The 72,089-nt window shown below is 41.2% G+C and overlaps 3 protein-coding genes across 3 annotated transcripts; 1 reads left to right on the top strand and 2 right to left on the bottom strand.

Moving 5' to 3' along the window:
* Window positions 1–50,003: 50,003 nt before the first annotated feature.
* LOC134219288 (uncharacterized) lies at window positions 50,004–52,578 on the bottom strand. The gene is made up of 5 exons (XM_062698013.1): window positions 52,393–52,578; window positions 51,991–52,339; window positions 51,603–51,707; window positions 50,743–51,204; window positions 50,004–50,348 (listed from the first exon to the last, which is right to left on the bottom strand). Exons 1-5 carry the CDS (start codon window positions 52,489–52,491, stop codon window positions 50,221–50,223), a joined length of 1,143 nt encoding a protein of 380 aa, XP_062553997.1. The 5' UTR covers window positions 52,492–52,578; the 3' UTR covers window positions 50,004–50,220.
* A 2,109-nt stretch (window positions 52,579–54,687) lies between these two features.
* LOC134220285 (uncharacterized) lies at window positions 54,688–57,100 on the top strand. The gene is made up of 5 exons (XM_062699298.1): window positions 54,688–55,088; window positions 55,145–55,531; window positions 55,597–56,593; window positions 56,654–56,904; window positions 56,975–57,100. Exons 1-5 carry the CDS (start codon window positions 55,014–55,016, stop codon window positions 56,984–56,986), a joined length of 1,722 nt encoding a protein of 573 aa, XP_062555282.1. The 5' UTR covers window positions 54,688–55,013; the 3' UTR covers window positions 56,987–57,100.
* Window positions 57,101–67,996: 10,896 nt separating this feature from the next.
* LOC134219590 (uncharacterized) lies at window positions 67,997–69,477 on the bottom strand. The gene is made up of 2 exons (XM_062698360.1): window positions 68,836–69,477; window positions 67,997–68,764 (listed from the first exon to the last, which is right to left on the bottom strand). Exons 1-2 carry the CDS (start codon window positions 69,206–69,208, stop codon window positions 68,229–68,231), a joined length of 909 nt encoding a protein of 302 aa, XP_062554344.1. The 5' UTR covers window positions 69,209–69,477; the 3' UTR covers window positions 67,997–68,228.
* Between the last annotated feature and the right edge of the window lie 2,612 nt (window positions 69,478–72,089).

Here is a 72,089-nt window from a genome sequence, read left to right as displayed (position 1 = left end):
CAATAAAAAAATGGAGTGATTAAAGAGGTGTACTTACTTTTATTGGTGTACTTATCCTACTTATCCTAGGGTTCTGTTGGTGTGGTGATTGTGTTCGTATGTATCCCTCGGCGTCGGCACTAGAAACATGCTGTCCGGACAGTTTAGAGGTCAAAGACCACCAGCACCATGCTGGCTACCCCGCTGCTTCGCACGCCCTTGACTTGCACACACCACAACATCACCAACCAACCAGGACGATGTACCACCGCGAGACATGCTGGTGAACAGAAAGGCCTGAAGCCAATATCAAAATTAACCATCACAGCACTTTGGGATCATGTTAAGATGCTCGTTTGTTCTTACCGATCTCAAAGGATTATTTTACTCCTTCCGAACCATCTTCATCAGGAGCTGCTCTATCCCATCCATCTGGCTCTATTGGGATAACAATAAAAAATTGAATATATTGATCTTCTCCTTCTTCGCACTGTTGGTCATTGCCTTGATTGCAAGACGGCCACTTTCCACAAACTGCTAATATTGCCCACTTCACTGACCGAAAATTAACTTGGTTGCGAGATTGATCTGCACGATCCGATTGACGTTGTACCGGTAACTAACTCGCTTTCCGACGATCAGATGAATATTATCGGTCTGGATATCGATATCTGGATCGTGGCCACTCAAGTTAACGGGAGCGTCGTGGCGGTCACCTCTCGAATGCTTATCAGTTACAGAGCATGAGTGGTCAACGTTCGTGATGAGGGACTTCGGCTAGTTTGATTGTAGTTGTCGTGGTCAAGCGGTGGCGAATGGTGTGATAAGCTGGTGTGTTGGGTGATGCCGGGCTAAATTCAAACGATCTGAGAAGCAGCTTGCGCCCAGCGGGGCATGCTGTGAGGCATGCAGCGCGATCGATCGATAATTGACAACGATCAACCCGATGGCTTGTTGTTCTGTTGTGCATGTTGGAATTCAGTGTAGTGGTTGACATAGGTACTGCATTTGACTGAAACTTCTCTGTCGGTTGGCGAGGCTGTGAGCGCACAATGATGCTCAGTACGCGGAGACAATGATTGCATGCCACAGTCGCCAAGCAAAGAGAACAGGTTACAGTAGCCCCACACCAGACAGTAATATGAGGAGATCATCAATGATGATAATCCTAATTTTACTGCTTTCAATCTACCGTAGTCAAATCCACTCACACTAGAGCCAATTGCCGTCCAGATAAACAAATGTTCAGTTTTGTCAAGTGTTATTCGTTATCCATTCCAGAGATCATTCTTGTCGGGTCAGATTTTGAGATCTCATATACAGGCTTAATATGTTTTGTTTTTCTAACACTGGTCTTGATGTATCTAATGTTATTAGATGTGCACTCTTCCTTTTTTTTCTCAATTTATTACTTTTTATTGAATGTCAGTACACTTGTTGGAATAACAAATGCTGTGGATGCACCGAGGGTATGCCAGAGATTCCCCACGGCTCGTTTACTCAGAAATAATTTCTTTTTTCTCTTGTTTGGTGAGTCCTGTCGCCATGATAAGATCTATGGTCTTTTCGTGGCTAATATGATAATATTTCGACTAGCTTCTATTTAATATTATCATGTCAGAAGCATACGTGGTAGCTCCTAACTTTAAGACGAGGATCGATTTTATCTCTTTAGTTTTTTTACTTCATGAATTTAAGTGAATTTTTAGGTTTCTTTCATATTTGTTTGTTCTATCGCGTCAGGAGATATCTAAAAGAATCTCATGACTAAGAAAGTAGGATTTTTTTACACTCAAGTATCCTACTCCACTAAAAGAATGCTTAAGGTCTCTTTTAGTTACAGCGATCAGAAATCTTATTAGTTTATAAACCGTAGGTAGGTTTGAGCTAGAATCCTGCCCTGTCATGAGACAACTTAGGGTATCTCATGACCATAAAAGGTAACACTCTGATTTGTCATTATTGTGTATTATTACCATGCCAGGAGAATACTGTGATCGCTCCTGACTACTGGGACACGGATCTGTAGATTTTTCATTTTTTTTAATTGCATGGAAGTAATTTAGGTGAATGCTTTTTCTATTCAGTATCTAACTCAAGGGCATTTTGTATCGAATCGCGTCACGAGACTTTTAAGACCGTCTCATGACTGAGTAAGTAAGATTTTAACAAGTTGCCCATTAACCTTACTCCACCAAGAGAATACGGATCGTTTCTCCTGATTGTTGCGATTTCTAGTACCATTTTAGCAATATGACACTTTATTTTATTCTTAAATGTTCACAAACATACTAACACACTGTATTTTGCTCATGCATTCCTCAAACATCTCTACACTCACAATCACACCTCCGTTAACATACAGTTGACTATTTCTTTCGACTCACACAATCCAGTTTACACATAATTTCAATCTTCACTTTCGCCTCATACAACACATTCAAATTCCAGTATATTCACGATCACAAAACACACCAGAAATTCATATTCATTCATACGTTAGATGGCCATCTTTATCCTAACATTCATAATTCATACACTCAATACACACTATATTCACTCATTACAAACTTTTCACATATTTATACGCTTTTCAACTCAAACTTTTACTACAACTATAACTTAACACAACACACTTACGATTCTTCATTTAAACTTTCACTATTCAATTCATGTTGCACACATTTTACACTATTATCACACTCATTCAGGAATTATATCTTGAGCTGCAAAGACACCTAGATTTCTCCCATTCTCATCTTCCAATTCATACGAAGTTGCCCTCTTCTAGCAATTATTTTACAAGGGTATAAACTGGACCTAATTTTGCAGCATAATGTTCGGCTGCATTCGACAACTTGAAATGTTTTTTATACACTTTCTGTCCTATAGCGAATACTGGTGGCAATCCTTTGTGTCGACTATCATAATTCTTCTTATATTTCTCGAACTGTTTCTTGTTGTTTCTAATGACTTCCTGATACAGGGGCCCAATTACCATTTCTCTTCTTTGGGTGAATTGATCCATTGATGGATCAGAAGTTTGCCTATCTTGTAGATGGTCCCTTCCATCAATGACTGATTCATACCCATGAACAAGAAAGTAGGGAGTGAATCCCGTGGAACAATGTTTCGTATTGTTGATTGCAAATTCAATCTGGGGAAGTTGTGTATCCCAAATACGGTGATCGGATTGACAGTACGTCCGGATACATGCCAAAATAACTCTATTCACCCTCTCTACTGGATTATTCTGACAGTGACGTCGGGCGTTTTTAAAATGATGGACATTGTATTTATTTAATAACTCCTGAAACTTGTTTCCTAGGAAGGTAACAGCGTTATCTGAAATTAAAGTTTGAGGACTCCTAACTTGAAAAACCATTCCGTTTCAATTAATCTTGCTAAACTGTCCACATTTATCTTCTTCACTGGAAACAAACGAACATATTTGGTAAAAATGTCCAAGCATACCAGCAAATCGGTGTTACCCAATTTGCTACGAACAAATCCACTTAAATAGTCAAGCGCAATCATTTGGAACGGGCGTGTAGCGTTTTTCTGCTCACCCAAAGGGGGGATGGTTGGAACGGTAGGATATTTCGACTGTTTACATTGACTACATTTAGCAAGAACTTTCTTAACGTCTATTTTCATTTTTGGCCAGTAGAATTTTTGTTTCAGTCGTTCTACTGTCTTTTCAACACCTAAATGCATTATCACTGCATGCTCCTGTTCAACTAGCTCAGTTACTTTATCTGGTGGGACAACTAACTTCCATTCTAATCTACCCGTTTCATGCTGAGAGCGACAAGTGATGAATTTATAGAGGTCATTATTTTCAATCTTGAAATTGGGATAGTTTTCTGGAGTTTCGGAGACATTGCTCTTTAGATCCAGGTACCATTTTGAGGTAGAATTGTCAAATATAGCGCAAACAGCACGGCTGAGAGTGTCACAAACCACATTATCTCGACCTTTTCTGTGCTTGATGGTCATGTCGAACTCCTGTAGTTTGACTGACCATCGAGACAGACGTGAACTTAGACGCCAATTAGACTGACAAATGAACGTCAACGCTGAACAATCAGTCACCAACGTAAAGTGCGATCCTTCAATATAAGAACGAAAATGCTCAATCGATTCCAATGCCGCCAAACCCTCTTTATCCGTTGGACCATATTTCCTTTCACAGGTTGTTAATTTTCTTGAAAAATATGCAATAATATGCTCTTTTCCTTCCAATTCTTGAGTGAGAATCCCTGCAATGGCTAGATCACTAGCATCTGTTTGGACAGTAAATTATTTTGACCAGTTTGGGTTTGAAAGCACTGGCTCAGACATCAAGCATTCTTTCAAATGTCTGAAGGCAATTTCCGCTTTTTCTGTCCACCTTATCTTCTTGGGTTTGCCTTTCAGCAAATCAGAGATAGGTGCAGAAATACCGCTGAAATTTGGGATAAAATTGCGGTAGTATCCCGCCATCCCCAGGAATCTGCGAATCTCCTTCGGAGTTTGCGGACGAGCAAACTTGGAGATCGCAGAAACTCTTTCAGGGTTGGGTTGATAACCCTCCTCTGAAAGAATAAACCCTAAGTATTTAATCCTTTTGAGGCAAAACTTGCATTTCTGTAAGTTCACTGAGAGATTCGCTTCTCTAAGGCATTGTGCAACGATCTTCAGATACTTGATGTGGTCTTCAAAATTATCTGTCGCAATGATGATGTCATCAAGGTAAGAAAATATGAATGGTTCATACTTCCCTTCCTTTAGAACAATATCTAGAACTCTAGACATAGTAGCGCTGCTGTTTATCAGGCCAAATGGAAGACGTTTATACTGATAAAGTCCTCGGCCTAGGATTTTAAAGCTAGTATACTTTTTGGAACTTTCTGCAAGTTTTACTTGCAGGAAGGATTCCTTCAAGTCAATAACAGTGAAAAATTTGTTCCTACCTAAGTTATTGAGTATTCTCATGGAACTTGCTAGTGGATATGCATCCCGAATTGTTTTGGAATTAAGCTTTCGAGCATCCAGACAGAGTCTCATGTCTCCATTCTCTTTAGTCACTGGTACTACTTGGAGTGCCCAGTTGGAGTTTGAAGGTTCAATTATATCCATCTTCAGCAATCTGTCGATTTCAGCATTGACCTTTTTTTGAACTGTAGGGGACCATGGATGTGGGTTGAGGTGAATGGCTGTATTATCCGACAGCTCAATATTGTGTTCCATTACATTACAGGCTTCAAGGCTATTTGTTTCAGATGTTTTGAAAGAGTTTTTCACTTTTTCTAGCATTCTGGTTTGCTCATCTGTTAAAACATGAGTGTTTATTTGAGCATCATTGTTATTATCAATGTTGCAGGTTGTAATCTCTTGTGTAGACATAATATTCTCAAATGTTAGTTCAATATTGAATAATTTAAAGAAGTCCATGCCCAACATGCATCTATTTCCCAGTTCAGGAACAACCAGACAGGGAAGTATTTTTGTTTTTTGATTAACATTGAAAGGGATATCAACATATCCTACAATTTCCATCGGCTGGCCGCTAGCGTTCGATATGCTAATATATTTTTCTATCGACTGTATTTGCAGAAAACTAGTTATATTGCCGAATTGCTCACCTACTATTGATACATTGCTGCCACTATCAAGTAAGCCATGAAGCTGAAGTCCCAGGATATCGAATTTTAAAAAGTACCTAGCGTCTCCATCTAAATTCACAAATACAGAATTGATATTATGAAAATGATTGCTATATTGCTGCGAATTACCAGAAAAGTTTTGATCAATTTCTGTGATTCGCTTCTGAAATTCTCCGATTGCAACTTTAGAGGCAGATTCTGGAGGATTTTCAGTGGCAGGGAAAACAACCTCCTTCAATTTTCCCTTACCTGGTTTTTTGATTCACAATAAGGGCATTCCTCATAGTGAAATTCTGGAAGACCACAACTGCAACAAAACACAGTCCGCCTTGTATAGCATCTTGTGTAATGATGTCCAAACTTTCGACAGTTATAACATATTTTGCGATCAGGAATTTTGTAAAATTTTAGAATATCGTCCAACGATAATTCTCTCCAACCATTCCTAGGTTTGTACTCATCTGCAACCCTATTTTGATTATTCATAAAACGGTTTTGATTTCCTCCTGTATTTTGATTTTGAGACTGGTTATTGCTATTAGTTCTTCTGTAATTGTTTTGATTATTTCTGGAATTCTGTTGGAAATTTTGTTGTGGAATTCTATTGCTGTTATTAGGTGGGTTATTAAGGTGGTTTGTTGGAAAGGAGATTCAAATTGAGTTAAACTATTGATCTCATTGACTTTATTGTTTTCAAAAGAAAGTGCAAATCGATTCATTAAAGCTTCATTGTTGTTGTCGATTCTGGTGCACAAACTTTCAAGCGATTCCAAATCGGTAACGTCCAAGAGAGCCAACTTGTCTCTGTAGGCAGGTCTCATTGTATGCCAAATAATCTCAAATTTATCCTGTTCCGATAATGGACTTGTCCTGCACAAAAAAAATTGTTCCATGCGAACTAGAAAATTGGAAAACAGTTCAGATTTACCCTGGTACATCGAAAAAGATCTTATTTTGATGTAATGATCAATGTTTTTGGGTAAAAATTGGTTTCTCAAAGCCCTGATAAAATAATCCCAATCTTTATAACGTAAGACCGGCCATTTTGCCACAAACCAATCTTGAGCTGCCCCAATCAACAGAAAGTGTGCAGATTGAAATAAATCAGCTTTAGACATACTCTCTGATTGCGCGAAGAACTCAACTCTCCGTAGAAACAAATTTAATCCAATGCCATTATCATTTCCAGCATACTTAATTGGCCATTGCGATACTGGTAATGCTTTTCGATTTGAAAACTGGTTTTCACCGAAATTATGAAACAGTGGATTACTATTCCAAGTGCGATTATTTGATGTTATGTTGAAACCCGGAGCAAGCATAGTTCCCTCATTACTAGTATCAGCAAAATCAGCAATGCATGGATTGAAATTCAAATCCAGATTTGGGGCACCACTTTCTTCCAACAAATCTTCCATCTTCCTCTCCGTTGTTTTCGGTTTGGTTCCCGTATACTTTTGTGCACTTCCCTCCATTCCACTTGCTTTCATCCTTTCCGCCATTTCACTATTTCGCGGTGCCTTGGGCGGCGCCGGAATATTCAATTGCGAATTCTCGCGCACCTTTTCCTCTTTATTGCTCTGCTTTTCCAAACTGTGATTCACATTTTCAGCTTTTTTCTCGAACACTTTATTTAATTCCTCCCTAAATGAGGGGGAAATAGTAAGCCTCCGTATTTGCTTTTCACTCATCTTACTCATTTTCATCACCGGAATGTCCTCCTCATTTTCAGAAATACTGATTGCTTGTAAAAATTCTTCTTCACTCTCTTCACCTATTTTCGCCATTAGTGTCCTTTTTCACTTTTTCAAATTTACTTTTGTTTTCACTGATAATACTTTTCTTTGAGAATCGGCCTTTCTTTTCCACCATACACAATTTCTGGTAGCATATCGATTTTACATTCTAAATAAAATCTAAATTAATTCATGCACTAAATTCACTTCTAAATTCAAAATTACTTGCTAATAAATCACTTATCACTTAAAAATTCTCATGCAGTTCACCGTAAATTAAATCCAATTCAATCCATTCCATTATTTTACAGTACTTCAAGAAAACTAAAACTATTAAAATTCACTTATTCTATCAAAATTCATTTAAATACCAATCAGTTAAACTAAATTCAAAATTCACTTTTATCTATATACAAAATGCACATTATTCAATTCAATTCAAAAAGATCTCTATATACATATTTACAATCATAATCAGCCATTTTATATGAAAACTCAAAACTTCTTTTATTAAGCGAATGACTCCAAAAGAAAAACTTCGTCAGGTGGTTCTATCCGCTTCACAATTATTCACGATGGGCGCCATTTAGACCCCATTGGCCCCACGATGGGCGCCATTTGTCATCCACCCTCGGACCCCAGTCCAAGGGGGCGCATGAGACCTGGAGACAAAAATACAGTAAACTAGAAAAAGGTGTCACAGGTTTGATCCCCCGACCCTAAAACATGACCTGTAACAAGAATCTGGTTCGATATGCAAAGCAGAACCACAACTAAGTACTTGACGAGCCATCCCAACTCAAAAAAGGACTTCCAGTTTCACAATAAAAAATGGAGTGATTAAAGAGGTGTACTTACTTTTATTGGTGTACTTATCCTACTTATCCTAGGGTTCTGTTGGTGTGGTGATTGTGTTCGTATGTATCCCTCGGCGTCGGCACTAGAAACATGCTGTCCGGACAGTTTAGAGGTCAAAGACTACCAGCACCATGCTGGCTACCCCGCTGCTTCGCACGCCCTTGACTTGCACACACCACAACATCACCAACCAACCAGGACGATGTACCACCGCGAGACATGCTGGTGAACAGAAAGGCCTGAAGCCAATATCAAAAATTAACCATCACAGCACTTTGGGATCATGTTAAGATGCTCGTTTGTTCTTACCGATCTCAAAGTATTATTTTACTCCTTCCGAACCATCTTCATCAGGAGCAGCTCTATCCCATCCATCTGACTCTATTAGGATAACAATCAAAAAACTGATTATATTGATCTTCTCCTTCTTCGCACTGTTGGTCATTGCCTTGATTGCAAGACGGCCACTTTCCACAAACTGCTAATATTGCCCACTTCACTGACCGAAAATTAACTTGGTTGCGAGATTGATCTGCACGATCCGATTGACGTTGTACCGGTAACTAACTCGCTTTCCGACGATCAGATGAATATTATCGGTCTGGATATCGATATCTGGATCGTGGCCACTCAAGTTAACGGAGCGTCGTGGCGGTCACCTCTCGAATGCTTATCAGTTACAGAGCATGAGTGGTCAACGTTCGTGATGAGGGACTTCGGCTGGTTTGATTGTAGTTGTCGTGGTCAAGCGGTGGCGAATGGTGTGATAAGCTGGTGTGTTGGGTGATGCCGGGCTAAATTCAAACGATCTGAGAAGCAGCTTGCGCCCAGCGGGGCATGCTGTGAGGCATGCAGCGCGATCGATCGATAATTGACAACGATCAACCTGATGGCTTGTTGTTCTGTTGTGCATGTTGGAATTTAGTGTAGTGGTTGACATAGGTACTGCATTTGACTGAAACTTCTCTGTCGGTTGGCGAGGCTGTGAGCGCACAATGATGCTCAGTACGCGGAGACAATGATTGCATGCCACAGTCGCCAAGCAAAGAGAACAGGTTACAAGCTCTTCCAGGAAACTCTCCGAAAATTCCTTTAGTAAATTCTCCTAAAATTCCTCCAGAAATTTCTCCGGAAGTTCCTTCGGGAATTCCTCGGAAAGTTCCTCCAGTAATTCCTCGGGAAGTTCCTTCAGGAATTGCCCCGGACGTTCCTCCAGGAATTCCTCCTGAAGTTCCTCCAGAAATTCCTCTGGAAGTTCCTCCTGTAAGTCCTTCAGAAGCTCCTGTAGGAATTACTCCGGAAGTTTTTACCGCATTTTCTTTGAAATCTTTCCCAGGAAAGCTTCCCCAGAAATTCCTTCGAAAGTTATTCCAGGATTTTCTACGGAATTTTGCTGAGAAACTCCTCCGAAAGTACGTCCAGAAGTTAATTCAAGATTTCCTTTAGAAGTTCTTTCAAAAGTGCCTCCGGGAGTTTGTTCATAAATTCCTCCTTGAGTTAATCCAAAAATTGCTCCGAAATTTCCTCCGAGAAATGTTTAAAAATTTTCGTCAGAAATTCCACTAGGAGTTACTTTAGAAATCACATAAGAATTTGATTACATTTTTTTCATAGATACAAGAATTTTCCATAAATTATTGAAATTCTTTTAAATTCCTTTCAAAATTCACATCGTCTAACTCGTCTAATTTTACCTCCCATCCTGATCCCGAGAATTCTACAGAAAATTCCTTCAGATTTTTCCCTTAAAGTTCTTCCAATAATTCTACTCGAAAATAGTTTAAGAAACCTTTATAAGTTCTTCCAGAAACTCTTCTAAACATTCATTAAAGGTTTTCCTCCAGAAATTCTTCCAGTTATTCTCACAGAAATTGCTACAAAAATTCTTACGAAAATTTCTCCAAAACATCTTCAGAATTTTCGATTGAATTTGTTTGGCGATAGCGGTCTTAATAAGTAGCAAATGTGTTTTTGCTCCTACATCCGACGATCCGAAATGTTATCAACCTGCTAGTACAACTTCATTCGTCCACTCCCATATAACTTCTCCAGAAATTACTGAAGTAAGAAATTACCAAGTACTATTCTCAACTTGCAAAGAAACAAACTCTTCTGGATTTTTTCCGGAAAAATCTTCCAGGATCCTATAGAATTTACCCTGGAAATTCTCCCAATCTTTCTTCCACGAGATCTCCTAAGATTTCTCATCCAGAAATTTCCGCAGAATTTACTTCAAGAATTCTTCCAGAAATCCCACCATAAACTCCCTCGGAAATTTTGCGAAAATTTGGTGATTTTTTTTTCAATTCTTCTCCAGTAAATTCCATGAATGGCGCTGGGATATTTTTTGGAAGAATTCAAGAAGAGAATTTTGTAGAAAGAAAGATTTTCTGAAACATTTTTTGGGGGATTTATGGAGAAAATTCTCGAAGAAATTTCTAGTTTGATTCCCTGGGGGATTGTTTGGATAAATTCTTGGATGAATATTCGACGTTTTATAGTATGGATTTCCCAATGGACTGGAGGAATTGTCTCAAAAAATCCTGAAAAGGTTGTTGAAGAAATTTTATAGTTTGAAGTATTTTTCAAGAAATTTCCGGAGGTGTTTTACAAGCAATTCTCTAAGAGCAATTCCCACATGTATTGAAACATTAAGGCCCAAATTACCGTAATCCAGTCATTGACAAGAATACAGCCACGTGCTTGTACCACCCCCAGGAAAAAATCCGCCCACTGAGGAGAAAATGCATTCCCCAGCTGAATCGGGGAAGCACTCTTGTTTTAAAACTACATCAACATATAGTGGTGACTTCAATACATCCGTGGGATGCTTCATTTGGATGAATTTCGTAATATTATTTGAAAAAACTGCCTTTTGCAGAAAATATTGCAAAGTTGAAAAAATAGTTTTCAGGAGGGGAAACCGTCGATTTACTCTCACGCTCTCTTATACTTTGCAGATACTCGAAAATCATCGTTCAGTGTTGCGTGCTGATTTGTTCTATATGTTATGCTTGTTTTCCCGAATATGTACGTAAACATCAAGCAATAATCTATGAAAATGATGCTTTTCATGCTATATATTGACACTAAATATTAGATGTGAGCTAGAACTGTAAAAACGCAAGCATTCATAAGCAACGCAGGTTATTTATTTTTTCATAATTCAAGTGTTGATAATGTAATGTAATGCTAAAATAATAATATAATGCTAAAACGGCATCACTTTTCATGTACACAGAGAGAAGGCCGATCATATGGTCATGTAAACAATCCATTGAATCTGGACGAACATTTGAGAAGGTAGTCAACTGCATCATAATTTTACATTCATGTAAAATGCATGTAGGAAATTGTGTAATTAGGAGAAGGATGCACAACAAATCAATCTCAGATGCATGTTTGAGGTTGTTTATGCGTATCACTATAATCTGTGCGCTGTACAGGTATTGAAAAGGACGTTAATATTTTGTGGAAATATATAGAGTTTGATACCTTTTGAAATGTTTGTGTACTTTGTACAAAATCAGATTTGAGCGAATGAGTAGGCTCTCCGCAAAAAAAAAGAAGCGAACAGCAAGAAAAAGAAGTCGATTTGATGTATGACATTTGAACCTTAAATGGCAGTAGGATTTCTAAAAAAATATGTTTTTACATGGCCGTTGTATAGCAAGAGATCTAGTGGCCAGGTTGTCCTTACAAAGACATTTTCCCACAAAGTTTTTCGTATTAGCTAAAAATCAGCTCCATGCTAGATACGGTCGTGGAAAAGTTTATTTTCAATGATTTTGATGTAAATACTTTATCGGAAATGAGATTAAATTCTGTATGTATATGAACTTGGAGGCAGATAAATGTAATACAGTCAAACCTACATGAGTCGATGTTCTCTGCAGGGATTGCAATATCATCTGAACACAGGATATTATCTTTGCCTGAACAAAGATATCATCCCTAATTGGAGAGCGATCTAGAAAGATATCATCATTTGAGTATTTGAGGAACAGCCCGATAGCCAGCGCAGCTCGGGTTTTGTCCACGTTGCAAAGGTGTTACTACAACAAGGTCTGTAAATAACAAGGTCACTCCTCACGGAATCCAAGTTTCAAAGTGCTCGCGTTTTCGGGGGCACAACACTCGATACGGAGGCGGCGCACAACTGTCATTTTTATTATTTCACGCATGCTGCGACGCAGCAAAGCTAAATCAACAAAAATGACAGTTGTGCGCCGCCTCCGTATCGAGTGGTGTGCCCCCGAAAACGCGAGCACTTTGAAACTTGGATTCCGTGAGGAGTGGCCTTAATATGACCTTTTTTCATCAGTGTAGTATTGAGATGAATTAGGTTAAAACAAAATAAAATATTGGTGCATTGATTGCTCAATAGTAATTAATATTACTTGCAGTTTGCTCAAATGTTCGTGACAGTGTAATATGACAGAAAAAGAATTTGAAAGCTTTGAAAACTGAATATGCGTAAACAACGGATACGTTTGAGAGAAAGAGAAAAAAAATTGAGGGAGCTTGCATAGGTCGTATTAGAAAAGCTTCAGTTTTAAGACAGATGTAATTGCAGTTGGATGTGTGCAGTGTGTGAAAAAAAAAAGAAAAGAAAAAATAAACAGTATTTACATATTTAATAGAAATCTTTGTGTTATTATTTGTGTAAAGTGAAGAACCCCGACAATCAGTATCTTTGAACAGAAGATCGAGCTATGGGATAGTTTTCAATGCTTGGTTCTGTGACTCGATATCGACTCATGTAAGCAAATTATGGCATATTAAAAATATTTTCTGAGTTACTGTGTTACAGCTGTGTTACAGCTTTCCAAAGATTTGCTATTCCTTATCTCGATATTTACATGAGTCGTATCCTTCAATAGTCCTTAATAACCATCGGCGTGATAAAAACATACTCGGCGGCGTGGTGAATTTCCATACAGCGGCGCGCCGATTTATTTTTCACGGAGGAGGGGAGAGGTTTCCCCAAAAGTTTCTCCAAGGACTCCTCCTGAAGTTGCTCTCAAGAATTTTTCCTGAAGTTGCTCCATGAATTGCTACGGAAGTTCCTGCATGATTTTCTTTAGAAGTTGCTCCAAGGATTCGTCCGGAAGTGTTTCCAAAAATTGTGTCGAAGGTTCCACCAGAAATTTATTTGGAAGTTCTTCCAGGAGTTCTCCGGGAAATTTCTCAATTCCTCAGAAGGATTACAAAAGTTCTATCAAAATTTCTCCAGGAATTCCTCAGGAAGTTTCTTCAAGAATTTCTTCGGAATTTTTCAGGAATTACTACGAAAGTTCGTTAGGTAATACCTCCGGAAGATTTTTTTTCCGAAATCCCTGAAGCAATTCCTCCAAATTCCCTTTTAAAAATTTCTGCTGAGTCAAGAAATTCCGCAGGAGCAAAATTTCTCCTTAAATTTCTCCAGAAACTTACATAGGGATTCGGGATTATTCAGTTTTTTACAGTTTATCTTACAGAATGTTACCAGGTTTCTTCTAGGAATTTCTTCTGAAATTCTCCCTGGTGTTCCTCTAGAAATAACTTCACAAAAGTCTTCATAATTTACTTAGAGAGCTCTCCAGACATTTCCACTGAACTTCTCACGAATCTCACATAGATTTTCTAACCAAACTCCCTTATTCCATCGATCTGCCTATTATTTTAAATCGAAATGATTTTAAACTGTACTTGATTGTACAATTCAGTCACATTGAATAGAATATCGAAAGCAAATTCGTTTGATGGGATAAGCTGCAATTTTACACGTTGAATTTTCAAAATTATTTGCTGTGTGGATTAATTGTTTTCGTTTTTTGCCGCGGTCTGACTGCCGCTGGGTCATTTGGGTCTTTTTAGATGTGCACAACACATCACATTGGCGGATGTGCTCATATTTCCATGCTCAATAATTACGTGATAGATAAACATCTGACAATGTAATCATTACACTCTTAGCTAGTTTCAGCCAAAATTTAATCAATTTTTACTAACATGTTAAAAAGTTACAAGCTACTCAATGTGTCTCATTTTCATCGAGTACAGTCTTTATGTAGGGGGACTTTTCCGTTTTCCATCTGACTGAACATATATCCATCTCATCGCAAAAGAAAGAATTGCAGCACCAATCTCGTCACTTATTTCCGCTAACATGCGTGCTTACTACTACTGAAAAAAATCTCAAAAATAAGAAACAAATCAGTTTCCTTCTCTTTGCTTTGTTTTTGATGGGATTAACATGGGAGCTATGTGCTATGCTCGTTTTATGTATGCAGTAGTGGAAAGCCACATTCTCGCCCTTAAAGAAAAAACATCAGTGGTGGATCAAAGAATAGTTGAAATATTGCTATTTCAACTTTGGGATTAGCGGCTTTTCAGTCCCACAAAATTCGAAACGACACGTAGGTTTATTTTCGTACGTTTCGTTTAAAGCTATCCCAAAGCAAGTCCATTTAGAATCCGGAATAATAAAATCATCTGTATCTCGGTAACAGATTGACGTACAAATAAGGTTAATACATCAAAACACTGTACTTTATGGAAAAAATATTAATACAAATCATTTCTTCTTGTTTCTAGTGAAAATTCGCACCTTCTTCTTTATTCCTCTCATCAAAAGTTGCACACCTCCGGAGTCAACTTCCTTGGCACATTTGTTCCACATTTTGGTCATCTGAGTCGCGTCCCGAGCTGTTTTTCCACTTTTCTTAAGCTTCCGCTTCATTACTGCCCAAAATGTCTTGATGGGCCGGAGCTGTGGGCAGTTGCATGGATTTATGTTTTTATCGATGAAATCTTCGTTATTATCGCGGTACCACTGGATGACTTCCCGGCTGTAGTGGCAACTCGCTAAATCTGGCCAAAACTTCACGGGACCTTTATGGGCTTTATGGAAGGTAGACTGTGGTTTTTGAGACATTCCTACTTGTACAGCTTCGAGTCCATCGTCTTATTCGTCATAAACACTTAGGTCTTTGCTCCATAGCTGCATATCCGTTGCCAAAATCATCTGTTTTTTTTCGCAAGTTTGTCCAAAAAGCAAACATAAACTTCGCAGGAACTACTCCTTGTGCCGTCGCCATGTGGAATTTTCGGCTAGGAAGCTGTCCGAAATCCATTTTGACGTAGGTTCCATTGTCAATGAGCAGAATTATCAACGTTATCAGATTTTTTTTTCTCTCCTCTCGGCTTCCATCTGGAATAATTTTTGACACGCTGCATGAAACTTCGTGAAATTTATACCACAGCAAGTGGGCGCCTAGGTAGACAAACCGCTGTAAAAGAATTCTTGCAGTGGTCACTTTCCGTGCAGCTGCAATACAATAAATTATTCCGGATTCTAAATGGACATAGCTTTAAATCCCTGAGGGAGCCCGACACCAAGAGCCGAAACGTAGAAAACTAAACCAACGCACAATTGCGAAAACCCGGGCAAAACCTCAAATTTTTATCTTTCGTTTCGCGAAGCGAGTATTTCTTTAATGTAACACATATATTAAATGACTACTCTTTGGTGAAAAATTCGAGCAACATATTAGGTTTTGTCCTTTCAATTTTTGTGAGACTGAAAAGCCGCTAATCCCAAAGTTATCAGATGATACAGAATTGGGGCAACACGTGCTCTGACCAGCACTAAACCACGCGCAATCGATTCCTTGCACTTTCTCTGTAGTTTCGTAGTTGCTACTCCGTGATTGACCGAACAATCGCAATTGCACAGGGAACCAATGGATGGAAGTATGGGTTTTACTCTCCAACCTCAATGTGCACAGTCCGAAAGCTCTAGTATTCTGAAAGGTCGGTAACGGCCAGCCAGGCCACAACCTCGGCCATCCAAAGCATGAAATCGAACAAAGCCCAAGGGGCCGATCGCACATCAGCCGAGATGCTCATGTATCATGTGTCACAAGAAGATGTGGGGTCAGACACAGCACGAGGCCTTCTTTTGTAGAGTGCTGCACAACGGGGTCTTGACCGATCCCATCAGGGTTCATCGGGGTTTAAGACAAGGATGTATTCTATCACCGCTACTGTTTCACATCGTAATCGAGGAGATTCTGGTAGGTGCGATTGTTCGTGAACCAAATCGCGGACAACAGTCTATAACAATGGATTATCTAAACAATTTCTATTTGGTGGATGGCGATGCACTTCTAGCTCAACGGCTATCTGATATGCAGAGAAAGCTCAACGACCTTACAAAGCGCTTCTTTTCGGCAGCTCAACGCCAACAAAACCAAATTGTTGGATGTGAACACGGCGCCTTATTTACAGTAACCTAGCAATCAGTGGAGAATGTTAGAAGCTTCTAACATAGTGAAAGCCAAACAGTGTCTGACGGAAACTGTAGGAAACCCACAAGTGGAACTTCATTCAGTATTTCAACAATTATTAAATATGAAAGTGTAAGATTTTCGACCTATGCATTCGTATGTCATATAGGTAGTACGCATGCTCTGGCTTGCAGTGTAATCTAGAAACCGTTCTACAAGATCGAAATAGGAGCACGGATAAGTGAACGCACTAAAATCCAATTTTATAATATGTACTAACAAAATCTATGCTAGCGAAACATGGTGTGTATCAGTGGAGAACCCCAGGCCATCTGCGAGTTGTGGGGCTTGCCTAGGATGTGGTGGGGTTTGACAGTGGGCCCTGTTAAACCTCTATAAAAAGCTGCATGTATCCGCAAGTAGGCCCCAATTAAAGCGACCGTGTGCCGCTCAAAGCGCACAAGCCCAAGTCCTGGTGTTAGGTGGGACGCTAAACAGCCCTGACACGACGGCCCTCCGACGAGACAGGAGGTTTGCGCTGGCCCAATAAGCCGCCTAGAAAACCAATCATTACGAACAATATAAGAGATAATGCGACTCGATATAATCGGCAAAGACCTAGGCGACGAATACAGGATCACGATTGGAAGCTTAGAACCAGAGCGTTAATGAATAAAGCTTCCAATGAATGATTAAATTTCTTATGATTAAACCATTCAACTCTATGATTAAAGATTATGATTAATGATTTATCCATTTTTGACAATGATTAATGATTATGATTAACGATTAAAATAACTTTTGGCAATGATTAACGATTATGATTAAAGAATAAAACGATTGAAGTATGATTAACGATTACCGATCGTGATTAAATGTTGACACAATATGTGTATGATTAATGATTAATGATCGATATGATTAATGAATAATGATTATGAATAAATAAATTGATCGATTTGCATAGTGATTAATAATAAAGTAACCTTTCTACCAAATTGTGTTATTAAAGGTATAAAAATTGTATGATTATGATTAAAGAATAATGAATAAAAGCAATGTTAGCAATGATTAAAATTGATGATTAATGAATAAACTCAAAACAATCATGAATACGATTAGTGATTAATGATTAAATGCAAAAATCTATGATTAACGATTAGTGAATAATGATTGAATCGTATTTTTTGTATGATTATGATTAATGAATAATGATTAAATAACCCATTATTCATTAATCATGATTAAATCTATGATTAATCACTAATGCTCTGCTTGGAACATGGAATTGCAAGTCGCTAGGTTTCGCAGGTTTCGACAGGATGATCTACGATGAATTACATCCCCGCAACTTCGACGTCGTGGCGCTGCAGGAGATTTGCTGGACAGGACAGAAAGTGTGGAAAAGCGAGCATCGAGCGGCTACCTTCTACCAAAGCTGTGGCACCACCAACGAGCTGGGAACCGGCTTCATAGTGCTGGGTAAGATGCGCCAACGCGTGATTGGGTGGCAGCCAATCAACGCAAGGATGTGCAAGCTGAGGATTAAAGGCCGTTTCTTCAACTATAGCATCATCAACGTGCACTGCCCACACGAAGGGAGACCCGACGACGAGAAAGAAGCGTTCTACGCACAGCTGGAGCAGACATACGATGGATGCCCACTGCGGGACGTTAAAATCGTCATCGGTGACATGAACGCACAGGTAGGAAGGAGGAAATGTATAGACCGGTCATCGGACCGGATAGTCTGCACACCGTATCGAATGACAACGGCCAACGATGCATAAACTTCGCAGCCTCCCGCGGAATGGTAGTCCGAAGCACCTTCTTTCCCCGCAAAATATCCACAAGGCCACATGGAAATCACCTAACCAAGAAACGGAAAACCAAATCGACCACGTTCTAATCGACGGTAAATTCTTCTCCGACATCACGAACGTCCGCACTTACCGCAGTGCGAATATTGAATCCGACCACTACCTCGTTGCAGTATGCCTGCGCTCAAAACTCTCGACGGTGTACAACACGCGTCGAAGACGGACGCCGCGGCTTAATATCGGGCGGCTACGAGACGGTAGACTAGCCCAAGAATACGCGCAGCAGCTGGAAGTGGCACTCCCAACGGAAGAGCAGCTAGGCGCAGCGTCTCTTGAAGATGGCTGGAGATATTCGATCCGCCATTTGTAGCACCGCAACCGCTGCACTTGGCACGGTGCCCCGGATCAGAGAAACGACTGGTATGACGGCGAATGTGAGCAGTTAGTGGAAGAGAAGAATGCAGCATGGGCGAGATTGCTGCAACACCGCACGAGGGCGAACGAGGCACGATATAAACAGGCGCGGAACAGACAAAACTCGATTTTCCGGAGGAAAAAGCGCCAGCAGGAAGATCGAGACCGTGAAGAAACGGAGCTACTGTACCGCGCTAATAACACACGAAAGTTCTATGAGAAGTTAAACCGTTCACGTAAGGGCCACGTGCCACAGCCTGATATGTGTAAGGACATAAACGGGAACCTTCTTACGAACGAGCGTGAGGTGATCCAAAGGTGGCGGCAGCACTACGAAGAACACCTGAATGGCGATGTGGCAGACGAAGATGGCGGTATGGTGATGGACCTGGGAGAACGCGCGCAGGACATAATTTTCCTGGCTCCGGATCTCCAGGAAATCCAGGAGGAGATTGGCCGGCTGAAGAACAACAAAGCCCCTGGGGTTGACCAACTACCAGGAGAGCTATTTAAACACGGTGGTGAGGCACTGGCTAGAGCGCTGCACTGGGTCATTACCAAGATTTGGGAGGAGGAAGTTTTGCCGCAGGAGTGGATGGAAGGTGTCGTGTGTCCCATCTACAAAAGGGCGATAAGCTGGATTGTAGCAACTACCGCGCAATCACATTGCTGAACGCCGCCTACAAGGTACTCTCCCAAATTTTATGCCGTCGACTAGCACCAACTGCAAGGGAGTTCGTGGGGCAGTACCAGGCGGAGTTTATGGGCGAACGCTCCACCACGGACCAGGTGTTCGCCATTCGCCAAGTACTGCAGAAATGCCGCGAATACAACGTACCTATATATCATCTATTCAACGACTTATAAACCGGATATGATGCAATCGATCGGGACCAGCTATGGCAGCTAATGCACGAACACGGTTTTCCGGATAAACTGATAAGGTTGATCAAGGCGACGATGGATCGGGTGATGTGCGTAGTTCGAGTTTCAGGGGCATTCTCGAGTCCCTTCGAAACCCGCAGAGGGTTACGGCAAGGTGATGGTCTTTCGTGTTTGCTATTCAACATCGCTTTGGAAGGGGTAATACGAAGAGCAGGGATTAACACGAGTGGTACAATTTTCAATAAGTCCGTCCAGCTATTTGGTTTCGCCGACGACATAGATATTATGGCACGTAACTTTGAGAAGATGGAGGAAGCCTACATCAGACTGAAGAGGGAAGCTAAGCGGATCGGACTAGTCATCAACACGTCGAAGACGAGGTACATGATAGGAAGAGGTTCAAGAGAAGACAATGTGAGCCACCCACCGCGAGTTTGCATCGGTGGTGACGAAATCGAGGTGGTTGAAGAATTCGTGTACTTGGGCTCACTGGTGACCGCCGATAACGATACCAGCAGAGAAATTCGGAGACCTATATTGGCTGGAAATCGTACGTACTTTGGACTCCGCAGGACGCTCCGATCGAATAGAGTTCGCCGCCGTACCAAACTGACAATCTACAAAACGCTCATTAGACCGGTAGTCCTCTACGGACACGAGACCTGGACGATGCTCGTGGAGGACCAACGCGCACTTGGAGTTTTCGAAAGGAAAGTGCTGCGTACCATCTATGGTGGGGTGCAGATGGCGGACGGTACGTGGAGGAGGCGAATGAACCACGAATTGCATCAGCTGTTGGGAGAACCATCCATCGTTCACACCGCGAAAATCGGACGACTGCGATGGGCCGGGCACGTAGCCAGAATGTCGGACAGTAACCCGGTGAAAATGGTTCTCGACAACGATCCGACGGGCACAAGAAGGCGAGGTGCGCAGCGGGCAAGGTGGATCGATCAGGTGGAAGATGACTTGCGGACCCTTCGTAGACTGCGTGGTTGGCGACGTGTAGCCATGGACCGAGCCGAATGGAGGAGACTCTTATATACCGCACAGGCCACTTCGGCCTTAGTCTGAATAAATAAAATAAATAAATCAGTGGAGAACACTCGACGACTGCAGTTGCTCATCAATAGATACCTGCGATACATAATTCATGCCTGGTGGCCTCACAACTGGATCTCATACAACGAGCTCCATCGTCGGTGTCACCAGAGGTCGATAGCAACTGAATTTCGAGAATGGAAGTGGTGCTGTGTTGGCCATACTCTACGTAACAGCGGAAACGCACCTGTAAACAAGCATTATAATGGAACCCAGCTGTACATCTCAGCAGAGGGGTGGCGTAGCCTCAATAAAAAATAACAGAAGTAGACGGAAATCTAATTTGGCAACTGGATAAGGCGATAGCTGTACATCGTCCAGGATCTTTCGAATCGGCCTTCGTGGTGCACCCATATTGTACGGCATCTCCAAGTAGACTAGAGTAGATTTGAAACATTTTTATAACTTAAGAGAAATAGAAATATATGACGAATCAACAGTAAATTCATCTTCATAAATTCTCGCTCATACATTTATGAGGAAGAAACGTGACATGCTCAACCTCAGAGTCATGTTCGCCTTAGTACACCTCAGTAATACGATCAGCACAATCTAAATCGTTGTCTTTTTACAAAGCGCCGACAGCGAAATTAGTTTCATTTCACCTTCCGTCTGTACGTATACAATCTGTCTCGGGATTTCGTTTTGCGTAATTAAAACATTACTCATTGCTAAAGTCTGTTACCGCCGTTTTTTTCTCTTTTTGGTTGTTTCAATACCGACCCGATAGATCCCAGCGATGACGACGACGACTATAGCAGGATGTCAAAGTGTCACACATGGCTTCATGAGCGAGTGAGTGAGCCAATGCAGTCAGTGGCGGCGGCATTTGCACTTAGCAGACATGGCCAAATGACAAAGCGCATTCGTTTCCTGAGATACATTCCTACTGACTTTTTCTTGGCACCTACTTTTTCATTTAAAACTGTTATGCAATCGATTGACCATAACTGGGTCGAACGCAATGCTATCATAATTGAGAGGCATTAGTTTAGCTTTGGTCGGTCGACGCGTTTGTCGAGAGATTGTGCTTTCTCATTCTACATAGGGTAACCGATTTTCTCAGCCGGTGTTCCATTTTCGACACACAAGTAAGTAAGAGGAATGTTATTGTAAAAAAAAACTTCATATGAATTCTTTGTGCTAACTTCATGCTTTAGAGAGGACTACTTGTCAGTTCCTCGCGTAGGTACCTAACGAATGGTTCTTTGATCACCAGCTTCGTTTAAAACTCTAACTGCTTAAGCGAATGCTAAATACCGTATGTTACTTTCACTGTCGATCGACCGCCATCAACCAAGTGCTACCAGTCTTAACCAATTAGAGGCTTCGAAAAGCATCAATTATGTTATCTGTGGCTCTTACGGCTGTAATGACCCCTATTAGGTTCCATGAGCATCGTCTTAGCAAATTGGCATCACGACTTTAGGGCAGCTGCCACCACCGGTCTCGTGCCAGGATCTTGATGGAACGACCTATTTATTCGATCACTTTGCCGACGCTTTTATGCATGTTAACTGCCAGCCAATCGATCTCGATCTGAACGTATCAGTGTCGAAGGAAGCAGAGTGTTGGAATTTGGAACGACTATCTTTTCAAAGGAGTACAGATCTACGCGGGAGGTTGCCGTTGGATGTGGGTTTGTGAGCTCAGCAAATTGGTATATGTAGCGCGCTGATTGGGCGGGAAGAGGTGTTATTATTTAAACAAAAAAGTGACGTAAGTATATATGTCTTGGACTTATCAAACTTATGACGTAATAATTATGTGGCAGTAAAATCATATCATATCAATAATTTAAATTACTTGGAAACCATTATACTGATCCATCTAATTCTTGTTGACAAAAAACAACACGGCAAAATTTCATTCCAACTTTCAATTCTATAAATTTACTCCACCCATTAATAGTAGTTTGTGCAACTAGTTGCAAAAAGATGATTTTTTCAGCACCAGTTGTACGTTTATCCAACGAGGCTTGCCGAGTTGGATAAATACTACGAGTGCTGAAAAAATCGAATTTTGCAACGTGTTGCACACGCTATTTTTTGCAATGACGAAAAATGGGCTTTAGTATGATAAATCGGGATCAAAAATGTCCAGTCTGATTCACTTCATATAATCGATCTTGCCAGTAAATCAAGTCGATAAAGAAAATATTCAATAAATCCAAGTTGGTTATGGAAAATTATTGTCACACATATTCAAGTTTTTATTAAGGCAAGTACGAAGGAAGAAAAATTCAAGATGAGCTATTCAGAATCTGACTGCTCGTTGGATTTTCAAGCAGCAGCAGAAGCAGCTTTATCCGGTCTCCTTCCGGAGAAGTCAAAACGAAAATTACGAAAGCGTGTTCAAGAAATTTGAAGAATGGCGAATGCGAAATAAAATTAAAGAAGTAGACGAGAAGTGCTTGCTGGTATACTTTACCAAAGAGATGTCTGATTACAAGCCATCGACTAAATGGAGTAATTACTCCATGTTAAAAACAACAATCAACATGAATTTGGGTATTAATATTTCAAATTTCAAAAACCTGATAGCCCTATTGAAGCGCAAGTCAGATGGTTACCGCCCAAAAAAATCTAAAATTTTTACAAAAGAACAAATGTTCAAATTTCTAGAAGAAGCCGAGAACGATACGTATCTTGTGTTAAAGGTAATAAAACATTGAAAAACAAAAATATGCTTATGACTAAATTATTCTACAGGTCGTGATGATCGTTGGTGTGTACGGGGCATGCCGTCGAGATGAACTTATGAAATTATCACTCAACGACATAGACGATTAAGGGGGACAGCGTTAAAATCACGATTCCGAACACGAAGACCAAAATTTCCCGTCAGTGCGTGATCACCAAAGGCTGTATACCCGACATCGATATGTTGAAACTTTTCCGGTCATATGCAGCACTTCGTCAGGTTAACGTAACACATACACTTTTTTTCGTCGCTTATCATACAGGAAAGTGTACAAAACAGGCTATAGGGATCAACACGATTGCAAAAATGCCGCAAAGAATCGCAGCATTTTTGAAACTACGATCACCAGAAGAATACACTGGACATTGTTTTCGTCGATCGTCTGCCTCTCTTCTTGCGGATTCAGGAGTGGACATTTCTGTTTTGAAGAGGCACGGAGGTTGGAAATCTACTGCAGTTGCTGAGGGTTACGTAGAAAACTCTTTACAGCATAAAAAAGACATTGCCGGTAAAATTTTTGGTGCTTCGAACGATGCTCCAGTTACAGAAGAGGGAGAAAATATTCCTCTCGAAAGCAATGTTCCAAATGATCCGAAAACAGCATCTTCCGCGTTTCCGGTGTCTGAAACATCACTTCCTCCGGATTATTTTGTTGTGCCGCCATCTTCTTCCACTGCTTCAACTTCGAGAACATCTCCGAACCAAGTACAAATGAATCATCTGTCCAACTGTACTATTAATTTCTACCAGAATAAATAAACTAGTAATAAGATTATTATGGAATTAAATGTGTTTTCTTGAAAAAGCAGAAGAAAAGGTTATTGGACTAGAAGAGCCTCTGGGGATAAAAATACAGTAGAATAATGCACAGCGAGCTTTAAAAAGTCCAATTGGTATGTCATGTCTATGGTAGTGACTGAATAGATTGACATGACACTATACTTTTCTTCATGAAAATGAGTTGCATAATGAATATTAAAGCACTCAAATGAGTTGCATAATGGATATTATAGCACCCAAATGGGTTGCATAATGTAACACATTCTAAGATGAGGAAAAGTAGGCCGTTTTATCACTCAAACAGCAACTGTAAACCAGGTATTATGATCAGGAATTGCAAAAAATCCATTATAAACTAGTTGACCCGGCAGACGTTGTCCTGCATAGTAGGCGAAAATGCGCGTTGTGGACTGCCCATGCGAAATTCCCATACGAATCTTTATTTTAGTTTTTTACGACTTACTCGACTTTACTAATGATTTCGACTAAGGAAATATCATATAAACCTGTCAGAAACTATTACGAATATAACTGCTGAAGGAATGAAGAAAATCCATCCTGCCGTTTTTGAGTTATGCGGATACGAACACAGACCATTTATTTTTTATTATATAGAAGAAAATATGAAACAGCGTTTTAAAAACTTAGCATAGCATAGCATAGCATATGTGATTGTACAAATCGTGGGTGGCTATACAATGCTCAATTCAAGCTCCATCTGGAATAAGGGCGAATGTCGAAAGAGAAGACTCTCCCCGTCGACCCCCCCTCTTAAACAAAAGTGACAAGCAGCAGATCTCTCTGTGGTTTATCACTTCAGAACGAAAGAAAACAATGCGAACTTGCATTCTGAGGTGATAAACTGCAAAGAAACTCCCTGCCTGTCACTTCCATTCAAATGAGGGAAGTCGACGAAGAGAACCTCTCCCGCGACACCCGCCCCCACCAGACAGAGCTTGAATTGAGCAATCTACTGTATATTGTCGCAAATTGGTACTTGGGATTAGTACCTTTTCCTATACAGTAGCAGTTGTACACCTGGCCACGTCCTTACAATCACGGAAGGAAGGGAAGGAATGTTAGTTCAACATCTACTAGTGAAGATGCAGGAAACCCATACTGCCATCATAGATGTCTCAGGAAGGAAAATTTGTGTTAGTGGGAAAGGTGAATAATAGGGAGCTCTATTCGACAATATAGAGCGTTTGTCAATAACAGTATAAGCTGTAAAAGTAATAAAATATATTCATCAATTCACTTACGAACCGTCCTAAGGAAAAACAAAACAAAACACAAAATTTCGGCAAATCGCGCGATCGTTCTGCCGTCCGAAACAAGAGCCAACACGCACTGAACTAATTAACTTTATTACCGGCCGCGCAATGCAAAACACAAAATTTCGACAAATCGCGCGGTCGTTCTGCCGTCCGAAACAAGAGCCAACACGCACTGAACTAATTAACTTTGTTACCGGCCGCGCAATGCAAAACACAAAATTTCGGCAAATCGCGCGATCGTTCTGCCGTCCCATGAAACAGCGTTTTAAAAACTTATACCCAAATAAAAATAAAAGCAATTCAGCATATTGTGCTTGTCTGAAGCATTTTCAATATGACAATGAATGCTCAAACATACACCAAATGGTTGACGTTAAATGTTGTTATTTCTTATAAATTTCTAATAAAATAATAAATTTCTAACATGATGATGTTCATTATTATTACCATTTGTTATCACGTTTCCATAATATCATATCACAGTGTGTTTAATTACACAAGCATCGCCAAAGAATCCACTACGTCAAAATATGGCTTCTAATTTTTCATTTCTTGACTGTTTTGATAAGGATAATTATTCATTTTTCGAAATATGATTCGTGGTTTTTCGAAATGTTTAGGTCATTGACATTATTTTTCAGCCAGATCTCGTCGTTAATGCGAAAAGTCAGACATTATTATGCGTCTGTATTGAAAATTAAATTGATCTTTAACAGCTATACGTTCTTTTCTAGGTAATTTTCCAAAAAAAAACACGTTTCAAGAATAACGCAATTTATATACTTACTTACTTATAAATCCTGTACACTTACGGTGATGCAAAGGGCCGACTTGAAAGATCTCCATCCTGAGCGTTGCCCAGCTATCGCTTTAACCTGTTGCCAGGTTAGGTTTTGGTCGACTTCTTTTATTTCTTTATTTCGCCGGCAAGAGCCTCTGGGTCTGCCTCTGCTGTGATGTCCCGCTGGGTTCCAGTCTAATGCTTGTTTACAGATTTCGTTTCCGCCCGTACGTAGAGTGTGGCTGACCCAGCCCCACTTCTGATCCCAAATTTCTGTTGCTATCGGCCTCTGGTGACAACGACGATAGAGCTCGTTGTTTGAGATCCAGTTGTGAGGCCACCAGGCCCGAATTATATACCGCAGGCATCTGTTGATGAACACCTGCAGCCGTTGAGTGTCTTCCATACACACCTTGCTTCGCTAGCGTATAACAGCACAGATTTCACGTTAGTGTTGAAAATTCGTATTTTGGTGCGTTCACTTATCTGCCTGTTTTACCAGATATTTCTTAAACTCGCAAAGGCAGCTCTTGCTTTCTTGATCCATGCGCCTAGGTCGATCTTGGTACCGCCGTCTGACGCCAGTTGGCTACCAAGATATTGGAAGCTTTCAACATCCTTCACTGATTGCCCGGGTACTGTGAAACTGGAAGCAGTCACCGTGTTTACATCCAACGATATGGTTTTGTTGACGTTGATAACTAAACCTGCCGAAGAGGAGCGCTCGGTTAGGTCGTTGAGCTTACTCTGCATATCAGAGCGCCGTTAAGCGAGGAGTGCAACTTCATTTACCAATTCGAAGTCGATTAGGTACTCCATGGTTATAGACTGCCATATCAGCCCGCAATTTAGTTCACGGTCAATCGCATCTACCAGAATCTCGTTGATTACGATGAGGAACAGTAACGGTGATAGAATACATCCTTGCCTCACACCAGCTACGACCCAGATAGGGTCGGCCAAGACCCCATTGTGCAGCACTCTACACGTAAAGGCCTCGTACTGTGCCGATTAGGCCGATGATTTTCTCAGGAACCCCCTTGCGTCTCAAGGCGACCCACATATTCTCGTGATTGACGGTCGAAAGCTTTTTCGTAGTCAATGAATACCAAGTAAAGGGACTCTTGGAATCTGTTAATCTGCTCCAGAATGATGCCGAGCGTGACAATATGGTCCACACAGGATCTTCCGGCACAGAATCCGGCCTGCTGTCGCCGGAGAGTCGCATCGATCTTCTGCTGAATCCGGGCTAGGATAACTTTGCATAGAACTTAGAGAACGGTACACAGCAACATAATGCCTCGCCAGTTATCGCATACAGTCAGGTCACCCTTTTTGGGCACCTTCACTAAGATACCTTGCATCCAGTCGACCGGGAAAGTTGCGGTGTCCCAGATATTACGAAATAAACGATGCAGTAGTTGAGCGGATGTCATGGGGTCAGCTTTGAGCATCTCGGCTGATATGCGGTCGACCCCTGGGGCTTTATTCGATTTCATGCTTTGGATGGCTGTTTGAATCTCTAGCAGTGATGGAGCTTCGGTATTGACGCGTGTTATACGTCGAATCCTAAGCAGATCATGCCGAGGTTGTGGTGGCCTGGCTGGCACTTGAAAAAGTTGTTCGAAGTGCTCGAACCAGCGTTTCAGCTGGTCAGTTGGGTCGGCCAATAACTGATAATTCGCGTCTTTCACAGGCATCGTTGCACTCATCTTCGCCCCGCTTGGGCGTCGTGAACGATATCTCACGGAGGCGAATATCCCCGGTTGCTGCGGCTCTCTCTCCTTCGTCCGCCAGAGAGTCTGCTCACGCTCGCTTGTCCCGTCGACATAAGCATTTCACTTCCTTGGCGGGCTAAGACTTTGGCTCCTCTGGTTTTTGATCGCTCTATCGCGGCTTTGGCTTCTCTTCGCTCCTCTATCTTCCTTCAGGTCTCATCGGTGATCCATTGTTTTCTCTGGGTGCGCAGTCCGCTCAGATCGTTGGCTGGTGGCGATGAAGGCATTCTTGATGGCGATCCATTGGTCTTTCACGCTTCCACCTTCCGGAATATCTGCAGCACGCGTCTCCAGTTCTTCAACGAAGGACCGTTTCACCGTGACATTTTCTAGTCGGCGTGTGTTGAATCGTCGTCCAACTCTTTCCTCCTGCCGACGAATCCGCGCAAAGCGCAGGCGTATTTCGCCGATGAGGAGGTGATGATCAGACGCGATATCGGTTCTACGCTTATTCCGTACATCAAGAAGGCTCCGTTTTCATTTTCGGCTGATGCAGATGTGGTCGATTTGATTTCCTGTAAAGCCGTCACGGGAGACCTACGTGACCTTGTGAACCGGTCGATGAGAGAAGAGCTATCCCCCGATCACCATGTCATTACTACCACAAAATTCTGCGAACAGCTCTCCGTTTTCGCTCATTTCTCCGGGACCATGGCGTCCCATAATGCGCTCATGGTTCGAGTTGTCGGATCCGATCTTCGCATTGAAGTCGCCCAAAGAGATCTTGATATCACCCTTCGGAATTCTATCTACGACGGTATTGGGTTGACTGTAGAAGTTCTCTTTGTCTTGCAGATCGGCAGCATCGGTTAGCGCATAGCATTGGATTTTAGTAATGTTTCGGAGCCTGGCAACGATTATCCTTTCACTTATAGGTTCCCACTTTATAAGTGCTGAGTGTGCCTGAGCGCTTAGAAGAAAGCCAACTCCGCGATGCCGGGGAGCGTGTTCACCTCGTAAACCAGAGTATAGCAGAACTTGTCCTGACGGCGTTCTGTGTTCTCCAAAGTTTGGCACACGGACGGAAGTTCCAGGATCTCAAGTTTCATGCGGCGTGCCTCATTGGCAAGTTGTGCCAATTTAACCAGCTGGGCTAGTATTTTTTTTTTTCAACACTCCGGATAATCGAGTCCGGTCTGTATCCGGATTGCAGACGAAGTGTCAACCCCGGTTTTTACCTTAGACGGATTGAAGCAGGGTGATACACTTTCGAATTTATTGTTTAACATTGCACTCGAGAGCGAGATCTGGCGTGCAGAGGAACGGCACTATCATCACACGGTCGCATATGCTCCTCCTTTGCGGACGACGTCAACATCATTGGAATCGATCTTAGAGCAGTAGTGGAGGCTTTTGTCCCACTGAAGAGAGAGACGGCGAGGATAGGCTTAACCATTAACTCTACCAAGACAAAGTACATGGTGGCAGAGGAAGATAGAGGAAGACCTAGTGGTGTTGGTGCTGAGGTAGTGCTGGATGGGGATTAGGCTGGTTCAAAAAATCGATTTTGCTCCACAGTGCTCATCTGATTCTTTACTATGTTCTGAGTGTCCTCTGAAAATTTGAGCTCAGGTGGATTAAAACTGATTTAGCGCAAGCCGTTTTAAATTTGCATGCAAATTAGTATGGGGAAATTTATTTTTTCATTATACTGTTAATGACAGGTTGAAATAAAACCTACACAGCTAAAAGGAATACTTAACAGCTTTCACCCAACGAAAACCGCATGTTGATTAATCGCTCCAATAATTAGTAATCGATTTTAAGACAGGTTGCGAATTTTTAGTCATGATCGTTAAACTTCTTTGAGGGCATCACTGAAATGTGCAGTGCAACATAGTAGCCTGAATTTGTGTGTGCTATCTTTCGCGCCACGAGCAGCAATGTTGCCTGTTGATGAGTTATGCAATTAGCTCCAGAAAACCACGGTATAGATAAAATTCGATTACTAATTATTGGAACGATTAATTGAGATGCGGTTCTCACTGAGTGAAAGCTGTTGCGCATTCCTTTTAGCTATGTAGGTTTTCTTTCAACCTGCGCTTGATGGGGAAGCGTCATAAACAGTATAATGAAAGAATAAATTTCCCCATACTAATTTGCATGTAAACTTGAAACGGCTTGTGCTAAATCAGTTTTAATCCGAATGAGCTCAAATTTTCAGAGGACACTCAGAATATGGTAAAGAATCAGATGAGCGCTGTGGAGCAAAATCAATTTTTTTAACCACCCTAATGGGGATGTGTTGAAGAATTTGTTTACCTTGGAACGCTTGTGACATGTGACAATGACGTTTCCCGTGAAGTGAAAAGACGTATTGCTGCTGCGAAAAGGGCCTTTACGGATTACGTATGCAGCTTAGATCCCACAACATGCAGACGGAAATGAAATTTTCTCTATACAAAACTCTGATTCTACCAGTGGCCCTTTACGGACATGAAGCATGGACGTTAAAAGAGGCGGACCGTAGAGCTTTCGGGCTTTTCGAACGAAAAAGTTCTGCGTACAATACTTGGAGGGAAACTAGAAAATGGTATGTGCCACAGACGCATGAATCATGAGCTGTATCAAGTATACAAAGAAAAAATATTGTGAATCGTATAAAATACGGCAGACTTCAGTGGGCTGGTCAATAAGGGCGAATGTCGGAAGAAAGAATAACGAAAACAATATTCAACAGAGAACCAGATAGGGGCCGGCGACTTCGTGGAAGGCCAAGAATACGCTGGCTGCACGCGGTGGAATCGAACCTAGGGACCCAGAACGTTCGGGCAAACTGGAGGAACATCGCCCAAGACCGACTATTATGGAGCTCTTCAATACGCCAGGCATAGGTGTATCGACGCTGTAGGCAACCAGGTAGGTACCAGGTAGGTTTCTTGCTCCGGCGATAAGCTCATCGTTAGTCACTAGCGGTACCACGTACGGTGCGGTGGGCAAGTCCGATGAGTCATGCTTCGGGAACAAACCTTCAACGATCCTTGCTAACATCTCCGGGGATTTTTCAGGAGGTGTGCTGTTGGTCCTAGTCATCACTATCATATATGCATCCCCCAATGGAGTATTATTGGCCATCCTACACAGCTCTTCAAAGCAGGCTCTTCTACTACATTCGATTTCGTAGTTCAGAGCTCTGCTCGCTGTTTGGATCACCTGGCGTCTTTGTAACCTGACCGCGTCGGTTCTAGCACGTCGCAACCCGCCTTGTGGTTCTGTTGGGGGTATGGTATAGTTTACCATAAATCGTATTTCCTGATGGTCCCTAGCAGTAGTATACCCTTCCTGAACCTCCATTCAAGCACCACCGTCCATCCCGCGCTGCAGAAGGTCACCTCGATGCATGATTCGCCATTCGGTCTTCTTAACGTTGACGCTTGGCCCTCGTTCAGCAGGACTACGTTCAGTATCGCTAGAGACTCTAGCAGGGTATGACCTCTAGTGTTAGTGAACCGAGCGGCCCAATCCACTGCCCACGCATTGAAGTCACCTTCTACAACTTATGGTTTAAGACCAGTTAGTCTCGTTACAATATTATCTAACACCCTGGTATACTGCTCTATGCTCCATCTACGAGGACAGTAGCAGCTACAAAAGTAAACTCCGTTTACCTTTGCTATAACAAAACCTTCATCATCAGGAGATGACACTATCTCCTGGATGGGTCACCTCCCGCAAGTTCAGATGGTCACTATTTCGGACTTATCCACAACCCAGCTGCTATGTTTAGCAAGGATGTGGTACGGTTCGAACAGCAAGGCCACATCAGTCTTATTCTCGTGCACCGACTGTTGTAGCAGCGCTTGCGCTGCCACGCAGAGCTTGAGATTTAGCTTAGCTACTTGCATGATCGAGCCCGTCTGGAGGCCGGACAGGGGTGTCCACCGGATGGGTGTTTGTTGTCTGTGCCAGGACTACAGTTCAAACACCTCGGTGCAACCTGGCAGGTGTGAGCCTTGTGACCTTCAGCTGCACACCTCCGGCAAAGCCGACTCCGACCAGGACCTTTGCAGTCATATGACTTATTTATGCCCGTAATCGAAGCACTCAAAGTAGGCATGTTGGTTTGCACTACCGTGCGGGACCGAAATCCGTACAGCACCGAAATCCGTCCACTTCTCATGAGATATCAATAAATTAAAGGAGGTTAAAGGTAATTATTGTAGGAATATTTAATCTTATCCTGTTCAGATACTTGATACAAAGCTTCTAGGGCATATAATTGGAAAAAAGGCTTTGAATTTAAAGTAACAAAAATCAAAAACAAATCTCCACCCACCAAACGCGGAGTTTGTGCCGCCATTTTGTTTTCGGGTAGAGCATAATTGCACCAAAAGTAACTGTGTTTTAATTACTAATTGCAAATCATTACATAAGATAAACGGAATACAAATGGAAGGGATCGCTTCTCAAGGTGCGTATCGAACTATTTACAGTGGTAGTTTAGTCAATCAGACTGTTTCAATTTAAATATTCAGTGAAGAAATAGCTGTACGGATTTTGATCCTTTGATTCGAAATCCGCCCACGGTGGACACACACTTAAAAATATTCGTGTAAAATTATGGCACATAACATGCACATAAAAGGAGCGGCTCGTTTAACATAAAATTATGTCCGGATTTAAAATTACATGGCCAGCAAAAAAAAAAAATACACGTCATGACGTAAAAGTGAGCAGCAAAAATGAGGCTCACTTCTACGTCATGACGTGTAATTTTTATTTTAGTTTTTGTTGTCACCATACCACGGAGATTGCTTTTTTCGAGGGACGAAAAGAGCATAAGATTTATTTTCTCGCGCTGAATACATACCAACGTTGAACCACCAAGCCAAAAGCGTACTTAAACGATCCAGTTATTAGCATTTTCAAAGCGCAAACACTACACTTGATCAGGAAAATCAATACCAGAATCACATAGAATGTTTTGTTTGAAGGAACATTATGGGTGATTCACTTAATTCCACAACTGTTTTATATGTAGCACTTCACAGTTTATTAAAACATATTTGATCCTAAATAGAAATGGAGAAAATCTCTCACCGTATTTTTTCACCTCAAAGCAGCTTGCAGCTGACGCACATATTTCTGCAAATGAAGTTTGATACTTCGACTCGACTTCGAACTGGAAAATCACTTGCAAAATGAAATACAAATTTCCAAAATCACAACGTGTGCATGTCAAACACTCTAATACGCCAGATGAATTTATGAAAAATCAGAAATAAGCCGCACAACACCGATACGACACCGGTTGAATTTTCATACCACGCACGTACCGAACGAAAAAACTACTGATTGCCAAGATGTCAGCGATATTATTAATGTTAACTCCTGTAAATTTACGTCTGCCAGGTCGAAAAAACCAAAATGTTAGTTTTGATTTTTTTTTCTCGGAAGATACATTGAGTCGAACGTAAATTTGAGTCTAATTTTAAATTAAGCGTCAACAAATTTAAGTGCATCAAAGGTTCGGTCACATGTAAATTCCATGATTTTTTAGTGTGGCAGATTTCGAGTCAGGAGTAGTTGATTTAATTCATTATTTAATCATGTTTTTCGGAGTTTTTAATGAGTAAATGTGAAACACTTCAAAAGTAAAAGCCTTCATGCGCCTGCGTCAATGACAAACGTTTTATTTACATTCGATTCCTATTTTCTAATGACTTTTTCATATACTAAGGTGCTTAAGTGTACGGATTTCGATGCCCCACGGTATCCGAGCATACCGACCAACCCACCTTCAGCTTGGCTTTATCCAGTAACGTCATCTGGGGGGATGATGATCCCCTTCAAGACAAAACATGCAATAACAAAGTGTGTTTACATTTTAAATCGAAACAAATATTTTCAAAACATGTACTGCTATACGTTGCAATAATCAACATATTTAGTTTCTTGAAATGCGTTCGCAATTATCAAAATAAAATAAATTATCACACATTTTTTGAGTAATCTGGTTTGGGGTGAAGTTGATCAAGACAACACTACTAAAATCATTATGACTTAGCCGTCAAAATACACTAGATTATTTGAATAAATGAATGAGTTTACCACGTAAAGAAGCCTACAAAGTCAATATTTGAAACGAAAATAGCGTCTTTTATGACTATCTCTCTCTTTCTTCCACGAACTACACTTTTATGACACATCAAATGATCATCTTCCCCCCATATGACGGTATCTTCTTGTCGTCATCCAGAGGTACCTTGTAACCTTTCCGCAACCGAATCGCGGTATCCTGGATCTCAACGCCACACTGATCTCTCAGTGCATCTACCAGTTCACCGGCTTCGGTAATTTCGTCCAGGCCTCGGTATTAGATTACCTCCACTGGGCATAGGTTTCTCACCTGAACCGCATCACCCAGCACCTCTTCTGCCACCCAGCACTTTTTATACGCGGAACTCTTCCGCGCAGTATCTCGCTTCAGGACGAGGATCATCTCGTTCTTCTGCGTTCTACTCAGCTCTTACCATCAGCCGTGACGAAATTTGCTTCGCCTCTGTCCTTCCTGATATGACCATTGGAAGGTGTGCCCTTTCATCTACGGGCACTCCCCTTCTTGGCCAATGGCGCCTTCGCCTCTTCTGCCACTTTTCGCGCCTTCTTTGCCTTTTCCTGGGTTCACAACTTCTCTTCTCTTCTTCGGGCCTTCATCCCGGCGAACTTCGGTAGTCCTCGTAGAAAGAGGAACAGTGATTAATTATGATTAATTATTTTTAGAGCGTCTTAGGGGAAATGCTACAAGGTTTAAAAGACTATTATTCTTCCATTTACTTCCACTATTAACTTTTTTATGTATCAACAAGCAGATACGTATTTCGTTTCCTACTTGGAAACTTCTTCAGTGTTTGTTATCGACTCGATAACAAACACTGAAGAAGTTTCCAAGTAGGAAACGAAATACGTATCTGCTTGTTGATACATAAAAAGTTAATAGTGGAAGTAAATGGAAGAATAATAGTCTTTTAAAGAGGAACAGGTTTCCGTCGTTCCTTAGGGTCAGCAACCTGCTCGAAGCGCAATAGTCTGCCGATACCCCATCGAACAATTCCAATTTTACTAACCTCTGCTGTCCAAATATCAGTTTAGGAATTTCTAACAAACTTCAACTGGTCGGGGTTCTGCCAAACCGCACTAAGCGGCTTTTCAACTGACTTCAGATATTTTGTTCGTGAAAGCAAAACGGAAATCATTTCATAGAAGTACATATTTACATTCGTTGTAGGATATACTCAGTTATGGGGTTGAGGAATATCCGATATGATTTGTGAACAATTAAATGTGGTAAACGGAAGTTAGCGCAGAAAAATGGGTATTTTTTCGTCGCCGAAAATAATACTTATTTTTGGCAACAGATGGTTCGACAGTGAAATCAAATCACTGATACCAGAAAAAATTCATGTTAAATCTGTTGGAAGTGCGGATGTCGCAAGAAGGAGTTCTTGTCACTTATATGCTTATTAGAGTGGGGCGCAGTTGTATGGAAAAACGCAAACTTCGTCCGATCAAGTGAGATCAAGGTTTTACTGAATCGTTTTGGGATCCCAAACAACTGTGCAAAATATGGGCTCGATTGGTTGCAACCTCGCATGCCGCATCGCGTTTTAAATTTACATGGAGATTAGTAAGGAAAGAAGTACTTTTTAACATTTTTGCTCTTAGCGGCTTCAATTTATCATCAATCACGTGACTTAATACGTTAGCATATAGCCTGGAAGATGCCGAAAGACTTTGCAGAAGAAAGTACGTATCTGGAAGGTCTACACAAAATGTTATTACGTTTCGAAAATTGATTGTTCAAACCATATGCAAGAAATCAATGTTTCTGCCAGCACTACCGGTCAACCTATGGTTATATAAGGGCAAAACTCATCTTCCTTCGGATTTTTTTCTTTGTGAAATAATTCCGGATAGCTTCCATTAGCTCAATAGCCCTATAAGATCAATTATTTTGAAATAACACTCAGTTAAATCATTGGTCTACGTAGTACGGCAGTGCTGGCAGAATAAACGATTTTTTGCATATGGTTTGAACACTCAATGTTCGAAGCGTTATAACTTTTTTCGTGGACGTTCCAGCAAGGTGCCTTCTTCAGCAAAGTTTTTCGGCATCTTTTGGGTTATACTTTAACGCAATGTGCCACTTGGTTTACGATGAACTGAAACCTCTAGTAGTAGAAATGCAAAAATACACGTTCTCCCATACTAATTTCCGTACAAACTTCAAACGCGATGCGGAAAGCGAGGAAGCAACCAATCGGTCCCAAATTCTGCACAGTTGTTCAGGATCCAGAATGGCTTCGAAAAACCATTGATTTGAAAAAATGACCATGACGCCCCACTCTAATGCTTATATTCAATGCAGGGGAAGTCAGACTCTCTTAAAAAATCAGAAGTCAGTCTTTTCAGACATTATTCCATAACCCTAAGGTAAAGTTCTTAGAAACCTCCATAAAGTTGAAAATAATGCTTGTTGAATTATCAGTTTCAAAGACAATGTAGAACAAAACAAATCGAATTAAGTGGTTTTATCGGATAGTTATCTTCTCTTATATATAAAAATGAAATGGTCTGTGTTCGTATCCGCATAACTCGAAATGGATGGATGTTTTTCATTTCTTCAGCAAAAACATTCGTTATAGTTTCCAACGGGTTTATATGATATTTCCTAATGCGAAAATTACGAGTAAAGTTGAGCAAACCGTGAGAAACTAAAATTGTGATTCCTATGCGAACTTTGCATGGGCAGCTCGGAATGCACATTCTCGCCTACTACGCAGGACAACGTCTGCCGGGTCAACTAGTTTTATAGATAAATTGTTGCCGAATAATCGAAGCAATCGCTTTTCACAAAAAAAATCGATTTCTCGTTAATCGATTAATGGTTGGACATTCCTATCTACGACCATTCCTATCTATTTTTAGTAGTTACATCAGTTATTCGTTCCGAACAAAACTGATCCGCCTTTATGTAGACTACATTTTTAACATTGAAACGCTACGCTCCGTGTGACTAACGAACGATCGCGATCATTACTTGATCGCCATAACACAGTGTAACGCAGAAAAACTTACTTTAGTTCGAGTGCTAGATTGCCAAAAGACTCAAACGAGCACGGTTAACCCTTATGTGAGTGACGATTTTTCCCACCGTAAACGGGTGACGGGGTACCCGGGTACCCAACCGCCTTACAATGGGCATTTATGTGTCTGTGGGTGTTTGTATGTGTGTATGTTGGTGTGTATCGCTGTGTCTATGTATGCGCTTGTGTGTGAGTGTGGTTTCTGAGAATAGGTTGAATTCAGAGGCCACCGGGTGGTCCCCTGGAAGATCCGGAACACCCGTAAAAATGGTCAATTCGTAAATTCCATCGTAAAGCGACGGGATTTTTTTAGAACAATTTTCTGCCGAACCCTGAGTATGGAATCGATGCTTTGACCTACATACGAACCATTGTGTCCACTGGGTGGTCCCCTGGAAGATCCGGAACATCCGTTAAAATGGTCAATTCGTAAATTCCATCGTAGAGCGAAGGGGTTTTTTAGGATTTGTTTTTTGCCCAACCCTGAGTATGGAATTGATGCTTCGACCTGCATACGGACCATTGTGTCCACTGGGTGGTCCCCTAGAAGATCCGGAACATCCGTAAAAATGGTCAATTCGTAAATTCCATCGTACAGCGACGGGATTTTTTAGAACCATTTTTTGCTGAACCCTGAGAAGGGAATTGATGCTTTGACCCACTTCCGGCCTTTGTGTCCACTGGGTGGTCCCCTGGAAGATCCGAAACATCCGTAAAAATGGTCAATTCGTAAATTCCATCGTAGAGCGACGGGACTTTTTTAGAAGGTTTTTTTTGCTGAACCCTGAGTATGGAATTGATGCTTCGACCTACATACGGACCATTGTGTCCACTGGGTGGTCCCCTGGAAGATCCGGAACATCCGTAAAAATGGTCAATTCATAAATTCCATCGTACTGCGACGGGATTTTTTTAGAACAATTTTTTGCTGAACCCTGAGTAGAAAATTGATGCTTTGACCCACTTCCGGCCTTCGTGTCCACTGGGTGGTCCCCTGGAAGATCCGAAACATCCGTAAAAAATGTCAATTCGTAAATTCCATCGTAGAGCGACGGGATTTTTTTAGAATTATTTTTTGCCCAACCCTGAGTATGGATTTGATGCTTCGACCTGCATACGGACCATTGTGTCCACTGGGTGGTCCCCTGGAAGATCCGGAACATCCGTAAAAATGGTCAATTCTTAAATTCCATCGTACAGCGACGGGATTTTTTTAGTACCATTTTTTGCTGAACCCTGAGTAGGGAATTGATGCTTTGACCCACTTCCGGCCTTTGTGTCCACTGGGTGGTCCCCTGGAAGATCCGAAACATCCGTAAAAATGGTCAATTCGTAAATTCCATCGTAGAGCGACGGGACTTTTTTAGAAGTTTTTTTTTGCTGAACCCTGAGTATGGAATTGATGCTTCGACCTACATACGGACCATTGTGTCTACTAAGTGGTCCCCAGAAAGGTCCGGAACATCCGTAAAAATGGTCAATCATGATGAAATTTACTAATTGACCATTTTTACGGATGTTCCGGATCTTCCAGGGGACCACCCAGTGGACACAATGATCCGCATGTGGCTCAAAGCATCAATTCCATACTCAGGTTTTGGCGGAAAATAGTTTAAAAAAAAATCGCGTCGCTTTACGATGTAATTACGAATTGACCATTTTTACGGATGTTCCGGATCTTCCAGGGGACCACCCAGTGGACACAACCGTGTGTAGGCCAAAGCATCGATTCCATACTCAGGTTGGCAAAAATAATTCTAAAACGTCCCGTCGCTGTACGATGGAATTTACGAATTGACTATTCTTACGGATGTTCCGGATCTTCCAGGGGACCACCCATTGGACACAATGGTCCGTATGTAAATCGAAGCATCAATCCATACTCAGGGTTCAGCAAAAAAAAACCTTCCATCGTAGAGCGACGGGATTTTTTTAGAATTATTTTCTGCCGAACCCTGAGTATAGATTTGATGCTTTGACCTACATACGGACCATTGTGTCCACTGGGTGGTCCCCTGGAAGATCCGGAACATCCGTAAAAATGGTCAATTCTTAAATTCCATCGTACAGCGACGGGATTTTTTTAGTACCATTTTTTGCTGAACCCTGAGTAGGGAATTGATGCTTTGACCCACTTCCGGCCTTTGTGTCCACTGGGTGGTCCCCTGGAAGATCCGAAACATCCGTAAAAATGGTCAATTCGTAAGTTCCATCGTAGAGCGACGGAACTATTTTAGAAGTTTTTTTTGCTGAACCCTGAGTATGGAATTGATGCTTCGACCTACATACGGACCATTGTGTCTACTAAGTGGTCCCCAGAAAGGTCCGGAACATCCGTAAAAATGGTCAATCATGATGGAATTTACTAATTGACCATTTTCACGGATGTTCCGGATCTTCCAGGGGACCACCCAGTGGACACAATGGTCAGCATGTGGCTCAAAGCATCAATTCCATACTCAGGTTTTAACAGAAAATAGTTTCAAAAAATCGCGTCGATTTACGATGTAATTACGAATTGACCATTTTACGGATGTTCAGATCTTCCAGGGGACTACCCAGTGGACACACCGGCCCGTATGTAGGTCGAAGCATCAATTTCATACTCAGGGTTCAGCAAAAAATAATTCTAAAAAAGTCCCGTCGCTTCACGATGGAATTTACGAATTGACTATTTTAACGGATGTTCCGGATCTTCCAGCGGACCACCCATTGGATACAATGGTCCGTATGTAGGTCGAAGCATCAATTCCATACTCAGGGTTCAGCAAAAATAATTCTAAAATTCCCGTCGCTGTACGATGGAATTTACAAATTGACCATTTTTACGGATGTTCCGGATCTTCCAGGGAACCACCCATTGGACACAATGGTCCGTATGAAGGTCTAAGCATCAATTCCATACTCAGGACTCGGCAGAAAATAATTCTAAAAAATCCCGTCGCTGTACGATGGAATTTACGAATTGACCATGTTTACGTATGTTCCGGATCTTCCAGAAGACCACCAGTGTACACAATGGTCCGTATGTAGGTCGAAGCATCAATTCCAGACTCAGGGTTGGGCAAAAATTATTCCTAAAAGTCCCGTCGTTGTACGATGGAATTTACGAATTGACTATTCTTACGGACATTACGGATCATCCAGGGGACCACCCAGTGGACACAATGGTCCGTATGTAGGTCGAAGCATCAATTCCATACTCAGGGTTCATCAAAAAATAATTCTAAAAAAAATCCCGTTGCTGTACGATGGAATTTACGAATTGACCATTTTTACGGATGTCCCGGATCTTCCAGGGGACCACCCAGTGGACACAATGGTCCGTATGTAGGTCGAAGCATCAATTCCATACTCAGGGTTCAGCAAAAAAAAACCTTCCATCGTAGAGCGACGGGATTTTTTTAGAATTATTTTTTGCCCAACCCTGAGTATGGATTTGATGCTTCGACCTGCATACGGACCATTGTGTCCACTGGGTGGTCCCCTGGAAGATCCGGAACATCCGTAAAAATGGTCAATTCTTAAATTCCATCGTACAGCGACGGGATTTTTTTAGTACCATTTTTTGCTGAACCCTGAGTAGGGAATTGATGCTTTGACCCACTTCCGGCCTTTGTGTCCACTGGGTGGTCCCCTGGAAGATCCGAAACATCCGTAAAAATGGTCAATTCGTAAATTCCATCGTAGAGCGACGGTACTTTTTTAGAAGTTTTTTTTTGCTGAACCCTGAGTATGGAATTGATGCTTCGACCTACATACGGACCATTGTGTCTACTAAGTGGTCCCCAGAAAGGTCCGGAACATCCGGAAAAATGGTCAATCATGATGGAATTTACTAATTGACCATTTTCACGGATGTTCCGGATTTTCCTGGTGACCACCCAGTGGACACAATGGTCCGCATGTGGGTCAAAACATCAATTCCATACTCAGGTTTTGGCGGAAAATAGTTTCAAAAAAAATCGCGTCGATTTACGATGTAATTACGAATTGACCATTTTTACGGATGTTCCGGATCTTCCAGGGGACCACCCAGTGGACACAATGGCCCGTGTGTAGGTCAAAGCATCGATTCCATACTCAGGGTTGGCAAAAAATAATTCTAAAAAAGTCCCGTCGCTGAACGATGGAATTTACGAATTGACTATTTTTACGGATGTTCCGGATCTTCCAGGGGACCACCCATTGGACACAATGGTCCGTATGTAGGTCGAAGCATCAATTCCATACTCAGGGTTCAGCAAAAAATAATTCTAAAAAAGTCCCGTCGCTGTACGATGGAATTTACGAATTGACCATTTTTACGGATGTTCCGGATCTTCGAGGGGACCACCCAATGGACATAATGGTCCATGTTTAGGTCAAAGCATTAATTTCATACTCAGGACTCGGCAGAAAATAATTCTAAAAAAATCCCGTCGCTGTACGATGGAATTTACGAATTGACCATGTTTACGTATGTTCCGGATCTTCCAGAAGACCACCCAGTGTACACAATGGTCCGTATGTAGGTCGAAGCATCAATTCCAGACTCAGGGTTGGGCAAAAAATTATTCTTAAAAAGTCCCGTCGCTGTACGATGGAATTTACGAATTGACTATTCTTACGGGCATTACGGATCTTCCAGGGGACCACCCATTGGACACAATGGTCCGTATGTAGGTCGAAGCATCAATTCCATACTCAGGGTTCATCAAAAAATAATTCTAGAAAAAATCCCGTTGCTGTACGATGGAATTTACGAATTGACCATTTTTACGGATGTCCCGGATCTTCCAGGGGACCACCCAGTGGACACAATGGTCCGTATGTAGGTCGAAGCATCAATTCCATACTCAGGGTTGGGCAAAAAATAATTCTAAAAAAATCCCGTCGCTGTACGATGGAATTTACGAATTGACCATTTTTACGGATGTTCCGGATCTTCCAGGGGACCACCCAGTGGACACAAAGGCCGGAAGTGGGTCAAAGCATCAATTCCATACTCAGGCTTCGGCAGAAAATAGTTCTAAAAAAATCCCGTCGCTGTACGATGGAATTTACGAATTGACCATTTTTACGGATGTTCCGGATATTCCAGGTGGCCACCCGTTGGCCTCTAAAACACACACACCTCCAAAAATATGCACATGCACTTGAGCAGCCTTTGTCCCAGTGACATACGCAATGATTCATATAATCAAACACTCATATAAATATACAGGCCCTCTGTTATATGATTGGGTACCCGGGTACCCCGTCACCCGTTTAAGGGGTATAAATAGTTTTCGACCCCTAATAAGCGCTCTAATCGCAACCTGGACCTCAAACTTTGCCCATCGCTTCGTCTCAACATTCTACGAGATGTCAGAAAGTTTCAAAGTATTTGAACTTATCTACAACAAGTTATTTAACTTTCAATATCACAATGGGTACCCGGGTACCCCGTCACTCACATAAGGGTTAATTGAGTCAAATGACAAATGCTTAAGCGCAAAGACAAGGTCACTGCTGATCCGTTCAACACCGCCCACATACGTGCCTCGTTAATCTAAGAAGATCGTGGCAACCTTGAAGTCGTCTGGCGCTGCCCTGACCAGATGCATGCTATCTCAATTACCCATTTTCTTGCATTGCCATGAAAGTAATAACCTGATAATCTTTCGCCATCAAGGTATGTGCATAAGAGTGTCTTTGTTATGCGTGGCTCATAGCGGATGCTATCGGGGTAATAAATCTAAGGCTGGTAAAGCTTTTGATGTTTCGTGTTAACACCTTGTTAAGCGTGGCTCTCAAATGTTTGCATGATACTGGATTACGATCGAAGATTAGGTTATGTTGAGTGTTGCATTATTGTGGAGCATGACCGAGTGTAGTGCAAATAAAAGTGCATGATTTATTTATGATACACATGATTATTATAAATAGCACTTTAGATGCATAACCTCTAGCACAGGAGTACTTGTCAGATTATGATGACAAATTCACCGAATTTGAATATACCTTCAACAGACACTTTGCGGAATGATCAGATTATCTCAATGGAGAAATGAATGACTCAACTCGAGTCAAGTAGGAGACACTGAAGACGGCCTTACTGTTGAGGTCGAATTACGTATCTGTAAAGCTATATTCAAGTGGATGAATTAAATGGGATAATACCAACTCATCTTATGACAAATTGAGGCATCCCACTGAAATGCTCTAAACAATTTCCTAATATAGCTCTTGGAGTTACTACAAGTTCAAATAAGCAACGATCCCCGTTTATTTGAATGAGATATCGTTCAAATATCCGAGGGTCCACGGTATAGATCATGATAATGCTTCCGAATTCCGATCCTGACTACGACTTACCGTTGGGGCCGATCGGGAAAAGTATCTTGTGATAATTTTTTTCCTGTTTTTGTCTTTCTTGTTCAAAAAAGTTGTATTTACCAAAAGGCTAAGGGTGGCGCCAGAGAAGACGCGACCACACGATGTGACGCGAAGCGACAGTGCAATTTGCGTCTACGCGACGTCACGCGAAAGGAATTAAAATCAATAATAAGGAATTGTAAAATCGTATGGACGCTTCGCATCGTACCCTAAGGACTTTAAACAATACAAAGGTGACAGAAACGGCAGGATTGACAGTTAACCCAGATATTTTCTGTCAAATTCGCCATTTCCGTCCCCGTTTCGATCACTCAAAACTAATATTTTGATAGAAGGCACGGAAACCCATAGTGTTACATCAATCGACATAGCTCGACAAACTGAGGCAAGGTCTATGTGTGTGTTAATTTGTCACGTACTTGCTCTTAGCCGATTTGCTCGTAGCAGATCGGACAAAGATATGGACAAAATACTTTTTTTTAAAGCACGAGAAAGTCACCATTAACACTAGTTGGAATAATCAATATTTGCTTAGAATTAAGGAATGCTATAAAATCCACTAGAAATATTAATTGATATTAGGTAGAGGGAAGAGGTTCGGTTATGAGCACCACTATAAATCTTTTGACAGATAACAGATGCTGTCATTCTGACAACCGTCTTTTGTTTGAATACAAAAGATAATGAAAAAGTACCTCACTTATCATCGACACCGCGAGAGACTTTTTTCGCAAGCTTATAACTTATTTTTAATGACGTTTTTATGCATATTTTATAATTATTTTGATATAATTGATTGAAATAATTAGATTAATTCATGTATATATTTTTTTTGGATGTTTATACACACACTTTTTGGAACTAAGCGTTGACCAATTTGCTTCCAAGTTGCATTCGACGGGAAATCCTGTCTATGGGGGAAGGGCGGTTTAGTCGAATACCGAATACCATTTCACCGAAAACCACTAGACCGAAAGTTGTTTGAGTGAATATATCATTCGACCAAATGTCCTATTCGGCAATATTACCTATTCGGCCAAATGTCCTTTTCGGCCAAATGTCCTATTCGGAAAAAATGTCTCATTCGGCCAAATGACCTTTTTGGCCAAATGTCCTATTCGGATGGGTTTCGTCATATTGGATTATTCGGCCTGGTGGTATTCGGCCAAATGGCTTTCGGCCAAACGACCCATTAGGGTAATTATTCAGAATTTTTCTAGGTTGTATGACATTTGCCAGAAAGTCATCCAGAAGGCTTTTTGCCAGAATCAATTTGCCAGAATGGACCATTCCCCAGAAAGCCAAATGCCTATTTGCCATGCATTATTTACCCAGTATGCGCAATAATTCATAACGCCATGAACATTTGGCATCTGTGAACAGCGTCAAAAGAAAGGGTCTTTTAGCATAAGGAACATTTTTCATAATTTTGCTTTGTTCTTGTTTTTAGTTGTTTTTATTGAGGAATATAACTCCGCGGATTGTATGACATTTGCCAGAAAATCATTTGCCAGAATAAATTTGCCAGAATGATTTTTGCCAGAAACCCATTTGCCAGAAAGCCATTCCCCAGAAAAGACCATTTGCCAGAATGTACCATTCCCCAAAAATAGTAAAACTGGAAATTCCAATTATTATTGGTAGCTAAAGAATTAAAAAAAATATAAAGAAGGTTATTTTGCATAACGTGGATTTGGCAGTATTTAGTAATGAAGGTGCATCAGGGACTATGTCCAAGGGCTTGACGATCCCTCCCCAGGTCATCTGCGAGTTGTGGTGCCTGACTAGGATGTGGTGGGGTTTGACAGTTGGCTCTGTTAAACCTCTATAAAAAGCTGCATGTATCCACAAGTAGGCCCCATCGAAGCGACCGTGTGCCGCTCAAAGCGCACAAGCCCAAGTCCTGGTGTTAGGTAGGACGCTAAACAGCCCTGACACGACGGCCCTCCGACGAGACAGGAGGTTTGCGCAGGCCCAATAAGCCGCCTAGAAAACCAATCATTACGAACAATATAAGAGATAATGCGACTCGATATAATCGGCAAAGACCTAGGCGACGAATACAGGATCACGATTGGAAGCTTGGAACATGGAATTGCAAGTCGCTAGGTTTCGCAGGTTGCGACAGGATGATCTACGATGAATTACATCCCCGCAACTTCGACGTCGTGGCGCTGCAGGAGATTTGCTGGACAGGACAGAAAGTGTGGAAAAGCGGGCATCGAGCGGCTACCTTCTACCAAAGCTGTGGCACCACCAACGAGCTGGGAACTGGCTTCATAGTGCTGGGTAAGATGCGCCAACGCGTGATTGGGTGGCAGCCAATCAACGCAAGGATGTGCAAGATGAGGATTAAAGGCCGTTTCTTCAACTATAGCATCATCAACGTGCACTGCCCACACGAAGGGAGACCCGACGACGAGAAAGAAGCGTTCTACGCACAGCTGGAGCAGACATACGATGGATGCCCACTGCGGGACGTTAAAATCGTCATCGGTGACATGAACGCACAGGTAGGAAGGGAGGAAATGTATAGACCGGTCATCGGACCGGATAGTCTGCACACCGTATCGAATGACAACGGCCAACGATGCATAAACTTCGCAGCCTCCCGCGGAATGGTAGTCCGAAGCATCTTCTTTCCCCGCAAAAATATCCACAAGGCCACATGGAGATCACCTAACCAAGAAACGGAAAACCAAATCGATCACGTTCTAATCGACGGTAAATTCTTCTCCGATATCACGAATGTCCGCACTTACCGCAGTGCGAATATTGAATCCGATCACTACCTCGTTGCAGTATGCCTGCGCTCAAAACTCTCGACGGTGTACAACACGCGTCGAAGTCGGACGCCGCGGCTTAACATTGGGCGGCTACAAGACGGTAGACTAGCCCAAGAATACGCGCAGCAGCTGGAAGTGGCACTTCCAACGGAAGAGCAGCTAGGCGCAGCGTCTCTTGAAGATGGCTGGAGAGATATTCGATCCGCCATTGGTAGCACCGCAATCGCTGCACTAGGCACGGTGCCCCCGGATCAGAGAAACGACTGGTATGACGGCGAATGTGAGCAGTTAGTGGAAGAGAAGAATGCAGCATGGGCGAGATTGCTGCAACACCGCACGAGGGCGAACGAGGCACGATATAAACAGGCGCGGAACAGACAAAACTCGATTTTCCGGAGGAAAAAGCGCCAGCAGGAAGATCGAGACCGTGAAGAAACGGAGCAACTGTACCGCGCTAATAACACACGAAAGTTCTATGAGAAGTTGAACCGTTCACGTAAGGGCCACATGCCACAGCCTGATATGTGTAAGGACATAAACGGGAACCTTCTTACGAACGAGCGTGAGGTGATCCAAAGGTGGCGGCAGCACTACGAAGAACACCTGAATGGCGATGTGGCACACGAAGATGGCGGTATGGTGATGGACCTGGGAGAACGCGCGCAGGACATAATTCTACCGGCTCCGGATCTCCAGGAAATCCAGGAGGAGATTGGCCGGCTGAAGAACAATAAAGCCCCTGGGGTTGACCAACTACCAGGAGAGCTATTTAAACACGGTGGTGAGGCACTGGCTAGAGCGCTGCACTGGGTCATTACCAAGATTTGGGAGGAGGAAGTTTTGCCGCAGGAGTGGATGGAAGGTGTCTACCGCGCAATCACATTGCTGAACGCCGCCTACAAGGTACTCTCCCAAATTTTATGCCGTCGACTAGCACCAACTGCAAGGGAGTTCGTGGGGCAGTACCAGGCGGGTTTTATGGGCGAACGCTCCACCACGGACCAGGTGTTCGCCATTCGCCAAGTACTGCAGAAATGCCGCGAATACAACGTGCCCACACATCATCTATTCATCGACTTCAAAGCCGCATATGATACAATCGATCGGGACCAGCTATGGCAGCTAATGCACGAACACGGTTTTCGGGATAAACTGACACGGTTGATCAAAGCGACGATGGATCGGGTGATGTGCGTAGTTCGAGTTTCAGGGGCATTCTCGAGTCCCTTCGAAACCCGCAGAGGGTTACGGCAAGGTGATGGTCTTTCGTGTTTGCTATTCAACATCGCTTTGGAAGTGGTAATACGAAGAGCAGGGATTAACACGAGTGGTACAATTTTCAATAAGTCCGTCCAGCTATTTGGTTTCGCCGACGACATAGATATTATGGCACGTAACTTTGAGAAGATGGAGGAAGCCTACATCAGACTGAAGAGGAAGCTAAGCGGATCGGACTAGTCATCAACACGTCGAAGACGAAGTACATGATAGGCAGAGGTTCAAGAGAAGACAATGTGAGCCACCCACCGCGAGTTTGCATCGGTGGTGACGAAATCGAGGTGGTAGAAGAATTTGTGTACTTGGGCTCACTGGTGACTGCCGAAAATGACACCAGCAGAGAAATTCGGAGACGCATAGTGGCTGGAAATCGTACGTACTTTGGACTCCGCAAGACGCTCCGATCGAATAGAGTTCGCCGCCGTACCAAACTGACAATCTACAAAACGCTAATTAGACCGGTAGTCCTCTACGGACACGAGACCTGGACGATGCTCGTGGAGGACCAACGCGCACTTGGAGTTTTCGAAAGGAAAGTGCTGCGTACCATCTATGGTGGGGTGCAGATGGCGGACGGTACGTGGAGGAGGCGAATGAACCACGAATTGCATCAGCTGTTGGGAGAACCATCCATCGTTCACACCGCGAAAATCGGACGACTGCGATGGGCCGGGCGCGTAGCCAGAATGTCGGACAGTAACCCGGTGAAAATGGTTCTCGACAACGATCCGACGGGCACAAGAAGGCGAGGTGCGCAGCGGGCAAGGTGGATCGATCAGGTGGAAGATGACTTGCGGACCCTCCGTAGACTGCGTGGTTGGCGACGTGTAGCCATGGACCGAGCCGAATGGAGAAGACTCTTATATACCGCACAGGACACTTCGGCCTTAGTCTGAATAAATAATAATAATAATAGTAATGAAGGTATAATTGTTTTCATAAAATGGATTATTTAACATATTAGACAATTTTCAGAAAGATGGATACTATTTATCAAAAAAAAAATCGTATTTGTTTAATACCAAACAAACTGTTGACGAATGGATATCATATTTCTTCGTCTCATTCCAGATGCAGACTTCAATTCAAAAATTAAATCATATCGACAATTGGATAATATCATTTTAAGTCATACTAGACGCCATTTGCTTTCATTGAAGAAGTTATATCTACAAGTCTAGGCAAAATGTATTTTTCTAAAGAAGGAATAATATCCACAATTGACATAATTGAACACGGACACGGGCAACCACCTACTTTTAAAGAAGGGATAACATCTTCTTCTTCTTCTTTTTCTTCATTGGCATTACATCCTCACTGGGACATTATTAACCGTGAGGATTCTAAGTCATGTCTAGCACGATCATACTTTTATGCCCAGGGAAGTCGAGACAATTTCTAAACCGAAAATTTCCTATACCGGCACCGGAAATCGAACCCAGCCACCCGCAGCATAGTCTTGCTTTATAGCCGCGCATCTTACCGCTAGGCTAAGGAGGACACTGGGATAACATCTATCCTTGCCTTCATAAGGACAAGCACCTTCTTTTAAAGAAATGGATCATATCCACCATTGCTTCATTTCTGACAAACGCCTATTTTCAAAGAAGGGATCACATCCACCATTGCCTTAATCCGAGCAAGCGCCTTCTTTTAAAGAATGAATTACATACACCATTGCCCTTATCCGGAAAAGCGCCTTCTTTTGAAGAAGGGATCATATCCACAATTGCCTTAATCCTGGCAAACGCCTATTTTTAAAGAAGGGCTCACATCCACCATTGCCTTAATCCCGGCAAGCGCCTTTATTTAAAAAAGGGATCACATACTTACTTACTTACTTGATGGGCTACAGCTCTTCGATGAACCTACGCCGAATGAAGTATCCTTCTCCACTGGACTCGATCCTGGGCCAATCGCTTCCAATCGCCCTGAACATTGAGCGCCCCCAGGTCCTCTTCAACTGCAAAAAGCCATCGTGTACGCGGCCTTCCACGAAGCCTGCGGCCTCTTCCGGGTTCTCTACTAAATATTATCTTCGCTTGACGTTCTTCCGGCATACGAACAACGTGACCAGCCCACCGTAGTCTGCCGTGTTGTATAAGCTTAATAATATCCCGAGCACAAGCGGATATCAAGTGGATAACATATTTTGTTATCTGGTTATCAAGTGTTTTGATAACCGAATTAGTTATCAACCAGGCCGAATTAACAGCCAACATAACAAAATTGATAACATATTTTTATTCCCTCAATATCAAATTAATAATTGATTCAGTTATCATTGATATCATATTGATAATACATTATGTTACACATGTAGACAACACATTTTGTTATCATTTTGTTATAATAGTTTTGAGAAGATAACTAAACTTTTTTCATTAGTTTGATAACCAAATAAGTTATCTACTTGCATTCTGGTATTCATTGTGATAACTTCAATAAAATATGATTCACTTGATTATTTAAACTGCTTTATTATGCCAAATTTATCTCAAAATTATGTCTTTTTTGATTTTATCATTTAATAAACTCATTTTATCATAAAATAAACTCATATGAATTTACCGAAAACAAGAATCAGATGACTTACTGACTAATAAAAAAACAATCACTGCAAATTACATATTAAAAAGGCATTGTACCGCCTCAAATGCATATCAATTAAAATATATCATTGTTTAGCTCCTTTGCGTACCGAATTCGCAATCACTCGAGTCATCAGTGATGTTCCTGCTTTGGAATGAACCTGTGCTGTGTAACCATCATCACGCAAGAAGAGGCGACGATTATAGATGCAAGCTGAAAATAGGAAGAAGAATAATGTTATTGCAATCATACCTTAACCATTTGATTATTTTGAAAGGTCAACGGCATTTGGCAAAGGCCGGCAACAATTAACAAAAACCGTGAGATGATATTATTATCCAGCTTTCCACGCTCGGTAATGGCGGCTTGTCGGTGTGAAAAAATCAATCGATCACTGTACTTTTTGACACTAGCTGGAGGAAAGATAGCTGGCGTTTCTGAATGAGAGGAAGGGAAAAAGGCCCTTTCGCTAGTGAGTTTTCCTCCAGCTAGTGTCAAAAAGTACAGTGACCGATTGATTTTTTCACAACGACAAGCCGCCATTAGCGAGCGTGGAAAGCTGGATACCCTATTTAGAACTAGTCGGAGTCATCAACTTGATACTTACATAAGACAAATTCCACTTTTTCCTTCTCAAGTGGGCGTTTAGAGGTTTGCGTTTTTTCGCCAAAATTATCGATGGTATTTGGCGTCTTTTCAGTGAAATTTTCAATCCCGTTGGATTCAGTTTGATGTGTAGCATTTTCATTCGGAGCTGTTTTAGCCAATTTCGATCGACCGGAGGGATTGTTGGACGGGCGGCCCGTAACCGAACGCCCCACAAATCCCTCTGGCCAAAGTCGCATCATGAGGAATTTGACGAAGAGATAATCAGTATCAGCTTCCACGGAAAGTTGGCGAATTGTATCAGCGTCCAAGAAGTCACCATCAACATCTTTGAATGGAACTTCGGGTTGCGGCAACAACTTAGAAGTTAACGCCTCTTGCAGTTTGGCATTCTGCGCCGTCAATTTGGCATTATCCTTAATAAGTGTTGTGTGCTTCTCGTCTTGCACCTGTGTTCCCGAATCTGAAATGTAGGTCATTGTGATTAATAATATTGAAATGAGAAGAAAAATGATGACAATAAAATCTGGACGAAGACAGGATTGTTTAAAATTCATTGTGCTAATTTTAATAACAATGCATCTTGTAGTCACAAAATATTTTTGGGAAAATGTAATTTGCAAAAAATCTCCCAATTATAGTTTCTTCCAGAGCCGCAATATATAGGGAACATCCATAAATTACGTAACGTTTAGAGGGGAAGGGGTTTAGCTTGAACTGTGACGATCCATATAATTTCAGACTCTTCATACAAGAAGTTTGACATACAGGGGAGGGGTATTGAAAATGGCCATTTTTTGCGTTACGTAATCAATGGATCCATATCCATATCTGTGAATATATTATAATAATAAACTTTACCGTTATGCGTTCCTTCAATCTGTTTATTTTCAAGGACTGCCTTCCGCAAAGATTCGTACAGTTTTTTGTACTTTTCAGCCTCTTCTGCCTTTCCGCATGTACAGCCTATGAAATTGAATTGAGATATCAACTTTAATTCAATATCAAATTTTCAAAACGACCGTACGGCCGTACATATATTACGTAAGCACTTATGGGGGGAGGGGAGTCCGTCATTTTCTTACGCACCATATAAATAAAAAATCTTTTGTATGAAAAGAATCTTACACGGGGAAGGAGGGGTTAAAAAACCAGAAAAAATGTTTACGTAATATGTGTACGACCCCTTATCTGCTTTCGTAAACAAAGATAAAGTCTTTATCACATAAACGAAACAGAAATAACTTACCAACAGTTCCGAAATCCTCCCTAGTTGATACCGGGAGTTCTTGCAAATCAGTCCTCATATCATCCCCATCCAAATTGCCCTGGTCATCGATTTCCCAATCTTCCATCAGCTGATCAATCGTGATCCTCCGGCGATACGTCCGGATCAACGGCTTCGATGATGGAAGCGCTGGAGAGCCGTTCCAACCTTGATCACTGTCGGTATCTGAACCAGCAGAACTGATGTTATTGATTTTATTTGGAAGTGTATGTGTGTGAATTGTGGTGTCATCTTCGAGGTCGATTGACGATGATTGGACGAATTTAACTTTTTTCTTGGGATGAATGCTCGCAGCAGTCGCATCCGGTTTCTGAAAAAAATATTTATAAATTAGGTTATGTTGTGTTGATATTTACTTTTTACCTTTAATTCCGGAAGTTTATCAACTAAAAACTGTATATTTTTGTTCGTCGCACTGCGCAAAACACGCTTTTTAGCTGCTGTTGTTCTTTTACGGGCCATTTTACGTTTTAATTCGAATTATAAATTTTCATTAGATCAAATACCGCACCGCGCACACTTCGCGTTAATTTTCGTTTTGACAGCAACATACGGTGAGATAAATATTAGGGATGTACTATTTATCGAATAACCAACTTCGTCGATTATTTGAATAATCGATTATTATTTTATCGATTAGCTTTTGATTTAATTTTAATTTAATTTTAATTTAATTTTAATTTAATTTTAATTTAATTTTAATTTAATTTTAATTTAATTTTAATTTAATTTTAATTTAATTTTAATTTAATTTTAATTTAATTTTAATTTAATTTTAATTTAATTTTAATTTAATTTTAATTTAATTTTAATTTAATTTTAATTTAATTTTAATTTAATTTTAATTTAATTTTAATTTAATTTTAATTTAATTTTAATTTAATTTTAATTTAATTTTAATTTAATTTTAATTTAATTTTAATTTAATTTTAATTTAATTTTAATTTAATTTTAATTTAATTTTAATTTAATTTTAATTTAATTTTAATTTAATTTTAATTTAATTTTAATTTAATTTTAATTTAATTTTAATTTAATTTTAATTTAATTTTAATTTAATTTTAATTTAATTTTAATTTAATTTTAATTTAATTTTAATTTAATTTTAATTTAATTTTAATTTAATTTTAATTTAATTTTAATTTAATTTTAATTTAATTTTAATTTAATTTTAATTTAATTTTAATTTAATTTTAATTTAATTTTAATTTAATTTTAATTTAATTTTAATTTAATTTTAATTTAATTTTAATTTAATTTTAATTTAATTTTAATTTAATTTTAATTTAATTTTAATTTAATTTTAATTTAATTTTAATTTAATTTTAATTTAATTTTAATTTAATTTTAATTTAATTTTAATTTAATTTTAATTTAATTTTAATTTAATTTTAATTTAATTTTAATTTAATTTTAATTTAATTTTAATTTAATTTTAATTTAATTTTAATTTAATTTTAATTTAATTTTAATTTAATTTTAATTTAATTTTAATTTAATTTTAATTTAATTTTAATTTAATTTTAATTTAATTTTAATTTAATTTTAATTTAATTTTAATTTAATTTTAATTTAATTTTAATTTAATTTTAATTTAATTTTAATTTAATTTTAATTTAATTTTAATTTAATTTTAATTTAATTTTAATTTAATTTTAATTTAATTTTAATTTAATTTTAATTTAATTTTAATTTAATTTTAATTTAATTTAATTTTAATTTAATTTTAATTTAATTTTAATTTAATTTTAATTTAATTTTAATTTAATTTTAATTTAATTTTAATTTAATTTTAATTTAATTTTAATTTAATTTTAATTTAATTTAAATTTAATTTTAATTTAATTTTAATTTAATTTTAATTTAATTTTAATTTAATTTTAATTTAATTTTAATTTAATTTTAATTTAATTTTAATTTAATTTTAGTTTTATTTTAATTTTATTTTTATTAAATTTTATTTTAATTTAATCAAATTAATTTTCTAATTGATAAAAATCGATTTATTTTATTCTTGGAAACCGAGCATCTCTAGTTCTAAGCTGGTGACGGATTTCTAGAGTTGATATTATCAATTCAGTAGAAAACCGAAATGGGCGACTAGCGAAGTTGGATGTTTCTCACAATCCGTACGCTAAACCTTACTTCGGAAGTGGTGCGCTATTTTCATTTGGTGATACGCTATACAGCGCACCACATCCGAAATTAGGTTTGACGTATGGATTGTGAGAAAAATCCATCTTCGCTAGTCGGTCATTTCGGTTTTCTACTGAATTGATAATATTGAAAAGGACCTATTAGTTGCCAATAAATCTTAAGAATGCTCTTCTATTTCAAGCTCATAATGTCCAAATGTTAAATTCACGTAACATATAAGTAAGTTAAAAAGTGTTCCATGTAGTAAACTTTCACCAAAATGTTTGAAAGAAAAGTTGATGTTTACGAACAATGTTATGTATCATGTTTTCTAATGTTGATCCAGAAATATTCTCACTCATATATGGTACAGTGACTATAATAACAGTGCCGTCAAATGTCAAAATTTGAGTCAGCTGTCAGATTCATACAAATGCGCGTTCCAAACGAGCAGGAGACCTGTCAAACGTGGAACTTGGCGGTACTCTTCTTATAGGACTCTAATATATGGTATACATTTTAAGCTCTTGCTGGGCGTAAGTCGTAAAGGAATATTTTCCTTCAACATTTCTCTTAATTTAAATAAACGGTGCAGTGGACTCATATGGAATTGCAGAAATAAATGGTCAATGATATTCTGCCACAATCTACAATTAGGCGGATCGGATATTTTTACAATTGTTTTATTTTCAATAGTCCTGCTATCTGCTCGAGGTGAATTTTTATAACATACGCACGTATTCTAGCAAAAGCTGGAGTTCAGTAAATTCTTCACAAAAACCGGGTAACGCTGTTTGCAGAAGTAAAATAGATGGTTTAATTGTTGGTTCAAGTTTTCGGATAGAATTATGGATACTCGAATAAGAAATAAACGGCATTATTACACCGCAAAAGAATTTTTCCATGCCAAATATGGCCATAAGGTAATCAAATTAAGAAGGTGCTTTACATTTTTATTTATTTTTGTTTTGTTTTATAGAGAAGAAAACGGACTGTAGTGACTAAATCACAAATTGACGCTGTCGAAGCCAATCCTAAGATACCCACACCAGACATGGAAAAACCTCCTTTGGTTGGTTCCGAAGCACCCTCTACATCATTTCTTGTTCATGCTGAGCATCCTATACTACCGATGATCACTCCAATAATCGAAGGGGACAATGTATCATCTGAACGTACTTTGAAATCCGGAAAGCCATCGACTTCATATTACGGAAACAACGAATACAGTAGGGATAGCGGACAGAGCAATTTATCCGATTCTTCAGATGCAAGCTCATCATCAAATGATGAGGACAATAATAAATCGGAACAATTTCGTTGTTCTGATGAAGACGTAAATGACTGGTTCGATGTACGCAAAATGGTATGATGTACTACCTATTTGAATATTATAACTTTTTTAATATGTGATAAAATTTACAATTTTAGATTTTTCCTGAGAACAACAAATTTAAATTCGACTCAGCTGTAACCTTAGGAGAGGTGCATTTGATGATACTAAATTATTATATTAGGCATCACCTGACTCAAAGTGCGTTGGTAGATTTGCTGAAAATGCTTAATATCATGGCTGGCTCTAAAATCTGTGCAGAAAGCTACGAGACCTTCTCTGCTATGTTTCCCAATCCTTACAATCACCATCGTGTTTATTATTGCATGGAATGCCAATCTGGTGTAGGGAATTCTGCTCCAAATCATGATACCGTTTGTTCTATACCCGAATGTGGAGGTAAAAACTTTGACTTTTTCATGGCTATCTCCATTGAGCAGCAGATAAAAGAGACGATGATTAAATATCAGAAAGATATTCTAGACTATGAAAGTATGGTTCGTCAGGAATTGGTTAGTGATATTAACAATGGGCGAGTCGTTAAAAATATTAACTCCAAAATCCCTGATAAACTGATTACCCTATCAGTTAATACTGATGGTGCAGCTGCATATCGCTGGAGCATCAATAAACCATGTTATCCTATATTTGTCACGATCAATAATCTGCCACCACGCATTCGCTTCGATAAAAATAACCTATTACTCGCTGGAATATGGCTGAGCAAAGGTGAGCCAAACATACCATTATTCTTCAAGGAGTTTTGTGAAGAAGTTATTAAGTTGGGCGATGGAATCATGATAGGGTCCGAATCGTATAAAATTGTTGTCGTTCAAAACTGTTTGGATTCTGTAGCAAGGCCAAAGCTTCAAAACTCGACGCAATTTAATGGAAAGTTTGGTTGTTCGTTGTGTCTACATGAAGGAAAAATAATACACGGCAATCAACAACGGTATCCCTTTAAGAAGTCACAATGCAGAAATCATGATGATACAAGACGGTTAATGATAGAAGCTCACAACACGGGAATTCCAATTAATGGTATCAAAGGCCTTTCGGTGTTTCTGTCGATTCCCCATTTTGATATTATTACAGGTAATTTTAACATGATTACTTATAATGAAATTCAATACATATAATGTGTCGTTGCTATAGGATTTCCACCTGACTACATGCATGCAGTACTTCTTGGTGTGGTCCGACAAATGTGGGAACTATTCACAGCATCGACCAATCATTCTAAACCGTTTTACATTGGTCAAAAGTTGAAGGAAGTGGAGACTCGCTTATTGAATATTCGCGTTCCTAGTTCTTTTCCTCGTTATCCCGGGAAAATTGAAGACATGAAGAAAAATAAGGCCAGTGATTGGGAAAGCATGTTGTTTCATTATTTTTATCCTTGTACAGTAGGGATTCTGCCACAAAAATATTTAGACATATTCATGTTACTCTCAACTTCTATTTTTCAACTATTAGATATTCACTTGACACCGACAACTGTCGATAAAGTTGAGAAACAACTAAGACGATTCGTTTGTACATTTGAAAAGCTATTTGGAGAAGAAAACATGTTATTTAACGTGCACGTTTTAACACATTTGGCTGATTGCGCCCGCAATTTCGGAGCATTATGGAACTCATCGCTATATCCCTACGAAAACGGAAACGGAATGATTCAAGGATTTAGGACAGGAAACAATCATCCTGTTATCCAAATAACTAACAAATACATTTTCAATCGTATTTGTCAAGACAAGTCACTATTCGTCAACACAAAAATCAAATCCTGGCATGACAAATTATGGCATACAAAATCAACATCCAAGTTAATGTTTGACAATAGACTACGTTATGAATTACCTGATAATCTAATTGTTGATCAAAATATTGATGAGAAGGAGTTTAGTTACCATGCTAAAGTCTGTTTTGAGAATGTTCAATATTGTACCAGAAAAGCATGTGAAACATTATGCTATGATGATTCCTTTGTTAAAATTGGAGATAGCTTTTACGCATAGAACAAATATTAACTGACAGACAAGACAAAATTTATATTGTAGGAGTGAATTTATTGGCAACAAAGATAAGCGCGAATATGTACATATATGAGGAAAGCGATCAAATGTATTTAAAAAGGTTTGCAAGGATATTCGACTTTGTGTCAATGCCGTAGTTAAGCAAAATAACTGTAATACTAATTATATATCGATGTGTAAACCAAACACTCAAGTCAACTGAAATAAAATCTCAATCAATATAATCAACATGAAAAATAGTTTCATTCAATTTACCAGCATTATAATCTATAAAAGGTATATTGGTTTCATCTTAGCTTAAACTTATTCTATATTTGGAAATGTTAATTTTTATGAATAGTATTTAATACGCATTTAATTCATTTAGTATTACACTTGGGTAGTTTTTACCGATTTGTTTTTGCTTAATTCTTTGGATTTATTGAAACGTTGAGTTGACCTCACAAAAAAATCTAAGAAAAATCAGAAGGTACCGACGTCTGGGATGATAATGGGTGAAAAGGGAGTGAGAATGGGTAACTGCTTCAACTACTTAACATGCTTCTAGAATAGATGGAATGTATAAACGATTTTGCTATCCGACCTTCAGATTACCCTTGACCCCAGACACACTGTGTATTATCTATTGAATTTTTTTTAATGCTACAAAAATATTGATCACGAATTATGTTATTATTTTGTTATCAATATTTAAGAGAAATGATAACAAAATATCAAAATGATAACACTGATAACACAATATATTATCAACTAGTTATCAAGTTGTTATCCGCCTTTGCTCGGGTATCCAGCCCTTTATACACCTGGTACAATTCGTGATTCATGCGACGCCGTCAGATACCGTTCTCCTGTTTACTGCTGACTATTGTCCTCAGCACCTTACGCTCAAACACTCTGAAAGCTCTCCGATCAGCCTCCTTCAACGTCCATGTTTCATGGCCGTATAGAGCCACCGGAAGAATCAGAGTAGTATACAGCGCGAGTTTTGTTTTCGTTTGCAGACTACGGGTCTTAAGCTGGTTAAGAAGTCCGTAATAAGCCCTATTTGCAGTAGCAATACGCCTTTTCACCTCACGGGTAACATCATTATCGCACGTCACTAATGTTCCAAGATACACAAATTCTTCCACCACTCCAAATTTTTCACCATCCAGCACCATTTCGCTACCACCACCACTAATGAACTAACGTTGATTGCCAGCGACCATATACTTCGTTTTGCTGGTATTGATCGTGAGTCCAATCCTCGCTGTCTCCCTCTTAAAAGCCACAAAAGCCTCTTCCACGGCACGGCGATAAATTCCGATAATATCGATATCGTCCTCAAAACCCAGGAGCGTGATAATGGTACCGCTTCTTTGCACGCCAGCTCTCCTAATCGCTCCCTCGATAGCGCTCAAACAGTAGATTCGAAAGTGCATCACCCTGCTTAAGGAAACAAATGACGTCGATATTTCATCCGCAACCATTACACTTGATTTCGATCCGTCCAACGTTATACGAATCAGCCGTATCAGTTTCGCCGGAAAACCATGTTCAAGCATAATTTGCCATAATTCATTCCGTTTCACTGAATCGTACGCCGCCTTGAAATCAATGAACAGATGATGTGTCTGCAAGTTGTACTCCCGGAATTTATCAAGGATTTGTCTCAGGGTAAACATTTGATCCGTCGTTGATCGGCCCTCACGAAAACCTGCTTGGTATTCGCCGACGAAGGACTCTTCAAGCGGTCGCAATCCTTTGAACATAATACGGGGCATAATTGTGTACGCCGAATTGAGGAGGGCTATTCCGCGGTAATTGGCGCCTCCAGCCTATGCCCTTTCGTAAAGAGAGGACAAATGAGGCCGTCCAACCAGCTAGCAGGCATTTCCTCGTCTACTCATATTTTCGACATAATATGGTGCAGAACTTCATAAAGCTGCTCTCTGCCATGTTTGAGAAGTTCAGCCGGGAGCTGGTCCTTTCCCGCGACCTTATTGTTTGTCAGCTTTTTAACAGCTTGTTTAACCTCATCTAGTGTAGGTGACTCCACAGCTTGTCCATCGTCGCCAATATTTATTCTGTTCACCGATGCACCGTCACTTCCACTATTCAACCAAGTCTCGAAGTGTTGCTTCCACCTGGCAGTCACTTCGGTTTCATCTGTCAGCAAATTCCCTTGTTGGTCGTTGCACATGACGGAAGATGGCGCTGTTTTTCTCCACACGCCATTGACAGACTCATAAAATCTCCGCATATCGGCCTGCTCCATTTTTTCCTGCGCCTCACTAATAACTTGTTCGTTTTTCGGCTGCTCTTGCTATCTCTATTCGATCGGGTACCCGGCACCAACATTCGGCTTCTGGCAACGTTCTTCTCGTCTGTCACTCTCTGACACTTCACATCGATTCAACCCGTTCTGGGTCGCCTCTGTGCAGTGCCTACCACTTCTCGTGCTGCTGTGCTCACCGCTCCATGGATCGACTCCCATAGATCGTTGATGTTGTCACTAACGTTGATTGCACTTATCCGTTCGTCGACCTTCTGGCGGTACGCCGATACTCCTTCCGCCGACAATCGCTGGATATTGTAACGCATCGTTCGCTGTGATCTTTCGTTCGATACAGTTGACAACCGTGATCGAATTTTACTGACAACGAGGTAGTGATCAGAGTCAATTTTCATACCTCTGAATGTCCGCACATCGACAACATCCGAGAAATGGCCCCCATCCACCAGAACATGGTCTATCTGGTTGCAAGTTTCACCATTTGGGTGTCTCCAGGTGTGCTTTCGGATATTCTTTCGTGCAAAGTAGGTGCTACTGATGGCCATCCCTCTGGCAGCAGCGAAATTTATTAGACGTAGGCCGTTGTCATTGGTAGCGGAGTGAAGGCTCTCCCTACCGATTATGGGACGGAAAAAGTCCTCTCTACCGACCTGAGCGTTTGCGTCTCTGATAACAATTTCCACGTCATGCTTTGGGAACTCTCCATAGGCTCCATAGGCCTTATCAAGACATTCATGAAACGTGTCCTTCACGTCGTCGGATTTATCGTTTGTCGGTGCGTAGAAGATGATTAGGCTGTAATTGAAGAATTTGCCCCGTATCCTTAACACACGGATTCGTTTGCTAATGGGTTTCCACCGCATCACCCCCTCATCTGCTTGCCCATCACTACGAAACCAACTCCATGCTCTGCTTTTCCGCCGCCGCTGTGATAGATCTTCTTCTTCTTCTGCTTCTTGGCATTACATCCCCACACTGGGACATTGCCGCATCGCAGCTTAGTGTTCATTAAGCACTTCCACAGTTATTAACTACGAGGTTTCTAAGCTAAGTTACCATTTTTGCATTCGTATATCATGAGGCTAACACGATGATACTTTTATGCCTAGGGAAGTCGAGACCGGGAATCGAACCCAGCCACCCTCAGCATGGTCTTGCTTTGTAGCCGCGCGTCTTACCACACGGCTAAGGAGGGCCGCTGTGATAGATGTTATACTTGAATGCAGTGTTGGTCGTGGGGTCCATGGCTCGGAATTCACGTTCTCCGGATCTGGGCCATCGGACTTCTTGAATAGCGGCCACGTTCACTCCAACCTTCTGCAGTTCGCGAGCCAGAAGGCTCACTCGTCCAGGTTCATTTAGGGTCCTGACATTCCAGGTACCGAATTTCCAATCATAGTCCTTATTTCGTTGCCGGGTCGGTTGCCAAAAATAACGTTCTCTTTTTCTTCTATCTCCATTTTTCGTGGTATATGAGAGGCTTCAGTAAGCTACCTTACCGGGGTCGCGTTACCTACATCGCGCTGGTGGGGCTGCCACCTTAGGTATAGCTGACGCGATACAGCATTTCGTTGATCAGCCGCTGGGTACCAGGCAGACGCTGTTTGAGCCGCACCTCCTGGTGAACAGACGCTCGAGGCGTACCTTCTCACTCTAGCTGATGTCAGAAGGACAACAGTGCCCAGGCTGCACTACCAGCTAAGTACACAACCCTTAGCTGGCGGTCTTTTGTCATCGGACGACCCGTGGAAGCGTGAGATAGGAACTTGTGGGAACCAGAGCATTGTTGGGCGCTCCTTCCTTGATGTCAACCCACCATTGCCATAATCCAGGCAAGCGCCTACTTTTAAAGAAGGAATTACATCAACCATTGCGTTAATCCGGGCAAGCGCCTATTTTTAAAGAAGGAGTCACACCCACCATTGCCTTAATCTGGCCAAACACCGATTTGAAAGAAAGGATCACATCCGCCATTTTTGCCTTAATCCGGGCAAGCTGCTATGCTCAGCTTATGTATGCATACGTCTTATGTACAGATTAAGTATTTTCAAGTATATTATGGTTTAATTCACTTACCTAGATAAATAAAGGAAAAAAATCTATTATCGACCGGTGCGGTGTTATATTTCTCAGTAGAAAACAACTATTAAACAACAACAGAGCAAAATTATAAAAAAAATTTCCCTTATTATATCTTTTTGACGCTGTTCATAATTATGTCAAAGTTCATGGCGTTAAGAATTATTGCGCATACTGGGCAAACGCGCCCATGGCAAATAGGCGATGATAAATTCTGGGAAATGGTGCATTCTGGCGAATGGCTTTCTGGCGAATGTCATACAACCGTAAACAGGTTGTTTGGTACATATTAGATAAATATGATTTTTTTTGATAAATAGTATTCATCTTTCAGAAAATTGTCTAATATGTTGAATAATCCCTTTTATGAAAATTAATTATATCGCAAATCCCTTCATCACAGAATAATGCCAAATCCACCAAATAATGCAAAATTACCTTCTTTATATTTTTTTTCTATTCTTCAGCCATCAATAATAATTGGAATTTCCAGTTTTACTGTTTCTGGAGAATGGTACATTCTAGCAAATTACATTCTGGCAAATGGTCTATTCTGGGGAATGGCTTTCTGGCATATGGTCCATTCTGGCAAATGGGTTTCTGGCAAAAATTGTTCTGGCAAATGGTTTTCTGGCAAATGTCATACAATCACTGTTTACGAATGGATATCATATTTCCTCGTTTCATTCCACACGCAGACTTCATTTCAAAATTAAATCATATCTACAATTGGATAATATCATTTTAAGTCATACTAGACGCCATTTGCTTTCATTGAAGAAGTTATATCTACACGTCTATGCAAAATGACTATTTCTAAAGAAGGAATCATATCCACAACTGACATATTCAAACACGGACACGGGCAACCACCTACGTTTAAAGAAGGGATAACATCTTCTTCTTCATTGGCATTACATCCCCACTGGGACATAACCGCCTCACTGCTCAGTGTTCATTTAGTACTTCCACAATTATTAACCGTGAAGTTTCTAAGTCAAGTTACCATTTTTGCATTCGTATATCACGAGGCTAACACGATGATACTTTTATTCCCAGGGAAGTCCAGTCAATTTCCAAACCGAAAATTGCCTAGAGCGGCATCGGGAATTGAACCCAGTCACCCTCAGCATGGTCTTGCTTTATAGCCGAGCATCTTATCGCTAGGCTAAGGAGGACACCGGGATAACATCTATCCTTGCCTTAATCGGAGCAAGCACCTTTTTTTTAAGAAATGGATCATATCCACCATTGCACTATTAGAGCCACCCTATTTTTTGGTTGCACCATAATGATGGCCTTACTATTTCGAACAATTTTGTAAAACAACAGTTTTTTCTAAAAAATATAGTTCTGGCGTAAAATTCATCTTTCCGCGTAAATCTGTATCCTGGACCATAGTGCATTGCTTCATTTTTGACAAACGCCTATTTTCAAAGAAGGGATCACATCCACTTTTGCTTTAATTTGGACAAGCGCCTACTTTTAAAGCAGGAATCACATCCACCATTCCTTCATTTGTGGCAAACGCCTACTTTTAAAAAAGGGACCACATCCACCATTGCCTTAATCCGAGCAAGCGCCTTCTTTTAAAGAATGAATTACATGCACAATTACCCTTATCCGGAAAAGCGCCTTCTTTTGAAGAAGGGATCATATCTACCATTGCCTTAATCCTGGCAAACACCTATTTTTAAAGAAGGGTTCACACCAACCATTGCCTTAATCGGGGCAAGCACCTAATTTCAAAGAAGGTATCAGATTAACCATTGCCTTAATTCGGACAAGCGTCTTCTTTTGTAGAAGGGATCATATTCACCATTGTTTTAATTTTGGCAATCGCCTATTTTAAAAGAAGGGTTCACATACACCATTGCCATAATCTGGGCAAGCGCCTACTTTTAAAGAAGGAATTACGTCAACCATTGTGTTGATCTGGGCAAATGCCTATTTTTAAAGAAGGAGTCACATCTACCATTACTTTAATCCGGGTAAGCACCTATTTTGAAGAAGGGATCACACCCACCATTGCCTTAATCCGGGCAAACACCTATTTGAAAGAAAGGATCACATCCGCCATTTTTGCCTTAATCCTGGGGAATGGTACATTCTGGCGAATGGCTTCCTGGGGAATGGTCCATTCTGGCAAAAGGCCTTCTGGCAAATGACTTTCTGGCGAATGTCATACAACCATATAAATGAATGCATGGCACGGCAAATGCTGGGTAAAGCGTACCATTGGTACTTCGCGTACCTGAAGGAATAAAATAGACCCCATCTCGCGGTCCTTAGCCTCTTACCCAGCAACTCCTATCCCTACGTCCCCGCGGTGCAGGCCGGGATACGAGCAACCTTAGGGAAGATCGGGTAACCAACCCCGGTGGGAACTATGGTCGTATGCTGACAGGGAAGGGGGGGGGTTGGCTCCTCTCCGGAGGTGCAAATCTTATTGAGCGTCTGTTCTCCATGTCAGGATCGGCTCACAACAGCGTCTGTTCTCCATGTTAGGGGCGGCTGATCATCGTCCGAGTGCAAGCGAGGGACTCTAAGTGAAACTGTGCACCATGGTTCACCGGAAATAAGGAGGAATGGTCCTCCGGAAATTTAGGGGGTTTGGTGTCAGGCCCTGCAAGCCAGCCTTTAAAAAATCATAAGCAACGAACAATCAACAAGAGAGTGCGGACCGGAACCATCGGCGAAGACCACTGCGACGAAAAGGGACTAGCGATTGGAAACTCGGTTCGTGGAACTGCAAATCTCTCAACTTCATCCGGTGCACACGCATACTCACCGATGTGCGCAAGGACCGTGGATTTGGCATCGTAGCGCTTCAGGAGGTTTATTGGAAGGAATCAATGATGCGAACGTTTAGAGGTAATTATACCATCTACCAGAGCTGCGACAACACACATGAGCTGGAAACAGCATTAATAGTGATGGGCGATATGCAAAAGGCGCGTGATCGGTTGGTGGCCGATCAATGAGAGAATGTGCAGGCTGAGGATCAAAGGCCGGTTCTTCAACTTCAGCATAATCAACGTCCATAGCCCACACTCCGGAAGCACTGATGATGATAAGGACGCTTTCTACGCGCAGCTGGAACGTGAGTACGACAGCTGCCCAAGCCACGACGTCAAAATCATCATAGGAGATTTGAACGCTCAGGTTGGCCAAGAGGAGGAGTTTAGACCGACTATTGGAAAGTTCAGCGCTCACCGGCTGACGAACGAAAACGGCCTACGACTAATTGATTTCGCCGCCTCCAAGAATATGGCCATTCGTAGCACCTACTTACAACACAGCCTCCCGTATCGGTACACCTGGAGATCACCACTGCAGACAGAATCACAAATCGACCACGTTCTGATTGATGGACGGCACTTCTCCGACATTATCGACGTCAGGACATATCGTGGCGATAACATCGACTCTGACCACTATCTGGTGATGGTTAAACTGCGCCCAAAACTATCCGTCATCAACAATGTTCGGTACCGACGACCGCCGCGGTACGACCTAGAGCGACTGAAGCAACCTGATGTCGCCACTGCATACGCGCAGCATCTCGAGGCAGCGTTGCCGGAAGAGGGTGAGCTCGATGGGGCCCCTCTTGAGGACTGCTGGAGTACAGTTACAGCAGCCATTAACGACGCAGCGGAGAACAACGTCGGGTATATGGGTCGAAGTCGACGGAACGATTGGTTCGACGAAGAGTGCAGACAGATTCTGGAGGAGAAGGACGCAGCGCGGGCGGTCGCGCTGCAGCAAGGTACCGGCAGAACGTGGAACGTTATAGACGGAAGCGGAGACAGCAGACCCGCCTTTTTCAGGAGAAGAAACGCCGCCTGGAAGAAGCGGAGTGCGAGGAGATGGAACAGCTGTGCCTTTCTCAAGATACACGCAAGTTCTATCAGAAGCTCAACGCATCCCGCAAAGGCTTCGTGCCGCGAGCCGAAATGTGCCGGGATAAGGATGGGAGCATCTTGACGGACGAACGTGTGGTGATCGAAAGGTGGAAGCAGCACTACGAGGAACATCTGAATGGCGCTGAGAGTACAGGCAGTGAAAGTCAAGGCAGCGGAGGAGATGACTACGTCAGTTCAGCGGACGATGGAAGCCAACCAGCCCCCACCTTGAGGGAAGTTAAGGATGCCATTCAACAGCTAAAGACCAATAAGGGAGCGTCCACAAATTACGTAACGCTTAGAGGAGGGAGGGGTTGGGCGAAGTGTGACGACGCATACATAATTTTTAGATGCTTCATACAAAAAGTGTGGCATAGGGGGGAGGGGGGTTGAAAATGCCCAATTTTTGCGTTACGTAATTAAAGGATCTTCCCTAAAGCAGCTGGTAAGGATGGTATCGGAGCTGAGCTCATCAAGATGGGCCCGGAAAAGCTGGCCACTTGCCTGCACAAACTAATAGTCAGAATCTGGGAAACCGAACAGCTACCGGAGGAGTGGAAGGAAGGGGTTATATGCCCCATCTACAAGAAAGGCGACAAACTGGAGTGTGAGAACTTTCGAGCGATCACCATCCTTAATGCCGCCTACAAAGTGATATCCCAGATCATCTTCCGTCGTCTGTCACCATTAGTGAACGAGTTCGTGGGAAGTTATCAAGCCGGCTTCGTTGACGGCCGCTCGACAACGGACCAGATCTTTACTGTACGGCAAATCCTTCAAAAATGCCGGGAATACCAGGTCCCAACGCACCATCTGTTCGTTGATTTCAAGGCGGCATACGACAGTATAGACCGCGTAGAGCTATGGAAAATTATGGACGAGAACAGCTTCCCTGGGAAGCTTACCAGACTGATCAAAGCAACGGTGGATGGTGTGCAAAACTGTGTGAAGATTTCGGGCGAACACTCCAGTTCGTTCGAATCGCGCCGGGGACTAAGACAAGGTGATGGACTTTCGTGCCTGTTGTTCAACATTGCGCTAGAAGGTGTCATGCGTAGAGCCGGGTGTAACAGCCGGGGTACGATTTTCAACAGATCCAGTCAATTTATTTGCTTCGCGGATGACATGGACTTTGTCGGCCGAACATTTGCAAAGGTGGCAGAACTGTACACCCGCCTGAAACGTGAAGCAACAAAAGTTGGACTGGTGGTGAATACGTCAAAGACAAAGTACATGCTTGTGGGCGGAACCGAGCGCGACAGGGCCCGCCTGGGAAGCAGTGTTACGATAGACGGGGATATCTTCGAGGTGGTCGAGGAATTCGTCAGTATTCGAGAGACGGGTGCTTAGGACCATCTTTGGCGGTGTGCAAGAAGACGGTGTGTGGCGGCGAAGAATGAACCATGAGCTCGCCCAACTCTACGGCGAACCCAGTATCCAGAAGGTAGCTAAAGCCGGAAGGGTACGATGGGCAGGACATGTTGCAAGAATGCCGGACAGCAACCTGCAAAGATGGTGTTCGCTTCCGATCCGGCAGGTACGAGACGGCGTGGAGCGCAGCGAGCGAGATGGGCAGACCAGGTGCAGAACGACTTGGCGAGCATGGGGCGTATCCGAGGATGGAGAGATGCGGCCTCGAACCGTGCATTGTGGCGTCAAATTGTTGATTCAGTGTTATCTGTTTAGATGTTAACTAAATAAATGAAATGAAATGAATGCAATGGACGTAAATCGATGGAAAAATTAAATCTCTTTTCTTAAAGTGCAATTTTAGACCTTTCTTATGTGATTGTTTTCAATATCCTCCCTAATGCACGAGAAAGGCATCATCCCTGCTAGGTGGATTGATCTGAGTTTTTTTAGTGCCTCCAGGCTATTAAAATAAATAAATTATTACTTTTCATTAAATTTAGGTGGTTTTCATTTTTTCTTTTTAGTCAAATTTTCAAGGCAAAACCGAACCACAAAATTGAAATGTCAAAAAATGTCAAATTTGCGAATTTGTCAATAAAATAGACGAAATTAATATAATTTCTTCACCACTAGTAGGGTTATTCGTCTAGCTTTCCATTGGTATGCAAATGTCGGCATAAGATCAACTAGAGCCAAAATTATAGACAAAAGACAAAAGGGTGCCCTCTACCGAACCTCTTCCCCTACAAATAGGGAGTTCTTCCATAATTGATGAAACATCTATTTCAGTTTCCAGGACTTCTTTTACAAGCACTCTTGAATAGAAATTTATTATCTCATTTTGGTCTGGTTAGTACAAGAACTAAGCAGGATGTTTGGTCGATTCATTACAACTAGGTAACATGTTAAATAGGCTATAAATAATCAACGAAATCTCATGGTGCAATCGAGACGCTCGGAAATGGTAAGTGCTTACAGGGAGATCAGTACCATTATCATGAATATTCGGGTCAAATTCCTTCCTAGGCTCGAATGGATTTCACCCCTTTGATGTACACCGGGTCCCCTGGCGACGGAATGTACTCGTTGGTGTTGAGATTCATATCACCGGGGCCATTGATCAGGGAGATCCGCGGTGGATAGTAGGACAGTACAGGACTGGAGTACTGAGCCACTGGGCTAGGATAGGCTACTGGCGCGGCTAGATGATGATGGTGGTGAGTGGCGGCGGTGGCTGCTGTGGCGTATTGCTGAAGCGAAGAGGGCTGGAAGGGAACGAAGTTTGATTGGGTCGTGGTTGGCATAGTGGGTGAGGAGGACACTGGGGACGAGTGCTGGACGGGGCTGGAGTAATGGGACAGGGAATGTGGGTGGTGCAGATGCTGCTGGTGGTACTGGCCGTGGGTGCTCGATGGCTGCGAGTGTTGTTGGACGTAGGACGGTTGGACGTACTGGGCGCCGTAAGGGTACATCACTGGACGCAGCAGCTGAATATACTGAAGACCTCCGGTGGGTTGTCCCTGTGGGTTGATGTATTGCATAATCAGCGGAGTGGTCGCTGAAATAAATGGGGAAAGATAAAATACAATTAGGACGGTGGAAGTGATATGTTTTGGGTTGTTGGTTTACCTGGAGACAATAATTGATTTCCGGTTGCTTGCGGTGTCATCGCGACATAATACTGCCCAGCAATGTTCTGCGCGGTAAGAGTCGCCTGGTGTGAGTTTGATGGTTGATTAGAGGTCAAAGTATACGCGGTCGGAACTTCTGAGGTTTTTCCAGGTATCCCTAATGGCTTCAGCGGAATTTGCACCGAAGGTGCAACCTGATTCTGCAGCTTGCTTAAGGTTTCACTATCAGGTCCAATGATTGAATTATAACTCGTAGGCCCACTGGATGGATTTCGTGCCTTCCGTGTATCCGGAGTAACTGGTTCGGGTTCGGCTTTAGCCAGGTCAAGAACCACAGCCATCAGCCCAATTAAGCACAAAATTGTTTTCATTTCCTTTCGCGCCTAATTGACACTCAACTAACCGCAACAAGTTCGTCGTCCGGCTTAAAGCGGGAAATGTCGATGAAACCAACTGAATCTGAGCACCACACTTCACCGTCCTGCCTACCGAGCGCCACTTTCTTCCTCCTTATTATTTAGTCTCGTTTTATGCAACTCGAACACCAACAACACCACGCGTAACCGTCTCACAACACGCCACCGACCACTGCACTTGCACTTGCAGTGCTTTGTGATTGATAAATGAATGCAGTGGTAATATGTGCAAGGTCTTTTATATCGCAAGGGAAAAACTAAACCAAAAACTTATCACACCATGGCCGAGGTTGACTAAGTTGGCAGAAGGGGGAGGACTCCAACCCCAAAAGCGAGGCTGCGCCACGCACCGCTACTGGATGCGGTCTGCTGTGTAGGAAGTTTGCAATTGCGATACGCAAAGTCCAAAACCGACCTGCACCTGGTGCAACGTCCACCGATGCCAGATGCTGATGGGAGAGATGCAATGCAGTGACTGCAGTTTGTTAACAAGGGGAGATTTCTCGGGACAGAAGTGTCGAAAGGGGGTTTGGTTACATTTTTTATGTTCTACAAGACTATCAAAATGTTGACCTTCGCATGATTAGATTTTTCAAGACAGTAAAATTTTAATTCTCAATGTCAATTTGTTTGCCTTTCTCGTACAAAGTTACGTAAAAGCTATATGTTCGCTCTAAAAATAATTTTTTTGTAGAAGGTCCGGAGACTCATAATGTTTTACAGGTTGGACTTGATTACCCGGAGTTTTAGACTCGATTATCTACAGTATGTATCTCCGTCAGCTGTCATCGTGCTGATTGATTCTCTTATACTTTTTCGGAAGGATAGAAGTAAACATCGCTCCTGCTTACGCTGCCACAGTCCAGTCCAATACACCCAGGTTTTTTTTTACGCGGTTGGAATTCATTAATTTCACGGTTAATCAGAACTTTTACAGCTTTTCAAATACCCCCTGAATTTTCTTTGATTTTTTGTGAATTTTTTGGTGGGGTTAACTCATTGCTTCATTGACACTGAAGGTGTCAAAACCAAACCAAAACCAAACCGTGTGAAAAAAAAACCTGGGTGTAGTCCATTGTGTAATTGCCGTTGTTTGTAAGCTACATCTGAGGAGGGTCATAGTTGGCAGCTACTGATTGATGGTCAAGCATTGGATGGGCGTCCCCCATAGCACTATCATATCAGCTAAGCACGTCTTCAATGAATGGACGAATAATGGTGAGGGAGCTGGGAATTGAACCCATGACCGTCCGCCTATATGGCGAACGTGTAGCCAACATCCATTCAATAATTGAAACTTCAAAAGGATATAATGTATTTAAACGAACTGTTCACTTTTCATTCACTCGTATGGAATAAAAACATTAACATTTTGATTTCAAACAATCAATTTTTTGAAAATTTAAAAATATATTTTCGGGATTGCGTAAATATAATATAAAGCACCCGTGATTTTTGCGACTGAACGAGCAAATCTGCGGTAGTTGTTGAACCTTTGTATATTGCACGTCCACAAAAATTACCTTGGATTTTGGTCGTCCATCTTGGATTCCAAAATGGCGTCAAACATCGATTTTCGAATTCAATTCATCGATCTCGATTGATGGACGCCCATATTGCATGGTTTTATTGCTGAGATCCCCACGAAATAGCCATTATTTTTATAAGAAAATTATTTTGAGCTTTTTAGTGGAATGTTTTCACCTGTCATAAGACGAGTTTAAACAATCCCATTGAATTCCACCACTTAATTGTATCCTGACAGATACGTATTTCGACCTCAACAGTAAGGCCGTCTTCAGTGTCTTGTCGAGTCAAGTACAAGACACTGAAGACGGCCTTACTGTTGAGGTCGAAATACGTATCTGTCAGGATACAATTAAGTGGTGGAATTCAATGGGATCATTATTTTTAGTTCAATCAAAGTTAATTGCCATATTGCATGGTTTCATTGTTGAGATCACTACGAAACTGCTTCAAACTTGAATTTTGGTCATTCTTGCAGGAATTCCAATCTTGCATTCCAAAATGGCGTCAAATATTGATTTTTGGATCAAATCATAAATCTCGATTGATAGACACCCATATTACCACGAGACGAGATATACAAATGATCTATAAAACTATTATTCTTCTAAAAAATATTTGTGTTTTCGTGTTTTCCCTTGAAAAAAAATAGATTTTTTTTAAACCGCGTAGAATTCTAAATCCGTGTAAAACCCGATTTTTTTAAATCGACCGATAATCAAATATTCACGATTTTGACGTGCATTCCGACCTTTTAAAAAAATATTACTCGCAACAAGATGCATTCCAGGCGGAACTCTGTCTCATTACTTTTTGATGAAAATTGGCTAGATTGAACCACGGGCTCACGGGCCACGGACGCGGTAAAAAAGTAAGTTCATTTTCTTGCACTTAGACTTCACGGATTTGCTCGCAATAGGTTGCATTCAATGGATTGGAAATTGGCTCCATTGCCTTTAATGTAAATTGGCCGAATCGGACTTTGGGCTCAGAAATTATGACCAAAATACTATTTTTTTAAACATAAGGTGCGTACACACTTTTTTTTTTCACCGAAATCTAAGCGTTTTTTGTTCATTTTCCCGAGGTGGGCACCGCCGATTTTCAACAAACATAATTAATGCCGAGATCTCAGTAAAAGTGTCAGTAAAAGCTACAGTGGTACCCGATTTTGCCGAGCTCGAGATAAAAAAAAACTTTATAATCAGGGGGTTTAGCTCATTTTTTGGCATATGTTCTCAGCCGAAATGCTCGCATCAATATGCATTCAAAAGGAGATTTCTGTCTTATTATTTCCTATTGAAACTTG

Source organism: Armigeres subalbatus, chromosome 3 (assembly GCF_024139115.2).
Source record: "Armigeres subalbatus isolate Guangzhou_Male chromosome 3, GZ_Asu_2, whole genome shotgun sequence".
Classification (NCBI taxonomy): domain Eukaryota; kingdom Metazoa; phylum Arthropoda; class Insecta; order Diptera; family Culicidae; genus Armigeres; species Armigeres subalbatus.
The sequence above is the reverse complement of the archived record's forward strand: the minus strand, read 5'-3'. Positions and strand labels throughout refer to the sequence as shown.

Bases quoted from the DNA above. Each gene is read 5' to 3' on its own strand.
- LOC134219590 (XM_062698360.1), bottom strand. From the start codon at position 69,208: ATGAAAACAATTTTGTGCTTAATTGGGCTGATGGCTGTGGTTCTTGAC. The intron at 68,765-68,835 runs GTAAACCAACAA...CATTTATTTCAG, and splicing joins AAATCAATTATTGTCTCCAG to CGACCACTCCGCTGATTATG.
- LOC134219288 (XM_062698013.1), bottom strand. From the start codon at position 52,491: ATGGCCCGTAAAAGAACAACAGCAGCTAAAAAGCGTGTTTTGCGCAGT. The intron at 52,340-52,392 runs GTAAAAAGTAAA...TATTTTTTTCAG, and splicing joins ATAAACTTCCGGAATTAAAG to AAACCGGATGCGACTGCTGC. The intron at 51,205-51,602 runs GTAAAGTTTATT...CCTACATTTCAG, and splicing joins GATTGAAGGAACGCATAACG to ATTCGGGAACACAGGTGCAA.
- LOC134220285 (XM_062699298.1), top strand. From the start codon at position 55,014: ATGGATACTCGAATAAGAAATAAACGGCATTATTACACCGCAAAAGAA. The intron at 55,089-55,144 runs GTAATCAAATTA...TTTGTTTTATAG, and splicing joins ATGCCAAATATGGCCATAAG to AGAAGAAAACGGACTGTAGT. The intron at 56,594-56,653 runs GTAATTTTAACA...TCGTTGCTATAG, and splicing joins CCATTTTGATATTATTACAG to GATTTCCACCTGACTACATG.